The sequence below is a fragment of the Puma concolor genome, chromosome B1 (genome assembly GCF_028749965.1).
Source record: "Puma concolor isolate L17-30 chromosome B1, mPumCon1.1.hap2, whole genome shotgun sequence".
Lineage (NCBI taxonomy): Eukaryota > Metazoa > Chordata > Mammalia > Carnivora > Felidae > Puma > Puma concolor.
Genome location: NC_141670.1, coordinates 19,960,754 through 20,032,842, shown reverse-complemented (window position 1 = coordinate 20,032,842; position 72,089 = coordinate 19,960,754).

The window sequence follows — 72,089 nt, the reverse complement described above, 5'->3', positions numbered from 1 at the left end:
ACAATTTAGAGAGGGTCTCTGTGCTCATTGTTGTCCAAATTATACCTGCAATATGGTTCTCTCTCTTGAATTCTAAATTTTTATACCCAACTGCAACTGTACAATGGTATTACATAGGTGTCTTAAATTTAACATGTCCAAAATTAAATTCCTTATTTCCTTTACCTCATCTCACAAATTTCTTCTGTAATCTTTTCCATTTCAGTGAATGACTATTTCCTCCAACTAGTTTTACACCCAAACCTTATAGGATTCTTTTTTTTTTTTTTTTTTTTTTAATTTTTTTTTTCAACGTTTATTTATTTTTGGGACAGAGAGAGACAGAGCATGAACGGGGGAGGGGCAGAGACAGAGGGAGACACAGAATCAGAAACAGGCTCCGAGCCATCAGCCCAGAGCCTGACGCGGGGCTCGAACTCACGAACCGCGAGATCGTGACCTGGCTGAAGTCGGACGCTTAACCGACTGCGCCACCCAGGCGCCCCTCTTTTTTTTTTTTTTAAATCTGACAGTCTATATCCAAACTATTAGTAATCTGTTTAGTTGTGAGTCATGCACACAGACTGCAACTGCTTCTCACCACCTCCACCGTGACCAGGTTCATCTGTGTCATCTTGGTCCTGGGTTACTATTATCATGTCTCCTGTCTCCCGGCGTCTACATTTGCCTCCTTAGCCAGTAACCTGTACTCAGTATGCCACTCAGAGTGCTCCTTTTACATATGAGACAAATTTTGACACTCCTCTCCCTAAAACACTCCAGTGACTTCCTTCTCACAGACTATGACCAACGATTGGTGACATGGGCCCAGAGTTATTGCCATATGCTGGGAAAACTGTTAAGAGCTATTTCAGTCCTGTAGTTCTTTGGGGATCACGGAGGCTTGAATTGTCACAACATCCTGGATCAGCTTCTTCCACTTCCCGATCCTACCTTCTGTGGTGCCTCATAGCTATGTTGCCCAAGTAATGTATTGCTCAAGAAGATTTCTGTATGTGATTTTGCATGATAGAGTCATTTTTAAAAAAATTTTATATGTTTATTTATCTTGAGAGAGAGAGAGAGAGAGTGACAATGGGAGAGGGGCGAAGAGAGAGGGAGACACAGAATCTGAAGCAGGCTCCAGACTCCGAGCTGTCAGCCCAGAGCCTGACACGGGGTTCGAACTCATGAGCTGTGAGATCATAACCTGAGCGGGTCAGACACTCAACCGACTGAGCCACCCAGACACCCCAATAGAGTCCTTTTTAGGACTCAGGATCTAAGATGACTGCTGAAGCATTTTTAAAAATACCCTTACCATGTTTAATCCGATTTATAGCTGAGAGTTAATTCTATCATTTTGTATTTTTACATCAAAAATTGTTGTAATATTGTACTATTGTTAGAATGTGTACAAAGAGTAGGATGATAAGTATGCCTGATAGAATAAACCACATACCTGTCAGGTGCCACTTAACTGGCAATGGATAATGGAGTGCATTTTAATAGATGCTGTAGGTTATATATAAGTACAAGATTCATATCTTCATTAGCTCATACATTTGGATGAAATGAAACAAAAAATCATCGAAGAATAAGAATTGCAAGAAATGACACAGCATGTTACTCCATGCTGTACTGGTGGTACTTAAGATTGTATGTGTGTACTAAGATAGAAGTACTCAAAGTCAAGTCCATGACTTCTGTTTGACAGTATTATCTTTCTTGATAAGTATCAAAATGAACAGTGAGCATTGGAAATTTTAAAAATAATTTGATAGAATAATTTTGTATCTGTGATGTTTAGGATTGTTTAAAATGGGACTTTATTTTTTTATATGTAATTTTTTAAAAGTTCATTTTGTTAATAATTCATTTTTATTATATTTTATACAGTTGTCAATGTATAATAGGTTCTAAATAAAACTGGTCCTCCCATTTTGACAAGCATTGTACTGAGATGAAAAGTGAATTTATATGTAACTATACTTGGAAAGGCAAAGATATTTGACTTTGAATAAATTTTAAAATTGGTAAAGAAATTGACTGATGAAGAGAAATAGATAGGAGTATGTAGTGACAATGACACACATGCCTCATTCAGGGAATTCTAACTGTGAGGTGGTAGTTCTGGTGGAAGACTTTGGAAGACAGATGGGAAGTTTGGTCAAGGGAATGAAATCACAGAGGAGAATAAAGATGGAAGGATAGTCTTACATCTTAATTTTAGCTAGTTACAGATTTGCCAAGATTATTATTCCCAGTAATACTCTGGTGGTTAGTAGGAGAACTATAGTGTACTAGCAGCATTAGGATTAAGTTTGAGTCAAATGCACAATCTTTAGGAAGTCCTAAGTTCAAGTAGTTATGTATATTCTTATTTCTCTAGAAAAGGTCAGGCATAGTCTGACTCATTTTAGTCATGTGAGTTCCAATGGAAAGGGTCTAGGCTTTCAGGGAGAAATTTTTGTGTGCTAAAGCTAAGAAATAAGGGCCCTTGGTCTTGAAAAACTTCTGCAAATGTTCAATCTGGTGAGGTCTCCAATTTAACACCCTGTCGTTATATAAACCCACATTCTATAAATCCACATTAGCACCTACCCACAAGCATCTCTCTGTGAATGGGGGAAGCTTGTATCACATATAAATCTAGATATGCAGTGTGGCCACAAAACTATGGAAGGACTCTTTATAAAACTCATACTACAAAAATACTGAAAGGTACGCTAAAAACTATAGAATGCTCATGAAAGAATTTAAAGAAGATAGAAAGAAAGGGAAAAACATTCCATGCTCATGGATTGGAAGAAAAAATATTGTTGACATGTCAGTATTACCCAAAGTAATCTACACATTCAATGCAATCCCAATCAAGATAACACCAGCATTCTTCACAGAGCTAGGACAAACAATTCTAAATTTGTATGGAACCACAAAAGACCCCAAATAGCCAAAGTAATGTTGAAAAAGAAAACCAAAGCTGGAGGCTTCACAATTCCTGACTTCAAGCTGTATTACAAAGCTATAATCATCAAGACAGTATGGTACTGGCACAAAAACAGACACATAGGTCAATGGAACAGAATGAAGAACCCAGAAATGGACCCACAAATGTATGGCCAGGTAATCTTCAACAAAGCAGGAAAGAATATCCAGTGGAAAAAAGACAGTCTCTTCAGTAAATGGTTTTGGGAAACCAGGACAATTACATGCAGAAGAATGAAATTGGACCACTTTCTTACACCATATACAAAAATAAACTCAAAATGGATGAAAGAGCTAAATGTGAGACAGGAAATCATCAAAATCCTAGAGGATAAAACAGATAGCAAAAGATTGCTATGACCTTGGCCAGAGCAACTTCTTGGTAGACTTGTGTCTGGATGCAAGGGAAGCAAAAGCACACATAAACTATTGGGACCTCATCAAAGTAAAAAGCTTCTGTACCACAAAGGAAACAATCAACAAAATTAGAAGACAGCATACAGAATGGGAGAAGTTATTTATAAATGACATATAAGATAAAGGGTTAGTATCCAGAGTCTACAAAGCACTAATCAAACTCAACCTACCCCCAAAATAAATAATCCAGTGAAGAAATGGGCTGAAGACATCAACAGATACTTTTCCAAAGAAGACATCCAGATAGCTAACAGACACATGAAAAAATGCTCAACACCACTCATCATCAGGGAAATACAAATCAAAACCACAATGAGATCCCACCTCACACCTGTCAGAATGGCTAAAATTAACAACTCAGGAAACAACAGGTGTTGGCAAGGATGTGGAGAAAGAGGAACACTTTGTCCTCTTGGTGGGAATGCAAACTTGTGTAGTCACTCTGGAAAACAGTATGGAGGTTCCTCAAAACATTAAAAATGGAACTCTCCTATGACCCAGAAATCACACTACTAGGTATTTATCCAAAGGATACAAAAAATGCTGATTTGAAAGGTCACTTGTGCCCCAATTTTTATAGCAGCACTATTGACAATAGCCAAAGTATGGAAAGAGCCCAAATGTCCATCGACTGATGAGTAGGTAAAGAAGATGTGGTATATAGAGAATGGAATATTACTTGGTGATCAAAAAGAAAGAAATCTTGCCATTTGCAACAATGTCAGTGGAACTACAATATATTATGCTAAGCAAAATAAGTCAGAGAAAGACAAATACATCATTTCAGTCATATGTGGAATTTAAAAAACAAAACATATGAACATAGGGGAAGGGAAGGAAAAACAAGATAAAAAGAGAGGGAGGCAAACCATAAGAGACTCTTAAATACAGATAACAAACTGAGGGCTGCTGGAGGGGAGATGGGTGCGGCAATGGGCTAAATGGGTAATGGGCAATAAGGAGGGCGCTTGTTGGGATGAGCACTGAGTGTTATATGTGAGTGATGAATCACTAAATTCTCCTTAAGCCATTACTGCATTGTATGTTAACTAACTTGTATTTAAATTTAAAAAATAATAAACACAATAAAGTACAAAATTTAAGTAAAAAAATACAGGAAGGATAAACACCAAAATATTAGTTGATAATATTATGGTTTTAGGAATGTAATTTTTATCCTTGTCCTGCTTTTCTATTTTTTCCAAAGTTTAATAAGTCTACATTTTAAGATATAAATATATATATATAATACATTTAAATAATAGTTTGTGTTTCTTTAAACACACATGATTGTGGGTCTGAACATGAGATCAAAAGAGCAAATTTCCTTTCTGTAGGCATGAGAAAAAAAGTAATTTGGGGTTTTCCTATTTTAATCAGAACAAATCTTGAGAAAATGACTTTGGAGATATGTATAAAAAGAAAATCTAGGAAATCTTAAGAGGCGAAAATGATTTCACAATTTGAAATTGGTCATTTGAAAAGGTAGTAAAAATAATAAGAGCAAACATGAATTGAATAATGGCTAATGTTAAGTGAGACTTAGTGTGGTCCAGGTGGTATTTCAAGTGCCTTACATGAATTAGTTCATTTATTGATGAATAATGATAATTGAAAAAGGAAATTGAGATAAGGATCAAGTTTTAGGAGATCAACTGGGAGGCTCTCACAGAAAGTTGTCATTATTTCAAACTCATTGTGTTTAAAACTCATGATCTTCCCTCTCAAACCATGCTTTCTTTTATATTCACTCACTTTCACTAGTTGACTATTCTTTTCAGCCTTCATTACCCACACCTTGGAGTTATTTCTGTCCTCTCTCCATTGTTCTCCTTTTAGCATATAATTCATTTAATCAGTCTATTAGTTTCACCTTTGCAAGATTCACCTTTGCAAATTACAATTGTAATTTTAAAAGCAATTTAGGTTCTGTTTCCAGAAATATTTGAGAGAGGAAGGAGGAAAAAAATGGACAGTGTTGAATTTCTGTATAGGATAGTCATTGCATTGGGCATTTTCTTTCTTCTTCTTAGTAATGTTACAGAAGGGTGATTATACATTTTATTTGGCTTTACTTTTAAATAAATCTGTGCTCATATAGATTATTATATAAGTTGGCCAAGGTCACACAACTGTTACATGATAGATCCAGGATTCTCTCAAGGGTCTATGTAATTCTTACTGAATAATTAACCTTATCGTCATTCTAGACTATTGAGTATGATGTTAGCTGTGGGTTTTCATAGATGGCCCTTATTATATTGTAGAACATTACCGAATGCACTTTGTTGAGAGTTTATTATGAACTTATGTTGCATTTAGTGAAATGCTTTTTCTGTATCTGTTGGGCTATCATGTGGTTTTTATCCTTCTTCTTGTTAAGGTGATGTTTCACATTGATTGATTTGTGAGTATTGAGCCACACTTGCATCTCTGGAATGAATCCCACTTGATTATGGTAAATGATTTTTTTTTAATGTATTGTTGAATTCACTTTGCTAAAGATTTTTATATCTATATTCATCAGAGATATATGCCTGTAGTCTTGTCTTGTCTTGTCTTTGTTTCTTTTTTTTCTTTTTGTTTTCAGTATCTTTGTCTGTTTCACAGTTGGTAATGTTGACCCCGTACAATGAATTTGCAAGCTTTCCTTCCCTCTCCAACTCCTCCCCCCCATCCTCCTCCCTCCTCCTCTTCCTCCTCTCTCTCCTCTTCCCCCTTCTCCTCTGCTTCTCCTCATTCTCTCCTCCTCCTCCAACTCCTCCTCCTCCTCCTCTTCCTCCTCCTCCTCCTCTTCCTTCTCTTCCTCCTTCTTCTTCTTTGGAATACCTTGAGAAGAATAGGTATTAAAGTCATCTGGTCCTGGACTTTAGTTTGTTGAGAGGTTTTGATTACTGATTCAATTTCATACTAGTAATCAGTCTGTTCAGATTTCTTCCTGATTCATTTTTGGAAGATTTTGTTTCTAGGAATTTGTCTATTTCTTCCAGGTTGTCCAACTTGTTGGTGTATAATTTTTCATAATCTTATAATTCTTTATATTCTGGGTGTCAGTTATTTCTCCTTCATTTCTGATTTTATTTATTTGAGTCTTTTCTATTTTTCCCTTTATGAGTCTGGCTAAAGGTTTATCATTTTATTTATCTTTTTATAAAATTTTTTTAAGTTTATTTATTTTGAGAGAGACAGAGAGAGTGCAAGTTGGGGGGGGCAGAGAGAGAGAGAGAGAGAGAGAGAGAGAAGCCCAAGTAGGCTCTGCACTGTCATCTTGGAGCCTGACATGGGGCTTGAACTCACAGAACTGTGAGATCATGACCTGAGCGGAAACCAAGGGTCAGATGCTTAATTGAGCCACCCAGGAGCCCCTATTTATCTTTTGAAAGAACCAGCTCTTGGCTTAATTAATCTTTTAATTTCATTATTTCTGCACTAGTCTATATTACTTCATTTTTTCTACTGGTTTTGGGCTTTATTTTTCTTTTTCTATCTCCTTTAAGTGTAAATTTAGATTATTTGATATTCCTCATATTTCTTGAAGTATATCTGTATTGCTCTAAATTTTCTACTTAAAACTGCTTTTGCTGAATCCCCAAGATTTTAGACTTGGGTTTCATTCATCTCCATATATTTTATTTCCTCTTTGATTTCTTCACAGACCCATTGGTTGTTTAGTAGTAGGTTGTTGAGCCTCTATGTATTTGTGTTTTTTCCAGTTCTTTTTTTCTTGTCACTATTTTGAAGTTTCACTCCATTGTGAAAAGATGCTTGGTATGATTTCAATCTTCTTAGTTTTATATTGAGACCTGTTTTGTGGCCTAATATGTGATGTGTCTTGGAGAATTTTTCATGTGCATTTGAAAAGATTATGTACTCTGCTGTTTTGGGATGGAATGTTCTGTATATGTCTCTTAGGTCTATCTGGCCTAATGTGTCATTCACAGCCACTGATTTTTTTGTTGATTTTCTCCCTATCAAAATACCAATAGCAATTTTTACACACCTAGAACAAATAATACTGAAATTTACATAGAATAACAAAAGCCCTCAAATATAGCCAAAACAATCTTGAGAAAAAAATAACAAAGCTGGAGGTATCACAATCCCAGGTTTCAAGATATATTACAGAGTTGTAGTAATCAAAACAGTATGGTACTGACACAAAAATAGACACATACTTAAATGGAACAGGACAGAAAGCCCAGATCTAAACCTATACCATATGGCCAATTAATGTAATGAGACAGGAGGCAAGAATATCCAGTGGGGAAAGACAGTGTGTTCAATAAATGGTGTGGGGAGGGGAGTAAGTGGCTCAGTTGGTTAAGCTTCTGACTTCAGGTCATGTTCTCACAGTTTGTGACTATGAGCCCCACTTTGGGTGATCCCTGATTTTGTCTCTCTCCCCTACCCCATCTTTCTTTCTGTCCCTCATGGGATTATCTTTCTCCCTCTCTGTCTGCCCCCTCAATCCCTTATGCTCTCTCTCAAAAGAAAGAAAAAATGGGGAAAACTGAACAGCTACATGCAAAAGAATGAAAGTGGATCACTTTCTTATACCATACACTAAAGAAAATCAAAATGGATTAAAGACCTAAATGTGACACCTGAAACCATAAAATTCCTAAAAGAAAACATGAGCATAATCTCATATTCATGGATATGTCTTCTCTGGCAAGGGAAACAAAAGTAAAAATGAACTATTAGGACTACACAAATATAAAAAGCTTTTGCACACAATAGAAACCATCTACAAAAGAAAAAGACAACTTGCCAAATGGAAGAAGATATTTGCAAATGATATATCTGATGTTAGCCAAAATATATAAAAAGCTTATACAACTCAACACCAAGAAATAATCTGATTTGACAATGGGTGGAGGAACTATGTAGACATTTTTCCAAAAAAGATGCAGATGGCCAACAAGACATATGAAAAGATGTTCTCAGTCACTAATCTTTGGGGAAACAAAAATCAAAACCACAATGAGATATCACCACACATGGCTCAGCATGGCCAGTATCAAAAAGACAGGAAATAACAAGTGTTGGTAAGGATGTGGAGAAAAGGGAATCCTTGCCTACTGCTGGTAGGGATATAAATTAGTATAACCACTTTGGGAAACACTATGGAGGTTCCTTAAAATATTAAAAATAGAACTATTTTAATATTTAATATTTTGATCCAGCAATTCCACTTCTGGGTATTTATCTGAAGAAAATGAGGATTGTAACTTGAAGAGATAGATGCATTCTTATGTTTATTTCAGCATTATTTATAATGGCCAAGGAATGGAAGCAACAGAGTGTCCATTGATAGATGAATGGATATAGAAATGCGGTTTACACACACACACATACACACACACACACACACACACACACACACACACTGGTATATTAGCCATTAAAAAGAATGAAATCTTGCCATATGTGACAACATGGGTGGATCTCGCCCATATTATGCTAAGTGAAATAAGACAAATACCACATGATTCACTTATATATGGAATCTAAAAAAAATAAACAAAAACAAGACACTTAAATGCAGAGAACAAATTGGTGGTTGTCAGAGGGGAGGTAAGTGAAGTGACAGGGGAAATAAAAGAGATGAAGAGAGAAATACTTCTAGTTATAAAATAAATCGCAGAGATGAAAAATACAGCATAGGAATATAGTTGATAATATTGTAATAATGTTGTATGGTGATAAGTGGTGACTATACTTAATGCAGTGAGCATTAAGTAAATAAGGAATTGTCGATTCATTCTGTTATGCTTCTGAAACTAATATAACTTTGTCAGTTATACTTCAACAAAATATCCAGATAAATTGCAGAAAACCCAGTTAAATTTGAATTTCTGTTAAGCAATGGATAATTTTTTTAGAATAAGTATGCCCCATGCAATCTTTGGGACATTCTTCTACAACAAAACAAAACAAAACTTATCATTTACCTGAAAGTCAGTTAAACTATGTCCCAAATATTGCCTACTTACACTAAAAAATTATTGTTTATCTGAAATACAAGTTTAATTGGGTGTCCTGAATTTTTGTTCTAATTTTTTTAATGTTTATTTCTGAAGGAGAGAGAAACACAGTATGAGCAGGGGAGGGGCAGAGAGAGGGGAAGACCCAAGAATCTGAAGCAGGCTCCAGGCTCTAAGCTGTGAGCACAGAGCCCCATGTGGGGTTCAAACTCTCTGGCCTCAAGATTATGACCTGAGCAGAAGTCTGATGCTTAACTGACTGAGCCACCCAGGTGCCCCTAGGTGTCCTAAACTTTTATTGGCTAAATACACTATCCTGTGCTAGGCACAGATATCTAATCTTGTTGATATGGATTCAAAAAGGAGGTAGAATTTAATAATCATCAATGTCTCATTGTTATTATCTTCACATCTTATGGAGTGCTATTCTAAGTATTTTATTTAATTCTTACCACTCTGTGAGGTAGTTACCATGAATAGCTCTATCTGATGAGGAAAGTGAGGTGTTTTAAGGAAAAGTTAAAACCAGTGATTTAGAAATTTTCCATTTTTGATCTGGTGGACCTTAAATCCTGTTTGGATATTCAGGAACCAGAGATGTGATTCCCACACCTGGAACAGATCCATTACAAGAACCTGGTGAAAACATTACTTCTGTATTTCTAAAAGTCTTCATTATGTGTATCAAACAGCTTGCACCTTGCAGTGAATTTAGCAGGCATGAAGCTGAAAGATTTTGATAGTTGAAATTGTAAGAAAGGCCTTAGGTTAAAACTGTTGGTAGGTATTTATATCCAATAGCACTTCCTTTTCTCCCCCCCCCATTTTTTTTTTTTTTTTTTTTTGGAATGAAGAAGTAATCTTTTTCTCATTATGTATAAGCTGTCTCTAAAGGCTGTGTCATTGACATGATTAATACCTTTAAATTTAGAGGTTGTAACTTATCATTATGGATGAAATCTCTTGAACTACTAAAATATCCTCTTTTTTGACTTTGTTAAACCCATACTTTAATCTTGAAAGTTGTGATGAAATTTTATAGGATTCAGAAATATTCCAGAATTATTAGATGATAAACATGTATATCTATGTATGATTTAAAACTCTGAATACAAGTTTCCCTTTTAAGTGTATCTTATAGCATTATCCATTTTACTTTCAATTTTATTTTTTTGTAATTTTCAGGTTTTGGCATCTACTTTTTTCCTGAAATAAAATACATTTGCTTATTAATAGTGATATTTTCAAACTTAAGTTGTTTCAGTATTTCCAGTCATAAAGTCGTGATTATTGGACCTTTAAAGGCTAAAATTCTTTTATGCCATTACATGTTACTTATGTACTCAGTTGCTTGCAGAAATGTTGTTTCTCTTTACTAAAACTTATTTTAATGGTTAACACACACCCTTAATTTTGTTTCAATGACGTTTTCCCCCTGTATTATGCATTGTTGATTTTATTTTTAAATTTTATTTATTTATTTTAAGAGAGAGAGTGAGAGATAGTGATAGGGGGAGGGGCAGAGAAAGAGGTAGAGAGAGAGAGAGAGAGAGAAAATCCCAGGCAGGATATATGCCGGTAGTGCAGAGTTCAATGCAGGGCTTGAACTCACAAACCACAAGATCATGACCTGAGCCTATATCAAGAGTAGGACCCTTAACTGACTGAGCCACCCAGGTGCCCCATCATCATTGATTTTTGATGCAAATAGGATAATAGGCTTAATAGACATAAATTTGCAAGTGACATTTTAAGGCATATATTTATTTACATATTAAATATGTCTGAATAGGTAGTTGGCTTTTTTCAGGAGAGTTGACTTTCAAGGCTTCTCTCAGAAGTGCACTTTTCAAATCCCTTAAGTCTGTGACTCTTTGATAGATTACAGTACAAGCTGTTAACTGTTTTAGTGTATCTAGCAATAAAAACATTGTCTAAAGAGGTTTATACCCTGACACCCACTAGACAAGATGTTCTGCTTTGAGTTGTATGCCTAAGGTCCCAATGCTCATTCCATTCCAAGTCAACTCACTTTTGTAGTTTATTTAGGATTAGCAAACCAAAGTATCACTTTCCTTTCTGCTTTACCAGCTCAATTTTCAGTAACAGAGAAATTACTCTGTTGGAGTAATTAGAGCTTCTTGCTAGTGAAAATTAGAGATTCCTTTACTTTCTACTGATACCATATACTAAATCTGGACTCTTTCACAGAATCTCGTCCTGCTGTAACAGAGGAAAGTGGTTTCCTCTCATACTCTTGGGGTGAAGGCAAGCTGTTACATTCTGTGCATCACATTCAAATTTATAATGGAAAAATCATAGAGAAGAATAAGTTTCCAAATGGAAAATTTTCCTGTTTATTTGAGAAGAATGAGACTGACATTTGGGAAACATCATTCCGTGAAAAATAGATGGGCATTAACTAGGTACAATACTAATTATGGCAACCTCAAATTATAAAAATGATCACAATTTCAAATGAACAAGTATCTTTAGAATGCTGACTAGAGATGGTAAGGAAAATAATGATTTGCTTAGAGCAACAAGCTGTTATGTAATATGTGGGAAATATCTTTTCCAGTAGTAAAGATCTTGAGCTCTGGATTAAACAGAATTGAGTTAAAATCTTGACTTCCTTTCTTATCACCCTTTGGCAAACAGCTTCACTTTTCCATACCTCAGGTTTCTTTTATTTAAAGTGTGGATAGTAATACATAATTCCTAGATCTAATGCACGAATGGGTGCCCTCAGTAGATAAGTTGTCAAACATTTTTGGAAGATAGAAGGCACCAGGGATAGAATTGATTGGAAAACAAAAACAAAAACATGAGAACATTATGTTTTACTTGAGTAAAAGTGAGAATATATTCAGAAAGTCACTAGAACTGAAGTAAAATAAATAAATAAAGATTTAGAGGGAACCTGGGCAATCAGGTAAACGGACTGTCAGACCACATGGACTCTGTCCTTGCACACCAGCCCTTTGTACTCGGCTGCACAGGCAGTGGGGGTGGACCACAGATAAGACCCAGAGCTGCACTAGAAAACATGGGAACAATTTGCTTGGCAAGAGCTCATCTTGTAAATTTGGGGAAAAGTGAAAGAAGAGCATAGTAAATGATAAAATGCATAAGTGGGAGGAAATTTTTAAAAAAAGAAAGAAAAAGAAGGAAATACTCATGTCCTCTACTCCCAGAATAATGGAAACTGGTCAGAAGCCTGTCTACAACTTCATATTCACTCACCTCTTCTACAGATACTGTCTAAACAAGATAATTTAATAGAACAAGTATATGCAGATTATGGGGTCACATAGATTAGAGGAATTTGCCACAGTGTAGCTGTCCCCTTTTTGAGTTGCTTTTTCATATCTGAAGCATTCTCACTTCACTTCTGATGATAACTCCAGTAGAACTAATTCCCCAGCCTTCCTGGAAGCCAGGATGCTGACACATGACAATTTCCATCATGTACTTGGATCAAGATGGATTCACAAGAGAGAAAGGCCGGGAAATACTCTATTTGGCAGAGAATAGGGAAGAGATAATAAGCTTTTAGAGACAGCAGAAGTAGATGTCCCAGCAGCAGTGGTGCCAATGACCCAGGGGTTTGAGATTAACCTGAAACCAGGCCAGGGGACAGTTTGGGAATTGTCTCTACCTGGTTAACTTTCAGCGGATTCTCAGGTTTTTCTGGGGATTATATGTTCCAATTTGAAATTTTTAATAAATTAATTGTGAAATTCAAAATTTTTCTTTCTGTTGCTTTCATCAGTGAAACTTCATGGTACAGTAATGGACTTCAGAGAAATTGGGAACTAGAGCTTGGTTATCTTGGAAGGCATTCTGGTAGTCTGTAATGTGCAATGGCACACTGGAGTCCCTGGAGTCGTGTAAAAGGGCATGAAGAATGCTAGGGATGTGTGGTATGCTGGCTATGCCTATCTGGAAACAAATTAGCAAGGTTAAAACTGTAAAATATCAATGCATAGTTTAAAAAAAAAGCAAGCAGTCTCTGTGGCCACTTTGTAATATTGCTGGCAGACAGAGAAGGATGGATATAACAAAAAATCAAAGCCAGATTATAGGTTGGGAAAGAGTGAGGATATAATGAATAGACTGGGAACGTTTGAGAACATTCAAATGAGTGAGGATGACCCAAAGTCTTGAGTCGAACCACACCTCCCTTATCAGCAGAAATAGTCTCTCCTCCCCTGTCTGATGAAACTGTTCTGACTTGCCTGAAAATCCTTTGACAACCTGGCAGGAAGAAGCAACTCGGCAAGAAGCTATTTCTCCTAATGTGCTATCCAACCACACCTCATTGCTTCCAAATTCTAGCATGCCCCAAGGAGCCAATTACGGAGTCAGACCTGGGAAATGAGTGGCATAACAGCGGAAAGGCAAAGATTGTGCTCATCTTCACTATAAAAATCTGGGAAATACATGTAGAACTATTTCTTCTGATGCTCATCCACATTTTATCAGGGAAAGAGAAGCCTAGCTTCTTGTCCCGGTGGACTTATCAACATGAGCACTCTCACCAGAAATCCAGTTCTCCTTTTGGCAGCTCAGACAGCTGGGAGCACCTCTGTTGACTCACAGACAGTAGCTGTATCCTGGACTAGATAGAGGACTTTCTCAAATGAAGTTAACCTACTATTTATGTCTTGATATAAAGGAAGGAGTTTGACAGTAGTAGAAATACAGGGATAGTGCAGGGAACTAATCATGTGTGGCTCACTCATCAATCCCTTCTCTTTGTCCCTAAAAGCATCCTTTACTAGAAAGGTGAACAAAACGTTTATGTTGGGGTAAGTGGTGGATGGTATAGGAATTCTCTTTAGGTCAGGGCTGAGAGTGGGAAAGAAGACCTAGAAACTGATTAGTCTAAGAGAATCGGAGCAGTTATTAAACACAGATTTTGAAGTTCATCCCTCTGTAACTCCTTATTGCCTTCAATATTCCAACCATTTTGTCAGCTTGAAACTCTGTTACCTAGAGCATGGATTCAGTGAAAATTTAGCTTTCTGTCCCCCTGAGCTGTCTAGTTTGGAACGAGCCATAGGCAAAAACTGCAAATATGGAAATCACACCTGGTGCAATTATCTAAAGGTGGCCTTGTCTCCAGCTTCAGCCTAATTTTTTTGTTGTCCGACAGTGTCCTCAAATAGCTGTCTTTTCTTAAATGTTATACAGATTTGATGATTGTTATCTACAGGAAACGTAGTTTAAGTGTCCCCGGTAATTATTGTACAAAATAATTAATCCAGAATTCATCAGCTTAAAGCAACAATGTTATTGTGCTCATAGATACTTAATTCAAGAATGAAGATGAGGTCTAAATGACTTGTTTTTATACCATCATGACTGAGCCTCTTGGGACTTGATGCCTGAGATTGATATGATGAGTGAAGCCTAGAGTCATCTGGAAGTATTTTTACTCACATGCAGTTTGGTCAATGCATGCTGCTGTTGGGACCTCACCTAGAGCTGTTGACAGGAACACCTACGTGAAGCTCCTCCATTGTGGCTTGGTTTTTCTCACAGGTGGTCTCAAGGTAATCAGATCCTACATGATGGCTCAGGATTCTACAAGTGAATTTTCAAGTAATAAATTGGAAGATAAATCACATTTTATGACCTAGATTTAAAAAGTCAACAGTGTCATTTCTACCACATTCTACTTCCATCATATTCTTTGCTCCACCTAGATTTCTTTAAAATAGCTTTAATGAGATATAATTGATACACAATAAACTTTGCAGAAAGTGTACTATTTGATAAATTTTGACATTATACGAATATAGATAAATTATAATAGATATAGGCATATAAGATATCCATTTTTTTACAGCTTTAAGATACCATTGACATCTAACATTATGTATGTTAAAGGTATACAATGTGATGATTTGATACATGTATATATATATATATATATATTGCAAAATTATCACAATAAGGTTATTTTACACATATTTTACCTCACATAATTACCATTATTCTTGTTATTGTGGTGAGAAGATTTAAGATCTCTTAGCAGCTTTCAAGTATACAATGAAATATTGTTAACTATACTCACCATGCTGTACATTAGATCTCCAGAAGTTATTCTTCTTATGAATGGAAATTTGTACCCTTTGACCAGCATCTCATTAACTTTATCCCATAACCACTTTTATACTCTCTTCTTCTATGAGTGGTTCTTTTTAAAATTCCCTACATAATTGAATCATACAGTGTTTGTCTTTCTCTGTTAGCATAATGCCATCAAGATTCATCTGTATTGTTGCAAATGGCATCATTTCCTTCTTTCTTATTGGTAATAGTCTGTTGTGTATGTATACCTCATTTTCTTTATCCATTCATCTATCATTGAACTGTAGGTTGTTTCCATGCCTTGGTTATTGTGAATAATGCTGCAATGAATATGAATATGCAGATATGTCTTTGAGATCCTGTTTTCATTTCCTTCAGATATATACCCAGAAAAGATGTTGCTGAATACAAGCTAGTTCTATGTTTGAGTAATCTCCATATTGTTTTCCATGTTGTTTATGCTAATGTATATTTCTAGCAATAGTGTACAAGGGTTTTTTAGTAGATTCCTTAGGAATTTTTAATAGAGAAGTTCTTATCATGTATTAATAGATATACAGTTGACCCTTGAACAACATAGATATGAACTGTGCAGGTCTACTTATATACAGACTTTTATTTTTTACTTTTTTATAAATGCAGCACAATACTGTAAATGTATTTTCATTTCCTTAGGGTTTCTTAACATTTCTTTTTTTCTAGCTTTATTGTAAGAAAATATATAATATAAATAACATACTAAATATGTGTTAATTAGCTGTTACTGATAAGGCTTTTGGTCAACAGTAGCCTATAAGTAATTAAATTTCAGGGGAGTCAAAAGTTATACATGGATTTTTGACAGTGCAAGGAGTCAGAAGCCCTGACCCCATGTTGTTCAAGGGTCCACCACAGTTTACTTCTTCCTCTCCAGTCTGGATACCTTTTATTTCTTTTTTTTTTTTTTTTTTTTTTAGAATGTTTAAAAATATATGTTCTTTAATTTTTATTTATTTCTTTTAATTTACATGCTAGTTAGTTAGTATATAGTGCAACAATGATTTCAGGAGTACATTCCTTAATGCCCCTTACCCATTTAGCCCATCCCCCCTCCCACAACCCCTCTAGTAACCCTCTGTTTGTTCTCCATATTTAAGAGTCTCTTATGTTTTTGTCCCCCTCCCTGTTTTTATATTATTTTGGCTTCACTTCCCTTGTGTTCATCTGTTTTGTATCTTAAAGTCCTCATATGAGTGAAGTCATACGATATTGGTCTTTCTCTGATTGACTAATTCACTTAGCATAATACCCTCCAGTTCTATCCACATAGTTGTGAATGGCAAGGTTTCATTCTTTTTGATTGCCAAGTAATACTCCACTGTATATATATCTACCACATCTTCTTTATCCATTCATCCATCGATGGACATTTGGGCTCTTTCCATACCTTAGCTATTGTTGATAGTGCTGCTATAAACATTGGGGTGCATATGCCCCTTTGAAACAGCATACCTGTATCCCTTGGATAAATACCTAACAGTGCAATTTCTGGGTCATAGGGTAGTTCTATTTTTAGTTTTTTGAGGAACCTCCATACTGTTTTCCAGAGCAACTGCACCAGTTTGCATACCCACCAGCACTGCAAAAGAGATCCTCTTTGTCTGCATTCTCACCAACAACATCTTATGTTGCCTGAGTTGTTAGTGGTAGCCATTCTGACAGCTGTGAGGTGATATCTCGTTGTGGTTTTGGACTGTATTTCCCTGATGATGATGAGTGATGTTGAGCATTTTTTCATGTGTCGGTTGGCTATCTGGATGTCTCCTTTGGAGAAGTGTCTATTCATGTCTTTTGCCTATTTCTTCCTCTTGCCCTTATTTGTTTTTGGGGGGTTGAGTTTGATAAGTTCTTTATAGATTTTGGATACTAACCTTTTATCTGATATGTTGTTTGCAAATATCTTCTCCCATTCTGTTGGTTGTCTTTTAGTTTTGCTGATAGTTTCCTTTGCTGTGCTGAAGCTTTTTATTTTGATGAGGTCCCAGTAGTTCATTTTTCCTTTTGTTTCCTTTGCCTCCAGAGAAATGTTGAGTAAGAAGCTGCTGTGGCTGAGGTCAAAGAGGTTTTTTTCCTGCTTTCTCCTTCAGTATTTTGATGGCTCCTTGTCTTACATTTAGGTCTTTCATCCATTTTGAGTTTACTTTGTGTATGGTGTAATAAAGTGGTCCAGGTTCATTTTTCTGCATGTTGCTGTCCAGTTTTCCCAGCACCACTTGCCTAAGGGACTGTTCTCTATTCCATGGAATATTTCCTGCTTGGTCAAAGATTCGTTGGCCATACGTTTGTGGGTCCATTTCTGGGTTCTCTATTCTGTTCCATTGATCTGAGTATCTGTTCTTGTGCCAGTACCATACTGGCATGATGATTACAGCTTTATAATACAGCTTGAAGTCCGGTATTGTGATGCCTCCTGCTTTGGTTTTCTTTTTCAAGATTGCTTTGGCTATTAGGGGTCTTTTCTGGTTCCATACAAATTTAGGATTGTTTGTTCTAGCTCTGTGAAGAATGCTGGTGTTATTCTGATAGGGATTGCATTGAATATGTAGATTGCTTTGGGTAGTATTGACATTTTAACAATATTTGTTCTTCCTATCCAGGAACATGGAATATTTTTCCATTTTTCTGTATCTTCCTCAATTTCTTTCATAAGCCTTCTATAATTTGCATTGTATAGATTTTTTCACCACTTTCATTAGATTTATTCCTAGATATTTTATGATTTTTGGTTCAATTGAAAATGTGATCGATTCCTTGATTTCTCTTTCTGTTGCTTCATTATTGGTGTAGAGAATGCAACCAATTTCTGTGCATTGACTTTATATCCTGTGACTTTGCTGAATTCATACATCCGTTCTAGCAGGGTTTTTTTTTGGTGGAATCTTTTGGATTTTCCATATATAGTATCATGTCATCTGTGAAGAGTGAAAATTTGACTTCTTCCTGGCCAATTTGGATGCCTTTTATTTCTTTGTGTTGTCTGATTCCTGAGGTTAAGACTTCCAATACTATGTTGAATAACAGTGGCGAGAGTGGACATGCCTGTCTTATTCCTCACCTTAGGGGGAAAGCTCTCAGTTTTTCTCCATTGAGGATGATACTACTGTTGGGTCTTTCATATATGGCTTTTGCGATCTCGAGATATGATCCTTCTATCCCCACTTTGTTGAGGGTTTTTATCAAGAAAGGATGCTGTTTTGTCAGATCCTTTCTCTGCATCTATTGAGAGGATCATATGGTTCTTGTCCTTTCTTTTATTGATGTGATGAATCACATTGATCATTTTGTGGGTATTGAACCAGCCCTGCATCCCAGGTATAAATCCCACTTGGTCGTGGTGAATAATTTTTTTAATGGATTGTTGGATTCAGTTGGCTAATATCTTGTTAAGGATGTTTGCATCCATGTTCCTCAGGGAAATTGGTCTATTGTTCTCCTTTTTAGTGGAGTCTTTGTCTGGTTTTGGAATCCAGGTAATTCTGGCTTCATAGAAAGAGTTTGGAAAATTTCCTTCCATTTCTATTTTTTGGAACAGCTTCAAGAGAATAGGTTTTAACTCTTCCTTAAATGTTTGGTAGAAGTCTCCTGGAAAGCCATCTGGCCCAGGACTCTTGTTAGGAGATTTTTGATTACTAATTCAATTTCTTTTCTGGTTATGGGACTGTTTAAATTTTCTATTTCTTACTGTTTCAGTTTTGGTAGTGTATATCTTTCTACAAATTTGTCCATTTCTTCCAGATTGCCCATTTTATTGGTGTATAGTTGCTTATAATATCCTCTTATTATTGTTTGTATTTCTGCTGTGTTGGTTGTGATCTCTCCTCTTTCATTCTTGATCTTATTGGAGTCCTTTCTTATTTCTTTTTGATCCAACTACTAGTGGTTTATCAATTGTTAATTCTTTCAAAGAACCAGCTTCTGGTTTTTTGTTTGTTCATTTGTTTGTTTGGGGTTTTGTTTGTTTGTTTTTGGTTTCGATAGCCTTGATTTCTGCTCTAACCTTTATTATTTCCTGTCTTCTGCTGGTTTTTGGTTTTATTTGCTGTTCTTTTTCCAGCTCTTTAAGGTGTAAGGTTAGGTTGTGTATCTGAGACATTTCTTCCTCCTTTAGGAAGGCCTGGATTGCTACATACTTTCCTCTTATGACTGCCTTTGCTGCATCCCAGAGGTTTTGGGCTGTGGTGTTATCATTTTAATTGGCTTCCATGTACTTTTTAATTTCCTCTTTAACTTCTTGGTTAGCCTATTCATTCTTGAGTAGGATGTTCTTCAGTCTCCAAGTATTTGTTACCTTTCCACATTTTTCTTGTAGTTGATTTTGAGTTTCATAGCATTGTGGTCTGAAAATATGCACGGTATGATCTCTATCTTTTTGTACTTGCTGAGGGCTGACTTGTGTCCCAGTATGTGATCTTTTCTGGAGAGCCTTCCATGTGAATGGATGAGAATGTATATCTGCTGCTTTAGGATGACATGTTCTGAATATATCTGTTAAGTCTGTCTGGTCCAGTGTGTCATTCAAAGCCATTGTTTCCTTGTTGGTTTTCTGCTTAGATGATCTTTCCATTAATTGTAAGTGGGGTGTTGAAGTCCCCTACTATTTTGGTATTATTATCAATGAATTTCTTTATGTTTTTGATTAATTTATTTGCATATTTGAGTTGTACCACATTTGGAACATAAATGTTTACAATTGTTAGGTGTTCTTGGTGGATAGACCCCTTAATTATGATATAATACCCCTTTTCATCTCTTGTTACAGTCTATTTTAAAGTCTTGGTTGTCTGATAAAAGTATGGCTACTCTGGCTTTCTTTTGGCAACCATTAGCATAATAGATGGTTCTCCATCCCCTTACTTGCAATCTGAAGGTGTCTATAGGTCTAAAGTGTGTCTCTTGTAAACAGCATATAGATGGATCTTGTTTTCTTATCCATTCTGTTACCATTTGTCTTTTGATTGGAGCATTTATTCCACTGATTTTTAGAGTGAGTACTGAAAGATACGAGCTTATTGCCATTATGTTTCTTGGAAAGTTGGAGATTCTGGTGGTGTTCTCTGGTCCTTTCTAGTCTTTCTTGCTTTTGCTCTTTTTTGTTTTGTTTCATCTTTCTCCCCTTAGAGAGTTCCCCTTAAAAATTTCTTGTGAGGCTGGTTTAGTGGTCATAAACTACTTTAATTTTTGTTTGGGAAAATTTTTATCTCTCCTTCTATTTTGAATGACAGCTTTGTTGGATAAAGAATTCTTGGCTGCATATTTTTCTGATTCAGCACATTGAATATATCCTGCTACTCCTTTCTGGCCTGCCAAGTTTCTGTGGATAGCTCTGCTGCAAACCTGCTGTCTTCCCTTGTAGGTTAAGGACTTTTTTTCCCCTTAGCTGCTTCACGATTCTTTCTTTGCCTGAGTATTTTGTGAATTTGACTATGATATGCTTTGCTGTTGGTCGGTTTCTGTTGAATCTTCTGGTAGTCCTCTGTGCTTCCTGGATTTTGATGTCTGTGTCTTTCCCCAGGTTAGGAAAGTTTTCCACTATGATTTGCTTTCATAACCCTTCTACCCCTATTTCTCTCTCTTCCTCCTCTGGGACCCCTATGATTCTGATGTTGTCCCTTTTTAGAGTCACTGATTTCTCTAATTGTTAAATCGTGCTCTTTTGCCTTAGTCTACCTCTTTTTTTCTGCTTCATTATTCTCCATAAGTCTGTCCTCTGTTTTGCTGATTCTCTGCTCTGCTTCATCCATCCTTGCTGCTGTGGCATCTATTCCAGATTGCAGCTCAGTTATAGCATTTTTTATTTCATTCTGATGGGCTTTTACTTTTGTATTTCCACAGAGAGGGATTCTAATCTATTTTTGACTCCAGCTAGTATTCTTATTATCATGATTCTGAATTCTGGTTCAGAAATCGTGCCTGTATCTGTGTTGATTTAGTCCCCGATTTTAGGTTTTTTTCAGCTCTTTCTTTTCGGGTGAATTCCTGCTGAGTTCTCTGGTTCCAGTTGTGCAGATTGTTGTGTTAGTCCTCAAATCAGTTTTCTACATGTGAAGGATGATTTAGTGTTGATCTGCCTGTATTTCATGGACGTGAGACACAAAGAAACTTCCATGCTGTTCTGCCATCTGGGTTTCAGTCTGGATACCTTTTATTTCTTTTTCTTGCCTAATTGCCCTGGCAGGAACCTCCAGGACATGTATAGATTCCAAGTGGTCAAATGGACACCCTTGTCTTGTTCTTGATCTTTGAGGAAAAGCATCTAGTGTTTCACCATTAAGGACAATGTTAGCCATGTGGATTACAGTTTTAATATCCTTTTCTGCTTCTATTTGTGCTAGTTATAAGCCAATTTTGAATGAGTTATTTTCTCCTCATTATGGGTGGTATATTTTTGTTTCTTTGAATATGTCATAATCTTTGTGTGGATACCAGACTGTAAGTTTTAACTTTTTGGTCACTGAATACTTTTCCAAAAATATTCCTGAGCTCCTGCCTGTCTTCATTACATTCCATACATTTTGTAGGATGCCTCCCCCACCCCATTGAAGTCACTTATTTTAATATCAAAAACAGAACCCTGCCCACACCCACCCCCCTGGCCCCAGAAACCACGAGTGCATGCACTCATCTCATGCCAGGCACCAAGAGCATGTGCTGTAGCTTGCCTACTCCCAGCCTCAGTAACTCTGCCCCACAGTCCCCCATTTTTCTGCATTTTTCTCCTGACTTCTTTGTTTGTTTGTTTGTTTATTTATTTATGTTGGACCTAGTTTTTGTTTATTTATTCCTTCTTTCTGTCTTTTTTTTTTTTTTTTTTTTTTTAAATGTTGGACCTAGTTTTACTTCTGTTGCTATTGTGGTGCATATACCTTTTCCCTGTCCTGATTTCCAGTGACTACACAAAGACAATCCTGGCCTTCTCTAGGTAGATGGTGTGTTTTGTATGTGTCTGGATTCTGAAGACATGCATGCAGTGAGCTAGACAGTTCTAGAAGGTCACTGAAGGGTGTAACTTCTGTACAAGGGCCGTGGCACAGCACTAAGTACTGGTTTGTTTGTTTGTTTTATGTTTTATTTCTTTTTGACAGAGGCAGAGCATGAGTGGAAGAGGACCAGAGAGAGAGGGAGACACAGAACCTTAAGCAGGCTCCAGGCTCTGAGCTGCCAGCACAGAGCCGGAATGGGGGCTTGAATTCATGAACCTCGAGATCATGACCTGAGCCAAAGACAAATGCTTAACTGACTGAGCCACCCAGGTGTCCCAGCACTTAGTACTGTTCACCCACCCCTGTGCTCTGCAGGTGGAAAGGCTGAGAGAAGGTGCTCCAGCTAGGACACCCATCCCTCCTTCCACTCTGGTCACCTTGGGAATGTCTTGGTACCCTAGAAAGTCCCACCCTCCATCTTGACTCTTCTTCTGACTCAGCTACTACTAGTCTCTTGCTGGAGAATTTTTACTAGGTGTACCCCTCTCATGTCAGGGACCTCAGCCATGAAGTTAGTAACCAGCTTCTCAGAGATCTCCTCAATCAAGCCTCTCTCCTGGTCACTCTCAGATTCCTGGGATCCTGTCTAGCACACAGTACTCATGTCTAGGAGGGGGTGTACCTGCTCAGGGGGGGTCCAAAATTATTTCATTCCTAAGAACAATTGGAAAATGAATCCAAAACTGTGGCATTTTCAGGGGTTTTTGTTTTGTTTTTTAACACAGAAATTAAGTTTTCTGTCCTTTGGGTTGGAAATGCTGGTTTGGAGCACATGACTTTTTCCTGGTACAGTAAAGATAACTTGTGTTTTTTTAAATTTTTTTTTCAACGTTTATTTATTTATTTGGGACAGAGAGAGAGCATGAACGGGGGAGGGGCAGAGAGAGAGGGAGACACAGAATCGGAAACAGGCTCCAGGCTCTGAGCCATCAGCCCAGAACCTGACACGGGGCTCGAACTCACGGACCGCGAGATCGTGACCTGGCTGAAGTCGGACACTTAACCGACTGCGCCACCCAGGCGCCCTGACCTTGTGTTTTTTTAGACCTGAAAAAAACATTGTTAATTTATACAGAAAGAATATGATCTATTGGGTCTTGCTTTTCAGCTTTGTTAGCATTTAGTCTAGGGCGATTTTTGCTCTGTTAGCAAGACAAGACCCTTTGAGTATTTTACTCAGTGCCCAGTGAATTACGAAGATTTCCAGCCTGGTTGGTGGGAATGGACATTATTTCCACTCTTCTGTGTTCTTTAGCTCTTATTTCTGGTTGTTCTTTCCCTGGCATAGTTTTTTAATATGCGTGCATCACTAAATAGCTGCATATATAAGGACCACCTTCCAAAGTTCTCTAGACTTTTGTTTTTGCCAATCTCTCATTTCTAGTATTCTGTCCTATGAATTCTAGGGGTATAATCTTCCACTTCTGCCTCCTCAACTGTGGCTGACTGATGATCTTCACAAATAGCTCCTTGTGCTGCATTTCAACCTAGAAACCCTCCCCAGGCAGCTGGCATAAGTATAGGGTTTGTCTCATTTGTTTCTCCTCTCTCAGGGACCACTGTCCTTTGCTGCCTAATGTCCAGTATCTTGAAAAATGTTTTTTCATATATTTTTCCCATCTTTTTAATTGATCAGACAGGAGGATAAATCTGTAAACTTTTATTCCACCTTGGCCAGAACCTGGTGTCTTTTATGCTCACTAAACTTTGAGAATCATAATTATCTGAACTTTTTGGCTTCAGAGCTTTGAATTGAGTTCTCAGTCTGCTACTCAATCATTGATACTCATGCAATTTACTGAACCAATCTATACCTCAGTTTCTTTATCTGTAAAATGAAATAACAATACCAACTTGTGAATTGGTTGAGTTTTAGGTGAGAATAAGTCAATGAAAAGGGACTTTTATTTTACTCTATATTATTCTCTACTGTTTAAATTCTTCATTTCAAGGGGCGCCTGGTGGCTCAGTCGGTAAGCATCTGACTTCAGCTCAAGTTATGATTTCATGGCTTATGGGTTCAAGTCCTGCACTGGGCTCTGTGCTGATGGCTAAGAGCCTGGAGCCTTCTTCAAATTCTGGGTCTCCCTCTCTGTCTGCCCCTCTCTCCCTTTCTTTCTCTCTAAAAAGGAATAAACATTAAAAAAAAATAAATTCTTAATGTCAAGAATTAATGCATATTTTAGTATAAAAATTTAAAATACTATGTTTACAAATATTTTAAATAATATTGATAATCGTTACCCATTAAATTACTAAGGTAATGGAAATTAATATTTTAGAGTTTTAATTATTTTTGCTCTATTTATCTCAGTTGACATAAACAACAGTATAAAAAAACTTTATTAAGTTATGTAGCGTTAAGGATTCTCATGTGGGTACTGCATAAATGTAGACCCTAAAAACTACTTGGAAATCATTTAATTTTTTTAACCCTCCCCCAAAATGACATGAATAATTAAATGAAAATATGATGTTTATTTCTAATTATATAAAGGTATAACACACATAATAAACACTTTTCTAAATGACTCCAGTTTTTTAGTTTGAAATGTTAAGGCAAAACTTACTCTACCCTAAACTGGTAATATCATATTAGAGACCAGAAAAAAAGCAATTTGAGCAAGTTTCATTTTGCCATATCTTACCTATTTTGATAAAACTTTTGAATGAAAAGTAGTCAGTTACCTCAATTCAAGAGTAATCCTGCATGGCACCAGATTTAGTCAGTAGCATCGTATAAATCTTTTATTTTGTGCTTTCCTGGCTGTAAGATTGGAATGTTAATAGTGACAAATACCACAAGGAAATGCTAACCGCTTGTAGAACACCTTGTAAAGAGCAAATAGTAAAATGTTATAAAAATAAGAGTGTCACTTTTATATTTTTGAAAAATACAAATTATCCCTTTTCTTATCAGTAGTTAACCAAGTAGATGTATTAGCAACAAATGATGTTTAATTGTGGGAGCACATCTACATTTTGAAGAAAGATTTGTTACAAGTGTTCTGACAAATGATGAGATCATGCTATGGGTATTAGGGAAAACACTCTGACTACCATGCCCAATATTAAGGTAATTTTTTGTAAAAAGAAATGCTATTTTATGTTTTCCTCTCTGAAGTGAGAGATTGCCTATTTTCCACAAAAGAGATGTACCTTTACTTTTATTCTTTGAATTGATGTGATAAAATATTCAGAAATACTTGAGCATTATTTGGTCAAATGCATAAAGTCAGAAACATTTTACTTTTCACCACTTACTCTGAATATATGCTTGATGAGATCCTTCTGTTTCTTACAAGCTGGGCAATAGCACTGCAGGGCTTGCTGTGAAGGATGACAAGTGAGTTACCACAAGCCCATTTGTACAAAATGATGGCTGTGGTCCCCCTGTAGGAGTCGCTTAGCTGAGAAGATGAAAATATGGTCAAACATAGAAAGCTGATGGATCCTGGAGATCAAAATGCAATCAACTATGTGACTTGCATGCCTACATTAGAGTCTTTGCTCATTTGTCTTTCCTCCTGGACCTGTGACTATTTATGGTGGGAGTTTGAGAGAGGACCTGAGCAAGAAAGTGTTTTTTTTGTGTGTATGTGTGTGATCACTGTAATAATTTACATTAAACCTGATACACTTCTGTCTTCTGAAATATCTTGTCTCTAGTGAGATATCTCTGTAAATGAATGGCATGGTATGGGTGACATGGTGATGTGGATTGCCTTAGAGTACCCTGAGTTCCCAGAGAAGCCCTGCATTACACATATTCTAAGCGATCAGTTGTCCCTTTAACAATCCCAGTGATTTCTGTGGCTTTTTCTTTGTAAGTACAAACCAGAAAAGTTGGTTCTATAAAAGAAAACATATATATATGTTCAGACCCTCTAACATAATCAGACAGATCAACATGAAACAGGGATACAACATAAGTTGTTGTCTGCATTTGTGGATTTTTCCCCCTAAAAAATGAGCAGCTAGAAAAATTCCCAATTAACCTCTGTTATGCTCCAACCCCACAGATGAACCTTCCTCTTACACCTTTTAGAAAATATTGCTACATGAAGAATCCTTTACATGCTCTGGATTTAGTATTATTAACTTAGTGGGTGAGTTTGTAGCCAAAATGAAAAAGGGCAAGAAAAATTATCTGTGCATTAGATCCTGAAGGGATCCAAGTTTAATCCCAGGCTCCTAATAAAACCTGTAATAGAAAAACTGAGCTATACCATAAATTTCTTGTGGAATTCATCATCCAAGCAAGATTTTCTTTTTCTATTTTTGCTTCATTCCTGTGCTGAATGTCTTGGTTCAGAGAGAGATTGTGTCTACTGTAATAGATTTATAACACAGTAATATAAATTGATGCTCTAGCAATGCCTGTTATCTTTGATTTTAGATTTATGCATTAGCTCCAGTTTTTTAAAGTAATTTTTTCTTTCCCTCCTATGAGATGTATGATTGTTGCTAAGCCATCATATACACCTAGAGACACCAATGATCTCCCGTAATGAATGGCAAGGGGCCCCAGATGCCTGATGAAACACTCCTTCTTTCTGTGAAGAAGTAATAGCCACAGGCTAGAGCCAGATCTTCAGTTTTTTAGCCTAACTCTCTGCTACTGAGATAAAGTAGAAGGCATAATGAATCTGTTTCTAATAACCAAAAGGGTAATGAGTCTGTTTCTAATAAGCGAAGTTCTAGAATAAAGCAAGCACCAAATAAAATGCCAACTGAAATTATAATGATGACAAAACTCCCTTCTAAGAAAAGATGGATTGGCTCATTTACAAGCAAGCTTCAGACACATTCAAATTTTAAAACTGCCTGAATTCTACCACAGAGATTTGAAGTCTTCAAACACTCATGATTGACTTGCAGCCTGGCAGCTTTGAACTCAAAGGTATGCTACCTTTCAGGTGCAAGTTACAAATTAAAATTGCAGTTTGAGAAATAAGAGGTGTGTTTATAGTAAACAGGTGGCTTCTGTTCAAAAGAGAATTGCTTGGGACTCTTTTATGACTATGCTGATGCTGTGACATATTAAGTGGAGCTTGTCAGTTTTCCATCTGGTCCAGACAACTGCTGGAGGCGGAACCCATTTCGAAAGTACACACAGCACGCAGCTGCTCCTCCATGTCTCATAAATAAAGAGCCCAATCATGGCTTCATTCTGCTTTATTAACCCCCCTTTTATGAGTATTGGGTCATTGTTCTCTTAGGCAGTTGTCCACAGAGTGTAGCTTTTAAGGAACTTGTTTTTTGGATATGATCCTTTAAAGATTAGCTTGGTGTTAGAAAAATTGGGAAGTGTGTATCAGGCTTATATTTGTTTGATTATACTTTATCTAAACGACTGTGTTTGATAAAAGGCCCTTCCTTGGGAAGTGTAATGCCAATTTGTCTTAGAGAAACACTACTGACTTGCTTTAATCTCCCCTTGGACACACTTATCCTAGAGTTTTTACCTCTAAGAGAAGCAATTTTGATAGAATGCTCTGTTCTCTGCATACATCTTTCATTTCATTTACTTCTTGCTGTATTCCTTTTGCAATTGGCAGATAAAAGAAGAACATTAAAAGCAAGTTACTATTTACTGGCTTTCATCTGTTTCTCCCAGTAGGGAATTTGATGCTTCATCAAATGAGATAATAGTGGAAAAACAAAAGAACGCAGTCCTTTTTGTAGGTATCAAACTATTTTATTTAACTTTTAATAGTTTGCAAATCTTGACTGAATGTTTTGCTCTGAATCAAATGTCTTGCTATAACAAGCTTGGTGGTTGAGAATTTTTTTTCCTGCCTTGGGTCTGGATTATATTCAAAGCATTGTATATATTAAATGACATTTAGTACATGTGATTTGTCTGCGAAATCCTTAATGTTAGGAAATTTTGACTTTTCTTGGCAGAACGTTCTCATCTGTCATGATGTCACTGGCTGATAAAACACATAAAACCACCAAGTCTAATCATGTCTGTGGTTTTCCAATATGTTTGGTAGCAAAGGATTCCAGTCCCTGTGCACTTTCAAATCTCACAGTATGTAGCAAGCAACCAGAGGTATATCTGTCACCAGGAAAACATCGAGGAACTCTTGAAGCATGCTAGTGTCTAACTTGCTCAGAAATTCAATAGTGTAAGCTATCTTGAGAAGCCTTTCAAGGTCACTCATGAGTCTTTTTCCCTCATTCCCACCATATATCAATGTCAAAATGCAATGTGTTTAGGGAAAGCCATACATTTTGGTGGAGTAGACAAATGTCTTTGATTCTTTCCAGAAATTATGAGTCTGTAAAATTTATTAACAAACTAATTAAACTAGTATATTCAATTCAATGAAGCAGAACAAAATGTTTAGTGTTGTTATAGCTTGCTGAATTCTGAATAAAATGAAATAAGCCATGTGTTTGAGATACTAGATTTGAAATTTGAAGGATCAAGGGAGCAAAAGTAGATAGAAACTTAAAGGCCTGTCATTTCATCACTTACTCTTTAACAACTGAGACATTTAAACATGTCTTTAATAGACTGCTTTTATGAATGATGATCTTTGCTTCATTATTCTCTGAAGCAAAATTGGAGAAATATTGGCATTATATCTTACCACCCAGAATTAGTTTCCTCCCATGTCTGATAGTTTCATCATGATTTAGTCTAAGTAAAAGGCAAATCTCTAAAAGATTTTTCAGACTATAAATACTTCCATTAGCACACCTATTACATTTGTATTTCATTATATTAGAATAGTTTTTGAGCAATTATTAAAAAATTATACTTCTTTCTGTTTATGAACGTGTTTTCATGGTGCTGGCTTATCTCCTTTAACTATTTTTGTCTACATCCTTGATGTCTTAAAATGAGAACTAGAGAATTTAGGTAAATAAGTGGTATTTGAATCTCTTTCCAAGTTAAAGTTTATGCTAGTGAAATATAAAGAAGAGACTGGGATCAAGCAATTATCTACATAGCCAATGTCAAATAATACAATGTGGCTTTGTGGACATGAATTCTGCTTTACTATAAAATTATGTATAGCTACAGATGGAGATATATTCTTTTCTGAAGAATTCTTTGTAGAAGCTGCTTTACAGAAAAGAGGACGATTGGCAGGTGAGTGCCCGGTAGTTTTCAGAAGAACACTGCAAAGAATATGGTCTCAGAACAGATGAGTAAGCGTTAAAATTTAAGAAAGGAAAATGATCATGATATATTATGTGATATTAGTACATGTTGAGATGAAAATCATGATGATGACCTGTCAGCAGGAGGATATAATCATTTTTCAAAAGAATCTGATCTGAAAGGAACACAGGGTGGCAGACACAAATACATGTAGAACCATAATGGACTGGTCATGATTGAGGAGCCATGATGAGACAAACCCAAGTAGTTGAGATAATAGTAGAAATTGCCCAGTAGAAATTGCTAGATGGAGGAGAAGCTTCGTGTTTTTCTAATATAGCTCAAAAACAAAAAAAAATATTATGCTGATGATTGACCTCACACATTAAGCTATTTCCTGGAAGTCTTATTCTGCTAAAACTGAACACAGGAGGAATGTTTGCCTTCCTTTTGACAGTTCATTCCTTGGTTAGTGTAAATAATTGGGGACACTTCTCATCCACACTTAACTTATGCTAATGAGAGCTTCCTGTTAAAATATAAATGATAAATATGTTGACAGTCCTTGGAATTTGTCTGAGGTAGGATATGTTTGGACATATAACTTAGAAAGTTGTCTTCAAAAGATAAGGCTCCTCAGTCAGTCAGCTAAAGGGTAATGAGAAGCTATGTAAATGCATAACGTTGACAGTTCAATTGAAGATAATTCTAGTGAGGGGAAAAAAGAGAGAAAGAGAAAGAGGGAAAAAAAGCTTATAAAGAAACAAGAATGCTTGCATGGAGACCTTCCTATTAAATTAGACTTTAATTTATATATATATATATATATATATATATATATATATATGTGTGTGTGTGTGTGTGTGTGTGTGTATGTGTGTGTGTATATATATATATATATATGTATGTATATATATGTGTGTGTGTACACACACACATACACACACACACACACATATATATGAATGTAACCCAGAAACGTAAAGACTTATGTAAAATAATGGTTAGATTTTGTAAGAGTGTCTGCAAATCAAAAGGTGTAAACCGACCTGAGATTTGTGAAACACGTTAAGAATAATAAAAGGTTTTCTTGATTCCATTACAACAAAAGTCCCTAAAATGGCCTAATGTAACTTATAATCTTTTGTGGGAAAACAACAATATGCACTAGTTTTAATTATCTCGGGCTAGGATTAAAAAAATACCATAAACTGAGGACCTTATCAGTAACTTAAATTTCTCACAGTTCTGGAGTCTAGAAGTCAGATATCAGGGCACCAGCATGGTCAGGTTCTCATGAGGACCTACTTCTTAGTTTGCAGGTGGTCGTCCTCGTCTCTCATATCCTCATGTGGTGGAGAGCAGAGATGGGGTAAGTTTCCCCTGTTTTTTCTCATAAGGGCCCCGATCCCATTCATGAGGACTTTATTTTCATGAGCAAATTGCTTTTTAATACCATCACTTTGGGGGTTAGGATTTAAACTGACTGTAAGTTTTGGGGAGGTACAACCATTCAGTTCATAAAAACAATAATAAGAATAAATAAGTTTATTATATAATATGTTAGAAGGTGATAAGTGTTATGGAAAAAGTATAACAGGATCCAGGATAGAGGTGAACAGGGGCAATATTAAATAGGGTGGTCAAGCTGGGTCTCAAGAGCAGGTGATGTTTAAGCAAAGTCTTAAAATTGGTGAGGAAATTAGTCGTGCATAGAAACAAGGGGAAAAGCATTCTACAAAGCATAAGGGCAAAGACTCTAAGATGGGACCTCAGTGTGTTTGACGTGGTGTCTGGAGTGGAGGGTCAGTGAGGAGAGTGCCTGACAGGATGGGGTTAAGGCAGAGAGGCAGTTGTGTTGGGGGAGAAGGAAGGACAATGCTAGGTCTCTGGCTCTTACTGTCAGTGAATTGGCTTGTACGTTTTGTCTGTATGCCTTCAATAAATTGCTGCTACAGGGTCTGTGCCTTTGTACAGTATATCCTCTAATATTTACCTCACATACCCTGTTGCAAATATTTTCTCCTCGGAGGCCAAGTCTCAGAATCAGTGGCTGTATCTCAGTTTCTCAATAAAGAGTCTTTTTCTCCTGGCCAGGGACACTGAGAGTGAGGATAGACCTTGGCCTATCTAAGATACAGAACACACTAGTATTGCTAGAGAGGGATTTTAATTTTCTGGAATTAGAGAAGAGAAACAGATGCCAGTAGGAGGTTAAATGAGGAACCACAGGAAGGGACTGTGTCAAGTAGCCCGTGAAGTTTAGACATGGCTGACCACAACTGCAGAAATTCAAGCTACATGCATGTACCTCGTTGCATATTAAACCTCTGTAAATTAGAAATTCTACTTGTATTGATCTACAAAGGAATAAACCAATAATACAATCCCTCCCCCTTTTTCAGGGGGGAGCAACCTATGATCTCTGGTTTTTAAGTTGTACACCTGGCTTCAAATACCATTTTCGGTGTGAGAGTACATACTAATCTAAGCTGCTAGTGTCAGCAGTAATGAAGTTGAACTGTCGAGCACTTTTTTTTTTTCCAAAAGTATCTCATTAGACTACCACAGTGCTTCTGTAATGAATTACTTCATACTAAATATCCATTATTCCAAATGACTATCAAAATGAAGCCCAATAATTCAGACATAAAGAAATGGAAATAAAATCACTTTTGATATTCTTCACAGACATACTGGTTCTAGATTTGGTATACACATATATAATCCCCCCAAAAGACTTAAAAGCTTTTATGTGTACCCTTTGGTTTCTTAAGTCAACAAGCTTGTTGAATTGTCTCTTGTTGGGTACCCCAGAAGCTGAAAAATTTTTTCAAAGAAACTTTTATTGAATTGAATTTTTCACCTTTGACTTTTATTTTAGTGTTAATATTGTTGGTTACAATGCTTATTGCTAGAATCAGGACTTCTGTATCTTGTTCCAAAGTCAAGTTTTGGGGGCACAATCAGTAGCCATTCTTAAACCTACGTATTATCTCCAGTTAGGACGCCAGGAGACATAATAAAAGATACGAAGATAAATTAAGTTACTCAGTATATATTTATTGGAGACCTATCACGTTAGGGATATGGTAGAGAAGAAACAAATGTCCATTTTGAATAGAATTTAAACTCTAGTTAGGGAGAAGACAATAAAAATAAATGATTATATACTCTTTAAAGTGGTAATATGTGCTATGAAGAAGAATGGATCAGCATGAGAGATTACAGACGGATGGGGGTGGGCAGTGACATTTTATGTAGAGAAGTAAATGCATGCTCTTTATTAAACTTATTACTGTGAAAACCAATTGCTTTATAGATCTATAGCTCTGATGAATTTTGCTGCATTCTATTGAGCCACAGAATTCCTGTGTGTGTGTGTGTGTGTGTGTGTGTGTGTGTGTGTGTGTGTATAAACTAGAAGCTAGACTGAATATTCTTCCTTTCCTGTTCACCTGACCATGGAATTTACTTGGCTTCTCAGTGTTGAATGAGAGTAGAGTAAGAACTCACATTTCTCTTATCATATCAACAGATGAGAAGGGAGTTCCAAAATAGCATGGACTTGAAAGAAGAAGCAAATAGCCATTATCTAAAATCAGAATCCTATGAAACGAGTCCATATGACATGATAAACAAGCAAATAATCTTCATTGTCTTTCCTGCTCACTCTGAAAGCACCTCTCAAGCAGCATGGCCCAGGCTGGTTGGCCTTGACTTATGTTCTGTGTGTTCTTTAGGGTAAGATGGTGTAAACTTGAGGTTGGGATAAACTTTGAATTGTATTAGACTAGTAGTCCTTAGATATCTGTGTGCTTAAGATTTTCTTAAGGAACTTATTAAAGGTTAGATATACAAGCACAAGCAATAGAAAGTGTGCTTTAGTAATTCTGGAATGCAGTCTGAGCAGTAGTGGCCCAGTGTTTAGATTCCTTCACTTTACCTGAATCTAGGAGCTTGGAATCAAATTACCAAATCTGGCTTATTGTAAGAATCACCTTGAATATTATCTTAAAAATTAGTCTTCTTTTGAGTACTTAAGCCACATGCATCTGAACATTTAGAGGTGAAGTTCAGATGGTAATGCTTTTTAGTAAACTTTTAATAAAGCTCTTCAGTTTTATTTCTCAGAGTAGAATATCACCATTTTAGTGGTGTGGGGGAGAGGGTAATACAATACCCAGGTCTCTACCTGATTGCTGTAAATTAACACTTACTAATTGATGAACCATATCCACATAACCAAGAATAAGTCAGAGAACACAACCTCAACAAAGCTGAAAACACTTCCGTTAAGTATCCTCAGAAAAATTTAAGAAGATTTTATACTTATAAAAAATATTGTTTTACATACAAAAATTAAAGCCATAGAGGGCTGGAAAGAGCTCTTGGTAATTAAAAATGTAATTTCCAAAAAGTTAATAAAAGAGTTGCAAAGTTGTGTATAAAAAAATAAAGGGAAGTGGGGGGAAGAAAAGAAAAAAAAAAAGAGGAACAATCCAAAAGATTCAACATTTAATTCATAGAAATTTCAGGGAGAAAAAAAAGAAAATGAAGGGAAGGAAATACTGGAAGAAAAGAGAAAGAAAAAGAAGAAAACACTATTTTCTCAGAGTTCAGGGACAACTGAGGCTTCAAAATGAAAAGGGAGAAGAAGGAGGGAAAAAATGCAAACCATGTATCCATTGTAAATAGAAGATTCTCAAGGCATCCTGACAGGAGAGGGAAACCAAACAAAGCAAAACAAAAAATGACAAAACAGGCCACTTACAAATACATACACATTTGGCTGGCATCAGACTTCTTATTGGCAAAAACACATGCTAGCTTGAAGTAGAGCAAATCCAAAGTTTGAATGAAAATTCTGTTTGTTTTTTAATTTATTTGTTTTGTGACAGAGACAGTGCCAGTGGGGGAAGGGCAGAAAGCGAGGGAGACTGAGAATCCCAAACAGACCTGGCACTCTCAGCTCAGAGACTGATGCCCTGCTCAGGAAACCTTGAGATCATGACCTGAGCCGAAACCAAGAGTAGGCTGCTGAGCCACCCAGGCACCCCAAGTGAAAATTCTTTGAAGCCCAGAAATTTGAAAATAAAAAAAAAACTATTAATCCAATATGACAGGAAAAAGGTATTTTTAGATGTTCGAAAATAACTCATTCTTGTAATGAATCCATTTTTAAGAATGACAGCCAAGAAAATGCTCATAACAGCCAAAGGAGACAAAGAAGACAGATAAAGGGAAAGGCAGCCCACACCTGGGATTCTAGTGATAAGCAAGACAAGAGCTGAGCAGCAGGCCTAGACATTTTTGGTCCGTTAAATTTATTTATGCTCCTATGACTTGATTCGCCAGATGCAAGAGGTGATCCTTTCCGTCCAGCTAACACCTACCCTGCAATCCATAACCTTATTTTAGTTCTACTACTTCTCATTCTGTATTTTAATAACTTTATTATTTCTACATTAACAGAGTTTATAATACCCACTATTTACAAAACTTTATTGCCATAAATATATATATTTAAAAAATGGATCATTTTAACCATTTGTAAACGTGTAATTCATTGACATTAAGTCCATTCACAACATTGTGCAGAACTATTCTAAAACTATTTTTAAAACTTTTCCATCATCCCAGGCAGAAACTCTATAACGATTAAACAGTAGCTCTTCATTTCTCCCTCTCCCTGACCCCTCTCCAACTTTAATCTTTCTGTTTCTATAAATTTTTCTGTTACAAGGATTGCCTGCAAGTGAAATCATACCAACGTTTTTCCTTTGTGCTTGGTTGATTTAACTTAGCATGTTTTCAAGGTTCATCCATATTGTAGCACATGGCAGAACTTTATTCCTTTTTGTGGCTTAATAATTTCCTGTTGTATGTGTATACTGCATTTGAAAATTCTATCCATCCATTGATGGACACTTAGGCTTTTTTCACCTTTTTGGCTATTGTGAGTAATATTGCAACAAATAGTGGTGTACAAGTATCTGTTTATGTCCATTTTTTTCAATCCTTTGGGTATATCCCTAAGAGTGGAACAGCTGGGTCATATAGTAATCTCATGTGCTGCTTTTTTGAGGAATCATCAAATTGTTTTTCATAGTCGCTGTACCATTTTACATTCCCACAAAAATTTACAAGGTTCTGATTTCACTACATCCTCCCCAATGCTTGTTATTTTCTGTTTCTGGGAGTTGCTGTTGCTTTTGTGTGTTTGTTTATCTTGAGTAGAGCCATCCTAGTAGTTGTGAAGTCCTGAAGGGATATCTATTTGTGGTTTTGATTTGCATTTCCCTAATGACTGATGACGTGAGGATACTGTTGAGCATCTTTTAATGTTCCCATTGGCTACTTGTGTATCCTCTTTGAGAAATGTCTAAGTCCTTTACCCATTTTTTTCATTGGGATGTTTGTCTTTTGTTGTTGAGTTGTAGAAGCCCACTATTTTTTTTTTTTTTTTTTGCTCTTATCTACCTTATTTTTTTTTTTAATTTTTTTCAATGTTTATTTATTTTTGAGAGACAGAGAAACAGAGCACGAGCAGGGAGGAGCAGAAAGAGAGGGAGACACAGAATCTGAAGCAGGCTCCAGGCTCTGAGCCATCAGCACAGAGCCCGATTTGGGCTCAAACCCACAAACCATGAGATCGTGACCTGAGCTGAAGTCAGAGACTTAACTGACTGAGCCACCCAGGCGCCCCTTATCTACCTTTTTTTAAAGTATGAGTTCTATAATTAAGTATATTCGATGTTTACCACAGGCATTTGTACTTGAAAATCTCTACTCATTTCATGGTTTATGAAGCACATTGGTAAAATAGATTCTTCAGAATGGGCTGGTGAATACAGTATTATTTCCTGAATTGTTATATATTCTTAACATTCTTCTCATTGACAAAAACCCAAGGATAATTCAACTAGATATAAAAAATCTCAGTTCATCTTCCCTTTCATTGAGAATATTATAAACGTTGCTCCATTGTTTTTGTAGCATTTAATATGGTTCTTAGAAATCTGATGCCAATTTGATTTTCTGTCCTTCATAAATAATATAAATTTTTTTGAGGGAGGTGAGTGGATGACAAAAGCATTTTTTTCTCCTTAACTTTAAAATCCAAGTGTTATATTAGGTTATATATCATGATTAGTATTCTGGTCAAATTTTCCAGCTACTTGGTATGACTACATGTAGATTTAAGAATTTTCAGGATAGTTTTTCATATTTTTTTTCTGTCCCATTTCTTTGGCTGTTTAACACTCCAAATATATTCATTTTTTTTAAATTTTTATCCTTTTATACTTCTAATTTCGTTCCTGAATTTTCCATGATGTTATTCAGCCTTCAGCTTTTTAAAATTAAGTCATTACAAATTTGGTTCTGTCTTAATTATTTCATATGATCCATCAGTTCTCATTTTGTATCTTTCTTTGTCTAACCATTTCCTTTCTGAGCTTATTTATTTTTGATTATCCAGTTATTTCCAAACTTGTATCATTTCCTTAATTTACTTTAGCTCATTTTGCGGTATTGTAATTATTCATCTTCTTTGTTGTTTCATTCCCACAATGAATGAGAGCTGGTGTGTTGCTGTTTTCTATCAGAAATTAGTTCATTTTCTTCTGTTTTTTTCTTGTCATAAATTTATATGTTATTAGATAATATCCCTGCCCCCTATACATGCACCACTGCATAATGAATTGGACTTTCCAGGTCCTATGGACACGAGAGGGAGATGCAATAGGGTAACTTTCTTCACTTTTAAAATGTGAACATGAATGATTGAAATCAATTTTTCTTCTACAGCCCTGATGTATCTCTCTGAGCTAAAACAGCTTTAGGACAATATCTTCAATCTACTATAGAGCTCTCTGAGCCTTGTCTTTCAAGGCAGTGCCCTTAGGTGTAGATGTGCTATTTTGTTATTTCTGAACTTTCTAGTATTTGTTTTCCCCAAGTTCTTTCCCGTGTTCATTCTCTAAACATTTTTGCTTTCTTATCTCTAGTGCTGTGCCTGCACCGTTGGGTTTTTATTCCCAGTAGTTTACCCTTGTTAGGTTGTGTCCTTCTCAAGGTAATATTTACTTCTGAATTATTATTTTTTTTGAGAGGGAGAGAGAGGGGGAGAGAGAGAGAGAGAGAGAGAGAGAAAGGGAGAAAGGGAGATAGAGAATCTCTGCACTGATAGTGGGACTCGAACCCAAGAACCATGAGATCGTGACCTGAGCCGAAATCAAGTCTGCCACTTAACTGACTGAGGCACCCACACATCTCTCTGAATTTCTCATTGACCCTCTACAGCATGATCCTCACAAGTCTGTGTGTAGTTTGGTTTTAATAGGTTTTATTCTTTTTGAGTAGTTATAGGTTCATAACAAAATTGAGAGGAAGTTGCAGATGGCCTCCTGCCCTCACTCATTGTTTTACCCTCCTCCATAACTGATAACTCCCACCAGAGTGGTACACTTGTCACAACTGATGAGCATACATTGACCCAGAGACCATGTTATCACTATCACCCAAAGACCATAGTTTACATTAGGGTTCCCTTTGGGGTTGTGCATATATAATGACATGTTCCATCATTCTGGTATCATACAGAGTAGTTTCACTGCCTTCAAACTCCTTTGTGCTCCACCTACCCATCCCTTACCTCTCTGCCTCAACCCTTGGAAACTGCTTATCTTTTTGGTGTGTCCATAGTTGTGCCTTTTCTAAAATGTCACATAATTACATTCACAAAATGTGTAGCTATTGTCAGCTTGGCTTCTATCACTTACCAGTATTTAAGTTTTATCCATGTTTTTCATGACTTGATGACTTGATTGCTCATTTTTTGGGGGGTTGAATATTATTCCATTATCTGGATGTATCACAGTTTATTTATCCATTCACCTAGTGGAGGACTTCTTGATTGCTTCCAAATTTTGGGAGTAATGAATAAAGCTTGTTCGTATATATGTGTGTGAATTTTGGTGTGGACATAAGTTTTTACCTTGTTTGGGTAATTCAAAACAGCATAATTGCTTGGTAAGAGTATGTTTAACTTTATGAGAAACTACCAAAGTGTCTTCCAAAGTATCTGTGCCACTTTGCATTCCTATCAACAATAAATGAGAGCTGTTTCTTGCATTTGGTGTTGTCATTGTTCCGGATTTCAGCCATTCTATTAGTTATATGGTGGTTGTGTATAATTTTTTGCACTTATTGAAAAAATAGGGAATATTCCTCATCGGGTGGTATTCTCAGACTTAGGTAGGGGTCCTCTCTTTTTAGGATGAATACTCATTGACATTTTCTTTTCTTCTCAGGCTTCTGGGTAAGTTGGTCGTGTCCTTTAACTGCCTCTTCTGTTGCTATAAAATATCTGATCTTGCCCAGGTCCTGATGCAGGTGCTAAGTCAACCACAGCCATGAGCACCTTAGGACTTTGGGTTATTTTCTGTCATTTATGTTGGTCAAAGGGCTCATTTGTGCTGTTTTGTGTTTTTTTGTGTGTGCTTTAAGTCCAATTTTTTATTTTTGTTTTTTTAGGAAGAGGTTTGGAGATATTGAAAAACTTCACTAGTGTCATGATCTTGTTATAGGAAGTTCCAAGTATAACTGCTAAATTATTTTATGACTTATATAAAGTAGCTTGGTAAATGTTTTACAGTAGTTATTTGAATGCATGTTCTATATTTAGAGCTATATATTTTCCCTTTAGGGGAACATGTCACTTTTCATTTTTTGATGCTCATCCAATGATAAGACATTTAGGAACCTGGACTTACTCAGTTATTTCCAAGGGTTTAATCAATGCTATCTCTTTTAATCGGTCATTTGGGAATTCTGTTGTCATTTGTGTCTGAACTCTATAAGCCAGATCTCTATTCTCTGTTCAGTATCTTGGCATTTTTTATTTATAACTTTTTAATCAGTAGTAGAAAAACGTTTTAAATAGTAGACAGGAACTTTTCATGGGCTTTTATGTGCTCTGGTAATATTCTTAAAAAAATGGCATTGTCTTCAATTGTACTTCCTTCAGAGAATATAGATTTATTGTTATTTGGTGAAAACTACAGAGATAAATCTGCAAAGTCTTCTCAACTTCTGTACTGCTAAGGTATAACAGACATTGCATTTCACAGAAACAAGACAGAATAGAATCTGGGAATTGTATTCTGAATATTTAAAAGATGGGAGTAGGATTCCACTAGGTAAAGTTTTTCTTCTAAACTAATTTTTGTTTAACATGCATTTGAATTTGAAAATTTTTGCCTGTGTTTTTTTCATGACACATTTGGATATTTGAGCACTATAATTTGCCTAAAATCTGTAGGTATTAAACTGTCATTTATTCTTGAACTTTAAAACGGAGTTTTCATTCTCATTTCTAAAGTTTGAGTTTCTTATTATCTTGTAAATCAACTAAAACAGTTTTGATTGTGATCTCTTGGAGGGTTGTTAGTTTGTCTTATTGTTATCCAATGTATTCAGTATAATGTGTTGCCTTTTAGGGCAGCTCAAATCTCTTCTCCCATCCTGCACCTGTTTCCACTCACTATCTCCTAAATCCCTGAGAAAAGCTGATTTGAATCCATCAGGTTTATTAGTCTATGAAGGAAACTGAACTACTTTTCATTGATGTAGATGTTGGAAATAGATTTGGCTCTATTGGTTTTATTTCTCTCTCCTTCCCTTTGATTTTTATTCTTTGGTTTCCTTTTCCTCATCTTTATAGTAGTAAAATCTAGAGTCACACTGTCCAATAAGGTAGCCAATAGCCACATGTGGCTGTTGAGCATTTGGAATGTACTAAGTAGTACAAACCTCAGCATGCTTCACCGTGACACCATAAAGATCTACTTACATATCAGGTAAATTATCCTAAGATGTCTCACTGATGTATTTATATTGAATATCTGGGGCACTTTTAGGCGCTAATAGAAGATTGCAAGATGCAAATCCCAGCCAAATATGGTCTCATCGTGTTATCATAAATGCACAAAAAAATGTGATAGTGTTGTGAGTTTTCTACTTAATGGGCAGAAGTTGAAATGAATAGAATTGATCTGTTTGGGGATAGCAAACTCAGTCACAATGTATTAGGCACAATTAAAATTTAAACTTTTATTCAGTATCAGTAACTCTGACCTCATTAAAGACTCCATTATTAAGGACCAAGTCCCTTTTTTTTTTTTTTTTTGGTAATCATCCACATCTCAGTGTTGTTTCACAATTGCAGTAACAAAGCTTTCTCATCTGATAAATGGTGGTAATATAGAAAATGAATATTAATGGTATTGCAAATCTATGATTCTATTCATACTCAATTTGTAAAGTAATAACCTCAGGGGTGTGAAGAAACATAAAACACAACAAAAACAGTAATTTTCTTCTAAAATCACCAAAATGGAATGTCCAGAGGTGAGGGAGTCTTTGCTGAATGAAACGACAAGTACAATGTGATAATGAAAGTATTCAGTTAACACATCATTTATTTAGGTCCTACATTCACACACCAAACCTCGGGATCCAGCTTTTCTTAAGAACGTTTTAGCACTTACTTTAAATGTGGTCTGAGGCTTCTATGGAAAATAAAGAATAATAGAGCCATTAATAAAACACCTTTCAGTTCTGAAAAGGATCTGATATGGAAGAGGTCAAATATTATTTTCAAATGGTCTAAGATATCTTCTATACTAAAAGCTAGGCGTATCACTTGAAGATGTTATTTGTTGTGACAGTGAAATAATAAACGGTGATTAAATCCATGTCTTGCCTTAGAAAGTTGTTACCACTTGTGTTCAGTAAACATTAGAATTTCTTTTAAGTTTTTTGGTTTCTTGATTAATGTGATTCTTGTTTGAGATAACCGATTTGAAATCCTTTGCCTTCTCATTGAAATATGGAAACATAGAAGATATGTAAATATACAGCAGGACTATAAACTACGCTTATTAGTCTATGACCTGCCAGAAGTTAGGAGGAATGTAAACTAAAATACCCAAAAGGAACTTGGGCAAAGCAGTGGCTCCAAACAGTGTCTTTCAAACATTATACTACTGTCTGTCCCTCATTTATTTAGAAATGTGTGTGTGTGTGTGCGTGTGTGTGTGTGTGTGTGTGTGTGTGTGTGTGTGTAGGGAGGGAGAATTGTTTGGGTACCACCATGGCTGCACGATGCCACTGATATTGGACACATGAAACTAAGGACACTAAAAATCCTACAGTATGTGGGACAGTCCTCAATCATAGATAAATGTGAAGCCAAATTATGACAATGCTGCCATTGAGATGCACTGTGAATGAAGATTTCGACCCACCCATAGTATTGGCCTTCGCTTGACCTTCAAACTGTGAAAATATTGCAATAGCACCACACTTGTTTTACGATTGTTCCTCCCAGGCAGCTTCATTGATTCTTCTTTAGAAAAATCTAAATATAATACAGTATTAGAACCTTAATATATTCCTTATGCAGAAATTATAATTGCCAAGTTCTTTGGTCAAAATGCAAAACACTGCTGATAGAAATAGCATTTTAAAGGTAAACATTTTCATATGCATAATTTAAAAGCATTTCTCTATTCTTTTTTCTTCCTCTTTCCTCTTCCGCTTCCTTCATATTTGTCTTGCCACATAAGAGTCACTAAGATGAACCCAGTTTTTAATACCTACATAAAAAAGAATAATTTTGTGTAATTGTAAATTTATGTATTATAAATAAAAATAGGTGCCTAATTTTCTAAGACTGATGTCAGTCCCAGCCATCTAGAAGACTGTGTTAGAGTACTTGTTAGGAAGTATACCCTGTATTACAAGCACATGATGCCTCTCCCTATATTTATAGAAATGCCAATCATAGAGACCAAATGGGGCTTCTCTTCCTCCTCAACATTTCTTAGAAGTGGAGTAAAATGAGAGGATAAGAATGTTTCCTTTTCTTGGATTCTCATCTAGAATCTTGCCATAAATTCCATTTCTAGTAGCAATTGCTAACATTCTTAGCTCTACAATTCTTTTAGAAATCCACTGAGGGGATGTATTGTAAGTCCTAAAAATTTACTTACTGCCTTGATATCTTTGCGTCCCATAAGGTCCCAAAGACTTCATTGTGAGTTCATCTGCCCTTGTCAGCTCTGGATCCCCAATGTTAGATGGGAAAGGCTCATCACCTGGCTACTTTCCCTGAATCAGCTGGACCAGCTACACCCTACCTAGTTGTCACCCTTTTGATTTTCAGCTCCTTGCCAATGTGAGGAATTTTCAAATAAACATATTCTTGTGGGGAACATTGGCATCTTGTTACTACTGTAGGACATACCAAAGCCCCTGCTGGTTCATTCATTCTATTATTTTTTTTTTTTTAATTTTTATCGTTTTTAATAGATCAAAAGTAACTTGTTTATATAATTAAATGTATTTATCTTTTTTTAATTTATATATGAAATTTATTGTCAAATTGGATTCCATACAACACCCAGTGCTCATCCCAAAAGGTGCCCTCCTCAATACCCATCACCCACCCTCTCCTCCCTCACACCCCCCATCAACCCTTAGTTTGTTCTCAGTTCTCAACAGTCTCTTATGCTTTGGCTCTCTCCCACTCTAACCTCTTTTTTTTTTTTTTTTCCTTCCCCTCCCCCATGGGTTCCTGTTAAGTTTCTCAGGATCCACCTAAGAGTGAAACCATATGGTATCTGTCTTTCTCTGTATGGCTTATTTCACTTAGCATCACACTCTCCAGTTCCATCCACGTTGCTACAAAAGGCCATATTTCATTTTTTCTCATTGCCACGTAGTATTCCATTGTGTATATAAACCACAATTTCTTTATCCATTCATCAGTTGATGGACATTTAGGCTCTTTCCATAATTTGGCTATTGTTGAGAGTGCTGCTATGAACATTGGGGTACAAGTGCCCCTATGCATCAGTACTCCTGTGTCCCTTGGATAAATTCCTAGCAGTGCTATTGCTGGGTCATAGGGTAGGTCTATTTTTAATTTTCTGAGGAACCTCCACACTGCTTTCCAGAGCGGCTGCACCAATTTGCATTCCCACCAACAGTGCAAGAGGGTTCCCGTTTCTCCACATCCTCTCCAGCATCTATAGTCTCCTGATTTGTTCATTTTGGCCACTCTGACTGGCGTGAGGTGATACCTGAGTGTGGTTTTGATTTGTATTTCCCTGATAAGGAGCGACGCTGAACATCTTTTCATGTGCCTGTTGGCCATCCGGATGTCTTCTTTAGAGAAGTGTCTATTCATGTTTTCTGCCCATTTCTTCACTGGGTTATTTGCTTTTCGGGTGTGGAGTTTGGTGAGCTCTTTATAGATTTTGGACACTAGCCCTTTGTCCGATATGTCATTTGCAAATATCTTTTCCCATTCCGTTGGTTGCCTTTTCATTTTGTTGGTTGTTTCCTTTGCTGTGCAGAAGCTTTTTATCTTCATAAGGTCCCAGTAATTCACTTTTGCATTTAATTCCCTTGCCTTTGGGGATGTGTCGAGTAAGAGATTGCTACGGCTGAGGTCAGAGAGGTCTTTTCCTGCTTTCTCCTCTAAGGTTTTGATGGTTTCCTGTCTCACATTCAGGTCCTTTATCCATTTTGAGTTTATTTTTGTGAATGGTGTGAGAAAGTGGTCTAGTTTCAACCTTCTGCATGTTGCTGTCCAGTTCTCCCAGCACCATTTGTTAAAGAGACTGTCTTTCTTCCATTGGATGTTCTTTCCTGCTTTGTCAAAGATGAGTTGGCCATACGTTTGTGGGTCTAGTTCTGGGGTTTCTCTTCTATTCCATTGGTCTATGTGTCTGTTTTTGTGCCAATACCATGCTGTCTTGATGATGACAGCTTTGTAGTAGAGGCTAAAGTCTGGGATTGTGATGCCTCCTGCTTTGGTCTTCTTCTTCAAAATTACTTTGGCTATGCGGGGCCTTTTGTGGTTCCATATGAATTTTAGGATTGCTTGTTCTAGTTTCGAGAAGAATGCTGGTGCAATTTTGATTGGGATTGCATTGAATGTGTAGATAGCTTTGGGTAGTATTGACATTTTGATAATATTTATTCTTCCAATCCATGAGCAGGGAATGTCTTTCCATTTCTTTAAATCTTCTTCAATTACCTTCATAAGCTTTCTATAGTTTTCAGCATACAGATCCTTTACATCTTTGGTTAGATTTATTCCTAGGTATTTTATGCTTCTTGGTGCAATTGTGAATGGGATCAGTTTCTTTATTTGTCTTTCTGTTGCTTCATTGTTAGTGTATAAGAATGCAACTGATTTCTGTACATTGATTTTGTATCCTGCAACTTTGCTGAATTCATGTATCAGTTCTAGCAGACTTTTGGTGGAGTCTATCGGATTTTCCATGTATAATATCATGTCACCTGCAAAAAGCGAAAGCTTGACTTCATCTTTGCCAATTTTGATGCCTTTGATTTCCTTTTGTTGTCTGATTGCTGATGCTAGAACTTCCAGCACTATGTTAAACAACAGCGGTGAGAGTGGGCATCCCTGTCGTGTTCCTGATCTCAGGGAAAAAGCTCTCAGTTTTTCCCCGTTGAGGATGATGTTAGCTGTGGGCTTTTCATAAATGGCTTTTATGATCTTTAAGTATGTTCCTTCTATCCCAACTTTCTCAAGGGTTTTTATTAAGAAAGGGTGCTGGATTTTGTCAAAGGCCTTTTCTGCATCGATTGACAGGATCATATGGTTCTTCTCTTTTTTTTTGTTAATGCGATGTATCACGTTGATTGATTTGCGAATGTTGAACCAGCCCTGCATCCCAGGAATGAATCCCACTTGATCATGGTGAATAATTCTTTTTCTATGCCGTTGAATTCGATTTGCTAGTATCTTATTGAGAATTTTTGCATCCATATTCATCAGGGATATTGGCCTGTAGTTCTCTTTTTTTACTGGGTCTCTGTCTGGTTTAGGAATCAAAGTAATACTGGCTTCATAGAATGAGTCTGGAAGTTTTCCTTCCCTTTCTATTTCTTGGAATAGCTTGAGAAGGATAGGTATTATCTCTGCTTTAAACGCCTGGTAGAACTCCCCTGGGAAGCCATCTGGTCCTGGACTCTTATTTGTTGGGAGATTTTTGATAACCGATTCAATTTCTTCGCTGGTTATGGGTCTGTTCAAGCTTTCTATTTCCTCCTGATTGAGTTTTGGAAGACTGTGGGTGTTCAGGAATTTGTCCATTTCTTCCAGGTTGTCCAATTTGTTGGCATCTAATTTTTCATAGTATTCCCTGATAATTGTTTGTATCTCTGAGGGATTGGTTGTAATAATTCTATTTTCATTCATGATTTTATCTATTTGGGTCATCTCCCTTTTCTTTTTGAGAAGCCTGGCTAGAGGTTTGTCAATTTTGTTTCTTTTTTCAAAAAACCAACTCTTGGTTTCGTTGATCTGCTCTACAGTTTTTTTAGATTCTATATTGTTTATTTCTGCTCTGCTCTTTATTATTTCTCTTCTTCTGCTGGGTTTAGGCTGCCTTTGCTGTTCTGCTTCTATTTCCTTTAGGTGTGCTGTTAGATTTTGTATTTGGGATTTTTCTTGTTTCTTGAGATAGGCCTGGACTGCAATGTATTTTCCTCTCAGGACTGCCTTCGCTGCGTCCCAAAGCATTTGGATTGTTGTATTTTCATTTTCGTTTGTTTCCATATATTTTTTAATTTCTTCTCTAATTGCCTGGTTGACCCACTCATGTTAGTAGGGTGTTCTTTAACCTCCATACTTTTGGAGGTTTTCCAGACGTTTTTCTGTGGTTGATTTCAAGCTTCATAGCATTGTGGTCTGAAAGTATGCATGGTATGATTTCAATTCTTGTAAACTTATGAAGGGCTGTTTTGTGACCCAGTATATGATCTATCTTGGAGAATGTTCCATGTGCACTCGAGAAGAAAGTATATTCTGTTGCTTTGGAATGCAGAGTTCTAAATATATCTGTCAAGTCCATCTGATCCAATGTCTCATTCAGGGCCCTTGTTTCTTTTTGACCGTGCGTCTAGATGATCTATCCATTTCTGTAAGTGGGGTGTTAAAGTCCCCTGCAATTACCACATTCTTCTCAATAAGGTTGCTTATGTTTATGAGTAATTGTTTTATATATTTGGGCGCTCCGGTATTCGGCGCATAGACATTTATAATTGTTAGCTCTTTCTGGTGGATAGACCCTGTCACTATTATATAATGTCCTTCTTCATCTCTTGTTACAGCCTTTAATTTAAAGTCTAGTTTGTCTGATAGAAGTATGGCTACTCCAGCTTTCTTTTGGCTTCCAGTAGCATGATAAATAGTTCTCCATCCCCTCACTCTCAATCTAAAGGTGTCCTCAGGTCTAAAATGAGTCTCTTGTAGACAGCAAATAGATGGGTCTTGTTTTTTTTATCCATTCTGATACCCTATGTCTTTTGGTTGGCACATTTAATCCATTTACATTCAGTGTTATTATAGAAAGATGTGGGTTTAGAGTCATTGTGATGTCTGTATGTTTTATGCTTGTGTTGATGTCTCTGGTACTTTGTCTCACAGGGTCCCCCTTAGGATCTCTTGTAGGGCTGGTTTAGTGGTGACAAATTCCTTCAGTTTTTGTTTGTTTGGGAAGACCTTTATCTCTCCTTCTATTCTAAATGACAGACTTGCTGGATAAAGGATTCTCGGCTGCATATTTTTTCTGTCTAGCACACTGAAAATCTCGTGCCAATTCTTTCTGGCCTGCCAAGTTTCAAAAGAGAGATCAGTCACGAGTCTTATAGGTCTCCCTTTATATGTGAGGGCACGTTTACCCCTTGCTGCTTTCAGAATTTTCTCTTTATCCTTGTATTTTGCCAGTTTCACTATGATATGTCGTGCAGAAGATCGATTCAAGTTATGTCTGAAGGGAGTTCTCTGTGCCTCTTGGATTTCAATGACTTTTTCCTTCCCCAGTTCAGGGAAGTTCTCAGCTATTATTTCTTCAAGTACCCCTTCAGCACCTTTCCCTCTCTCTTCCTCCTCTGGGATACCAATTATGTGTATATTATTTCTTTTTAGTGTATCACTTAGTTCTCTAATTTTCCCCTCATACTCCTGGATTTTTTTATCTCTCTTTTTCTCAGCTTCCTCTTTTTCCATAACTTTATCTTCTAGTTCACCTATTCTCTCCTCTGCCTCTTCAATCCGAGCCGTGGTGGTTTCCATTTTGTTATGCATTTCGTTTAAAGCGTTTTTCAGCTCCTCGTGACTGTTCCTTAGTCCCTTGATCTCTGTAGCAAGAGATTCTCTGCTGTCAGCTATACTGTTTTCAAGCCCAGCGATTAATTTTATGACTATTATTCTAAATTCACTTTCTGTTATATTATTTAAATCCTTTTTGATCAGCTCATTAGCTGTTGTTATTTCCTGGAGATTCTTCTGAGGGGAATTCTTCTGCTTGGTCATTTGGATAGTCCCTGGCGTGGTGAGGACCTGCAGGGCACTTCCCCTGTGCTGTGGTGTATAACTGGAGTTGGTGGGCGGAGCCGCAGTCAGACCTGATGTCTGCCCCCAGCCCACCGCTGGGGCCACAGTCAGACTGGTGTGTGCCTTCTCTTCCCCTCTCCTAGGGGCGGGATTCACTGTGGGGTGGGGTGGCCTGTCTGGGCTACTTGCACACTGCCAGGCTTGTGATGCTGGGGATCTGGCGTCTTAGCTGGGGTGGGTAGGCAAGGTGCACAGGGGCAGGAGGGGCAGGCTTAGCTTGCTTCTCCTTAGGTGATCCACTTCAGGAGGGGCCCTGTGGCAGCAGGAGGGAGTCAGATCCGCTGCCGGAGGTTTGGCTCTGCAGAAGCGCAGAGTTGGGTGTTTGCGCAGAGCGAGCAAGTTCCCTGGCAGGAACTGGTTCTCTTTGGGATTTTGGCTGGGGGATGGGCGGGGGAGATGGCGCTGGCGAGCGCCTTTGTTCCCCACCAAACTGAGCTCTGTCGTCCGGGGGCTCAGCAGCTCTCCTTCCCTTTGTCCTCCAGCCTTCCCGCTTTCTGAGCAGAGCTGTTAACTTATGACCTCCCAGCTGCTAAGTCGCGCTTGCTGTTGGAACACAGTCCGTCAGGCCCCTCCGCTTTTTGCAAGCCAGACTCGGGGGCTCTGCTTGGCCGGCGAGCCGCCCCTCCGCCCCGGCTCCCTCCCGCCAGTCCGTGGAGCGCGCACCGCCTTGCCGCCCTTCCTACCCTCTTCCGTGGGCCTCTCGTCTGCGCTTGGCTCCGGCGACTCCTTTCTGCTAATCCTCTGGCGGTTTTCTGGGTTATTTAGGCAGGTGTAGGTGGAATCTAAGTGATCAGCAGGACGCGCGGTGAGCCCAGCGTCCTCCTACGCCGCCATCTTCCCTCTCCCTCTCATTCATTCTATTCTTAAGTGATATTCCAGTGTGGCCCTGCATATAATGTAATGGCCTGCTCCCTGGTCTGTGTGTATTTGTGACTAATAAACTGTTGTCTGTTTAATCTCTCCAGCTTTGAGTGACATGTGTTCACCCATCTCTAGAACCGCAGGGCGAGACTTTGTACTTCACCAAGGGAGTGAAGAGTTGAACAAAACAACTGGGGTCATGAGCAGCATGGTCCAATCATGACAGAGGGCACCCAGACAGCTTTACCTGATGCGCCTTAGCTAACTAACTGGTTCCTAACTTCCCCTAACTGGGGAAGGCTTCCTGGGACAGAACCAATTGCTGGCTGGCTCGTGCTTTTGCTTGTGCAGTATTCTGTTGTCCTTCTCAGTGCTGCCATCTTCCATTCTATAGCATCATTCTTTCCCTCAATGTGAGAACTATTGTAATTTGACTATGTCATGGCATGAGATGGTGCTGGGTAAGGCCTGTGTCTGCCAGGTGGTCTCTGGGACTCCTGCCACCAAATCTGAGGCAGGGGGCCTGATAAGCTCATACAGAGTATGATGAGAAGCTGATCTGTCAATAAGGACTGGGGGCAATGACAACATAGTGTCTTAATTGGTGGGCTCTTGAGTCCTGTTTGCCCTTGAGCAGGCTAGAGCTCTCAAAGGTAAATATTCCAGGATACTGTGCCTAGTATGTGAATGGAGATAGATCATTTGGGGCAATCACCCAGCCATCATTCAGGAAGGTAGCTCATTGACTTAAGGTTTTACAGAAAGGCTGAGTTTCAGGTCATCAAGAGAAAAATTAAGAATGATTTCCCATTGTGTCATAAGAGTAAAGGCAGGGGTAGTGACAAGGGTAGGGACCTAGCCCTTCTCTTGTGCTGCTGCTTGCCGTGCTGCTGTTGTGTGCTCTCCTAAACCCCAATGGTATTGAGTTGCACATCATGGTGGCCAGTGGCCCCAGCACTATGAGAAATAAAGGGGGCAAGGAGGAGTATTTGGTACTCCTCTTCTCTCCCCCTTGCAAGATACGTAACCAATGTGCCTGGGCTTTATTTGGTGCTGCTGCTTAATACCATGCCCAAGGACTAATCTTCCCACTCTAGGTCTTGAATACCCACACCTGGGCCATAGATAAAATGACCTAAGTGGTTGTGAGACACTGATCCCAGGAAAATTGACTGGCATTCCCCAGAGGAAGTAGGAAACCACTGAGTTCCCTTTTCTCCATAACCACCCAGAATGAATGATCAGATGAAGACAAAAACAGAACTATGAGGGCAATGAGGCGAGATACCCAAGACAGTAAAAAGAAAAGAGGAAAGTCCTCCCGGCAGAAGATGGGGCTGCAGCAGAGAATGGTGTCAATCTATGGGCCTCTGGGCTGTGGCCCCATTCTGTTGTGGTCTAATTCTGATAGTTATAGAGAAAAACAACCACTGATCTGTTGTACGCCTGTGCACAGTGGAGGGATTCATTTAAACCTAAGTCCAGGGTACTTCAGTCATGCAGTTATTGTGAGGGTGGTCCTTACCTCCAGGATACTGATTTGGGGCTGTTTAAAGAAGAAATTAATAAGTAATCTGGATGAAGAGACCCCCCCTCCCACCTCAGGTTTGTCCAGTGACAAAATGGGTAGGGAGAATGAAAGCAAAGAAAGAGATAGATGAGAGGGAGAGAGAGAGAGAGAGAGAGAGAGAGAGAGAGAGATCTTATCGCCCCTACCAACCAATAATACACTTACATACACATAATTCTTGTAGATCATATTAATTTACAGCTAGAGATGAGAGGGTTCCATGGTTTTCAATTGACATTAATTGTGGAACATAGAAAAATCTTTGTGTACACATTTATAGGTCTCTGATTCACGTTAAAGAAGTTGATAATGCTTATTCTGTACATAACATAGGGCAATAGTGTTGTAAGTACTACTTCATTTAATACTTAATGGAAATTAAGTATGGAAGAGGTTATTATTACCCCTTGCCTCTAGTGTAGATGTGAGAAAACCAAGATATAGCAAAATTTAATAACTTGCCCCAAAATTCTATGCTTAGTAAAAAAAGTAGAGGCAAGTCCCAATTATCTGATTGCAGAGCCAATATACCTAAATGCTCGACATGCAACCATTGTTTGTGATTGTGTGTAGTAGAGAGCCTGTCATACGTGAGGTAAGGCAGTACTTCAACTTTCATGTTCCCATGATTTGACTAGCAACGATAGGGAATCAGAACATTGAAATGAATGGCTAAATGACAGTTCTGAGATTCTGCTGCTGATTTGGGCACAGACTCAAATGTGAATTTCTATATTGAATATCTATATAGAGTATATACATACATATGCATACATACATATATATACATACAGTGAATGTGAATATCTACATAGAGTATCTCTTGTGTTCTGGGCTTTTTACTAGACACTGTAGATAAAATGTCAGATAATCCATTGTCTCTATCCTACAGGAGCTTCCTATGTGATGGACTCTGAATGCAGCATACAGTTTCTCCTCTGACTAAGGATGGGTAAGTGCTCTCAGCGATGGTGAACTATTGCCCAGTGAGTTTGAGGGGGAAGACCACATGACTAGTTGTGTTTCCACACACCTGACAGTAGCATATCTAGATGATGCAAGTCCTCTCTCTTGTCTAAAACCACCCTCCAGCATTATATACACCTCTGTGATAGTAAACATTTCCTTCTTCTTCCCATATGTCTCTAAATTTTACAAAAACACAAATATAAACAGCATTCTTGACATATTAATTATGTATTTCTGTTGAATGACACAGTCATTACTTTTCACACATTAAAATTTTCTCCCAGTTTATAGAATACATTGGTTCATAAGAATGGATTTTAACTATGCATATCTGCTACTTCATAATATACTCTATGAACTGTTTGAAAATTTAAGCTGTTCTAAAATTTGTATTCTAGACTCATGCTACCATTTCTTCCCTCTAGCTTTTATTAATTAGGCTACAAACTTAGATGAATAAGACAGCTAGTGAATTAAGACTACTGACATCGTGTGAAGTAGAATAGTAAGTCAGTAACTCTAAGAATGAATACAAATTTATAAATTCAAAACTGAATTGTAAAAAAGCTCACAAACATAAACTACACAGAAAAATCTGAACTAAGGTGGTTAAGTTCAGGTCATTCCTATCTGGTTTATGGACAGAAGAGGATGAAATACACGCCATAGGTAGTTTCATAATTCCAGCAGCAAAAGCAATTATTCTAGCAGGTGCTGGAAAAATCTATGGCATCGTGGGGTTCAACGCTGATATCAAATCATAAATACAATAATCAAATGTGAACGTGAACACAGCTTTAGAGAAATGTACGGGCATACCTCAGAGATGTTATGGCTTCAGTTCCAAACCACCACAGTAAAATGAGTATCTCAGTAAAGCAAGTCAAATGAGGCTTTTGGTTTCCCAGTGCATATAAAAGTTATGGTTGCGTTATACTGTAGCCTATTAAGTGTGCAATAGCGTTATGTCTTAAAACACAATGTGGATACCTTAATTTAAAAATACTGCTAAAAATGCTAACTATCATTTGCGGGGCGCCTGGGTGGCGCAGTCGGTTAAGCGTCCGACTTCAGCCAGGTCGCGATCTCGCGGTCCGTGAGTTCGAGCCCCGCATCGGGCTCTGGGCTGATGGCTCAGAGCCTGGAGCCTGTTTCTGATTCTGTGTCTCCCTCTCTCTCTGCCCCTTGCCCGTTCATGCTCTGTCTCTCTCTGTCCCAAAAATAAATAAACGTTGAAAAAAAATTAAAAAAAAAAATGCTAACTATCATTTGAGCTTTCAGCAAGTTACAATCTTTTTGCTGGTTAAGGTTCTTGACTCAAAGTTGATGGCTGCTGACTGATCAGGGTGGTGGTTGCTGAAGGTTGGGGTGGCTGTGGAATTTTTAAAAAATAAGGACAATGGAGTTTGCTGTATTGATTGACTCTTCCTTTCATGGACGATTTCTGTGTAGCATGGGATGCTGCTGGATAGCATATTACCCACAGTAGAATTTCTTCCAACATTGGAGCTGGTCCTCTCAATTAAAAGCTGTTGCTTTATCAACTAAGTTTACATAATTTTCTGAATCTTCATTCTCACTTCAACAACAAACTCATCTTCCCAGTAGTTTCCATCTCAAGAAACCACTTTGCTCATCCATAAGAAGCAATAGCTCACCCATTTAAGTTTTACCATGAAATGGCAGCAAATGTGGTCACATCTTCAGGCTTCACTTCTAATTTAGTTCTCTTGTTGTTTCCACCACATCTGTAGTTCATTCCTCCCCTGGTGTCTTGAACCCCTGACAGTCATCCATGACGGTTGGAATCAACTTCCTCCAAACTCCTGTTCATGTTGACATTTTGACCTCTTCCCATAAATCATGAAGTTCTTAACAGCATCTGGAATGGTGAATCTTTTCCAAAAGGTTTTCAATTAACTTTGCCCAGATCCATCAGAGAAATCACTGTGGCATTGCCAAATCCATTTCTTAAATAATAATAATGGAAAGTCAGAATTTTTCCTTGATCCATGGGCTGCTGAATAGATGTTCTGTCAGCAGGCATGAAAACATTAATCTTATTGTACATCTTCATCACAGGTCTTGGGTGACCAAGTATATTGTCAGGGAACTCTGATATTTTGAAAGGAATTCTTTTCTTTTCTTTTCTTTTCTTTTCTTTTCTTTTCTTTTCTTTTCTTTTCTTTTCTCTTTTATTCTCTTTTCTTTTCTTTTTTTCCTTTTTCCTTTCCTTTCTTTTCCTTTCCTTCTTCTTTCTTTCTCTTTAGCAGTAGGTCTCAATAGTGTGCTTAAAGTATTCAGTAAACTATGTTGTAAACAGATGTGTTGTCATCCAGGCTTTTTTTGTTTGTTTGTTTTTTCATTTATAGAGCACAGGCAGAATAGATTTAACATGATTCTTTAGAGCCCTAGGATTTTCAGAATAGTAAAACAGCTTCATTAGGTCCTAACACGAGAGTCACCGTGTCCTTTGAAGCTTTGAATCTAATATTTGACTTCTCCTTTCTAGATATGAAAGTCCTGGATGACATCTTCTTCCATTAGAAGGCTATTTTGTCTACATTGAAAATTCATTGTTTAGTTTACCTCTTTTCATGAATTGTCTTAGCTACATCTTATGGATAACTTGTTGAAGCTTCTACATCCGCTCTTACTCCTTCACCTTATGCTTATATGTTATGGAGATGACATCTTTCCTGAGCCCCATAACCCAACCTTTGAAGGTCTGAACTTTTCTTATACAGCTTTCTCACCTCTCTTAGCCTTCATAGAACTGAGGCTCTGGATTAGGCTTTGGCTTAGGGGAATGTTGTGGCTTGTTTAATCATATATCCAGACCCCTACAACTTTTTCCATATGAGCAAGACAACTGTTTTTTTTTCTTATCATTCATGTGTTAACTGGAGTAGCACTTTAAATTTCTTTCAAGAACTTTTCCTTTGAGTTAACAATTTGATTAATTGTCTGGCCCAAGAGGCCTAGCTTTTGCCATATCCTGACTTTGGATGTGCCTTCCTCACTGAGTTTAATCATTTATAGCTTTTAATTTTGTGTCTCATAGAATAGGGAGGCCCAGAGACAGGGAGAGAGATGGGAAATGACTGGTCCATGGAATAGTCAGAACACACACGTTCCTGGATTAAGTTTGGCATCTTACAAACTTAAGTGCAGTTAGTGGCACCCCAGAACAATTACAATAGTAGCATCAAAGATCACTGATCACAGATCACTATAACAAATGTAATAATAATAAAAAAGTTTGAAATATTACAAGCCTCAGAATGAACACAAAGTAAGCAAATGCTGTTGGAAAAAAAATGTTGCCAAGACACATCTTCAATTTGTACAAATGCACTACTGCAAAGCACAATTAAAGAAGTGCAATAAGATAAGGTATGCCTATATAGCACCTGTGCACTAAAGTCAGTTATTAATCTTACAGAGGCATGTATTTATTTAACCTATTTTCATAAATAGGGAGATTCAAATCAACACACATGGTCATCACAAGTAAGGAAACATGTATAGGTATTTAGATTGGTTTTACAAATTACCACACAACTTTCCCTACTCTAATATCTAGCAGTACATGAATCACACACTTCAAATGGACTTCCTATCATAAGGAACTTCTGCCAGTACTTTTGAAATTAGATAATAAATAATGGCTAAATGGAATTAGGATCTCTCTTACTGGCATCGCACTCAAGCTACAGTCTACTTTTCAGTATACCTCATAAAAAAAGTATTTGTTTTAGAAAAGGCTAACATATTTACCTACTTCCCGAGGTACAATGATACAAATTTTGTGTTTGTGTGTGCATTTTGTGGCCTCTTGCCCAGTTTCTGTGATACTTGAAGCTGGCACAAGTTCAAGATAAATAACATCTAACAATGTTAGAAAGCTTGACTTTTATGTGCCCATCAGGCAATAGAAGATGGATGATATTGTCAAGGAAATTTTCATTACAGGAAAAATGCATACTGTTTGGCAGACAATTCATTTTATGCCTTTCACACAGAGATTATATCCCAAGAGTTATGTTTCAAAGTCATCAAAAACAGGAAATACATTTTATATTTCTAACTGAAAATAATAGCATTAATTAGCTTGCTTTGGGGGAAAATGTGATAAAAATATTAATGTCTATCAAAAGTCCTTAAACCACAAGACTTGCAGTGATGTAAAATATGTACTCATTTGAATTAGTAGAGAAATATAGATACACTTGATAAATGCAATTTAAAATTAGAGTGCTTTGGTAAATTATTTAGACATCTGTATCTTGAAAGGATTACTTTTTATGTCTATGATAATAATTAAATTTCAATTCTATATAAAGCAAATAAAAATTTTGTGGAATAAATGTCTTTAGTAATTATTAACAATGATATTATGTATGCTTCAGAAGAGAAATCTTGTCAGTACAAAGTAAGGTATTTGATTTATACAGCCTAATCAGAGATAATACAATTAAAACCCTCCTGCAAGAGTTTAGAAACAATAGGTAGAAAATTGTCATAGACTCTGGGTCTGGAGTTCTCTCTTGTCCAGCAAGAGAGTGGACACAGGATTGAAATGTGAGAGAGACTAATGTCCGGAAGGAGACAAGAGCCCTGAATAAGGGTCCTTGCTCCGTTTTTATTAGGATCAGAAGGCTTACAAGTGTGATGGACGTGCACAGAGACAATGAAACCGTGAACATTAACTCATGGGTGTGGGGGAAAGGGAGTTTTGAAGATATGTAGTGTTAGGGGTTTAGGTCAATACAAATCAGAATCATGGTGCTGGGCAGAAGGTTGTTTACAGCAGGCATGAGGCACCACCTCTTTTTACCTAAACTGGCCTAGGGGACAAGAAAGACTGTGCTACCTCAGGGTCAGTGAGACATCTTTCTTTTGCTAATTAGCTCTGCTCTGGGCAACTTTACCCTGCTAAGGTCTAAAGCCCTGTTTTCCTGTTTTTGTCCTTCCTTCCCTATGAAAGCTTTCTGCTATTGTACTAAGTTGGGGGGTTCTTCTGCCCTGACTAGCTAATCTTGTTTACCTAATCTTGGATTCTTTCATCCTGAGGCCTTCCTATTCCTGTACCTTTGTCCTATACTGGGGGCCTTTGCTCTGTTTACCTAATCTTGTTTACCCAAACTTGGGTGTGTTCATCCTGTGGCTTTGTAATTCTTTATGCCTTGTTATCCCATTGGTGCAACCTCAGGGAATTCCTAAGCTTATCCCCCACAGAAAATAACTCAACATTCCCTTTTAAGATGGCATTGGCTTGGGGTGCCTGGGTGGCTCATTCTCTTAAGTGTCCGACTCTCAATTTCGGCTCAGGTCATGATCTGGCAACTTTGTGAGTTCAAGCCCCAAATCAGGCTCTGTGCTGACAGTGCAGAGCCTACTTGAGATTCTCTCTCTCTCCCTCTCTTTCTGCCCCTCCCCTACTCATGCTGTCTCTCTCTCTCAAAGTAAAAAACTTAAAAAAATTTTTCTAAAGATGGCATTGGCAGCTGTACATAACAGGCAAGAAGCCAAAAACATACAAACAAAAAAATCTGAAAAGTGCTGTACAATGTAAATGAAGTTTATTAAGTGAAATTTCATGAACAGGATGTTTTTCCAAAAATTCTTTTTGACCTGATTAGGGATTTCCCACTCTGGTGAATACTTTTTCAGTGAAATGAGAAACATTTGATTTCTTAAAAATGTTAAATAACTAGCATGATTTAATTAGGTTTTGATTTTCACAATGCTACGTGTGTATTTGTGGTTTATTTATATATATGTGTATATATACGTATATATGTGTATATATGTATATATATGTGTGTATATATATGTTTATATGTATTTTCTTGGGTTTATTAATATATATGTATATATATGAGTGTATATATACATATGTATATATATGTATAAATACAGATAAATGTATTTTATATGTATTTATATGTATTATATGTATTTTATATTTATATGTATTATATGTATTTTCTTGGGTCATTCAAATGCCAATATTTTACCCTGTAGGTTCCTTAAAAACTGGGTTAATTTCTAAGAATTAGGACGGCATGTGTTCTGTGTGTGTGTGTGTGTGTGTGTGAGAGAGAGAGAGAGAGAGAGAGAGAGAGAGAGAGAAAGAGTGAGCATCATGCTCTCAGATCAGCTTTGTCTCTGTGAACATAGAAAATTATAGTTTCTGCAACAGGTGTTTCATAATCTTTCCATAGAGAGACTGAAGCTCAGTTCCATTAGGTGTTTGAGACATTCCAGGAGAGAAGTTGATAGTCCTGGTTGGCCAGCACCCTTTTTGATTCATGATCAGTGTTTAGGGGTTGGAGTCTACCTTGGCTCAGATTCCTTTCCCTGAATCAATCACTGTGGCTACAGAGGCAGGGTTATGTTTTAATATAGGGCATCAGTAAAGAAATGGAATGCTGGAAGACAGGCAATAATAATAATAAAAAGTATATTTTGTATATTATAAGGACACTAACCCTTATGTAACTTACTTTCTAATAATTTTTCCATCATTTGTCTTTTGCTTTACATGGTGGTGTAATGTGTGATAATTTTATATTTTATAGTTTATCACCCTTCTTTATATGGTTTTTCTCTGATACATAATTTTATTAAAACTTTTTTTTAATGTTTATTTTGAGAGAATGAGAGAGAGCATGCAAGCAGAGGAAGGGCAGCATGCAAGCAGAGGGGGCAGAGACAGAATCTTAAGTAAGCTAATCTCTGCACCATTAGCACAGATCCCAACTCAGGACTTGGAACCACGAAATGTGAAATCATGACCTGAGCCAAAATCAAGAGTCTGATGCTTAACTAGCTGAGCCACCTAGGTGGCCCTCTCGTAAATAATTTAAAAGGCATCTTCTTCTAAGATCAGAAAGAAAAAAAACAAACACAATTTTCTTATTTTGTTTCATTTTTTTTGTATTTCTTATTGGAGTTAATTTCAATATAAGGTACAAGATCTTGATCTAACTCTGTCTTTGATTATGAATATTTATGCTAACACCATGAATGGAACAATTGTTCTGGTTTTACTAATATGAAACGTACTGTGTTATTATAGTAAATTCTTCCACCTGGGACTGGTTTTGTGCTTTCAATTCTTTTCCATTTATATGTGAATTCTTGGGCCATTTTAAATTTGCTCAATTTTAAAATCATATTTATTTTAAATGTCTTAAATTGTTATTTTCTAATACTGGTTCTTATTGCTTGATCATCATCAGATAAATTTAGAGGTACTTTGTCATGTTCTGAAATATTCTTGCTGGAATCTATTTGAATTTAAACATATTTGGAAATTCATTTACAGAAAATTACAGAGTTAGTATAATTAAAGTGTTATCACTAATGTGATGAGTAAATCCTTTCATTCAAACTCCCTTTTATAACATGTAGTCAAAATAAGTATATTTGGCTCTGATTTTACATTTTATGACTTCTATTGCCTTTTCTGTTTTCTATATTTTATTTATATTTTTTATAAATTTTATTTTTTTATTATGTTTTTGCATCTTTTCTTTCTAGTGAACTGGAAAATATATATCCCAGTGAGATTTAAAATTTGAAATGAAATAAATATATGTTGGGGTGGCTAGATGGCTTAGTTGGTTACAAGTCTGACTTCAGCTCAGGTCATGATCTCATGGTTCGTGAATTCAAGCCCCATGTCGGATTGTGTGTTGACAGCTCAGAGCCTGGCACCTGCTTCAGATACTGTGTTTCCCTCTCTCTATGCCTGTCCCCTGCTTGTGCTCTGTCTCTGTCTCTCTCTAAAATAAATAAATATAATAAAAAAATGTTTTAAATGAATATACAGTTTTTTAATCAGTTTTAGGTTTATAGCCTAATTTATTGTAAAGTGTGCTGAGTTCCTATTTATCCTTTCCATTTATACATGTAGAATCTCCTCTGTTATTGATATCTTGGAACACAGTGGCATATTTGATATAATCGATGAAACTTCATTAACACATAATTATCACCTAAAGTCATTGGGGCTCATTCTTAGAGATACACATTCTGCATTTTGACAAATGTTTAACAAAAATGAATTATTATTTAGATATAAATAATCTATTAAACCATGAGAAGGCAGAGCAAACTTAAATGCATATTACTAAATGAAAGAAGAGAATCTCAAAAAGACTACATAGTGTATGATTCCAACTGTGTGATATTCTGGAAAAGGTACAACTCTGGAAATACTAAAGAGTTCATTGGTTGTTGGAGTTTAGTGGGGAGGGAGGGATGAATAGATAGAGCACAGAGTATTTTTAGGGCAGTGAATCTCTGTATGATAAAACAGTAGGTGCATGTCATTATACATTTATCAAAACCCATTTTATTATTTATTTATAATTTATATCCAAGTTAGTTAGCATACAGTGTAATAATGTTTTCAGGAGTAGATGCCAGTGATTCATCCCCTATGTGTAATTACACCCAGTGCTCATCCCAACAAGTGTCTTCCTTAATGCCCCTTACCCATTTAGCCCATCCCCCTACTCACAAGCCCCTCCAGCAACTTTCAGTTTCTTCTCTGTATTTAAGAGTCTCTTATGGTTTGTCCTCCTCCCTGTTTTTATATTATTTTTGCTTCCCTTCCCTATGTTTCTCTGTTTTGTATCTTAAATTCCACATATGAGTGAAGTCATGTGATATTTGTCTTTCTCTGATTAACTTATTTTGCTTAGCATAATACCCTCTAGTTCCATCCACATTGTTTCAAATGGCAAGATTTAATTCTTTTGACTGCCAGGTAATACTCCATTGTATGTATTGTTTGTGTGTATATATATTTCCTTTTTTTGTGTGTGTTTTCTTCAACTTCTTTCATAAGCTTTCTATAGTTTTCAATGTATAGATTTTTCACCTCTTTAGTTAAGATTATTCCTAGGTATTTTATGGGTTTTGGTGCAATTGTAAATGGGATCAATTCCTTCATTTCCCTTTCTGTTGCTTCCTTATTAGTGTATAGGAATGCAACTGATTTCTGTGCATTGATTTTGTATCCTGCAACTTTGTTGAATTCATGGATCAGTTCTAGCAGTTTTTTTGGTGAAATCTGGGTTTTCCATATAGAGATCATGTCATCTGTGAAGAGTGATTTGGGTGCCTTTTATTTCTTTGTGTTGCCTGATTGCAGAGGCTAAGACTTCCAATACTGTGTTGAATAACAGTGGCGAGCGTGGACATCCCTGTCTTGTTCCTGACCTTAGGCGGAAAGCTCTCAGTTTTTCTCCATTGAGGATGATATTAGCAGTGGGTCTTTCATATATGGCTTTTACAATCTTGAGTTATGATCCTTCTATCCCTACTTTCTTGAGGGTTTTTGTCAAGAAAGGATGCTTTAGTTTGTCAAATGCTTTTTCTGCATTTGTTGAGAGGATCATGTGGTTCTTGTCCTTTCTTTTATTGATGTGATGTATCACATTGATTATTTTGCGGATATTGAATCAGCCCTGCATCCCAGGTATAATTACCACTTGGTCGTGGTGAATAATTCCTTTAATGTGTTGTTGGATCCAATTGGCTAGTATCTTGTTAAAATTTTAGTATCGTTAACATTTTCTGTTTCTTCCTGTTTCAGTTTTGGTAGTTTATATGTTTCTAGGAATGTGTCCATTTCTTCCAGAGTGCCAAATTTATTGGTATATAATTGTTCATAGTATTCTCTTATTATTGGTTGTATTTCTGTCGTGTTGGTTGGGATCCCTCGTTTTTCATTCTTGATTTTATTTGCGTCCTTTGTTTTTTCTTTTTGATAAAACTAGCCAGGGTTTATCAATTTGTTAATTTTTTCAAAGAACCAGCTCCTGGTTTCATTGATCTGTTCTATCGTGTTTTTTTTTTTGTTTTTTTTTTTAAGCATTGATTCCTGCTCTAATCTTTATTATTTCCCGTTTTCTGCTGGTTTTGGGTTTTATTTGCTGTTCTTTTCCCAGCTCTTTAAGGTGTAAGGTTAGGTTGTGTATCTGAGATCTTTCTTCCATCTTTAAGAATACCTGGATTGCTATATACTTTTTTCTTATGACAGCCTTTGCCATGTCCCAGAAGTTTTAGGCTGTGATGTTATCATTTTCATTGGATTCCATGTACTTTTTAATTTCTTCTTTATTTTATTGGCCCATTCATTCTTTAGTAGGATGTTCTTCAGTCTCCATGTATTTGTTGTCTTCCCACATTTTTTCCTGTAGGTGATTTTGAGTTTCATAGCATTGTGGTCTGAAGACATGAACGGTACGATCTCAATCTTTTTGTACTTGTTGAGGGCTGATTTGTTTCCCAGTATGTGATGTATTCTGGAGAATGTCCATGTGTACTCAAGAAGAATGTGTATTTTGTTGCTTTAGAATGGAATGTTCTGAATATATGTTAAGTCCATCCAGTTCAGTGTTTCATTCAAAGCCATTGTTTCCTCATTGATTTTCTGTTTAGATTATCTTTACACTGTTGTAAGTGGGGTGTTGAAGTCCCCTACTATTATGGTATTATTATCAATGAGTTTCTGTATGTTTGTGATTAATTGATTTTTATATTTGGGTTCCTCCACATTGGAGGCATAGATGTTTATAATTGTTAGGTTTTCTTAGTGGATATACCCCTTGGTTATGATACAATGCCCTTCTTCATCTCTTTTTACAGTCTTTATTTTAAAATATAGATTGTCTGATATAAGTATTGGCTACTCTGGCTTTCTTTTGGCGGCTGTTATCATGACAGATGGTTCTCCATCCACTTACTTTAAATCTGAAGGTGTCTTTAGGTCTAAAATGGGTCTCTTGTAAAAAGCATATAGATGGATCTTGTTTTCTTATCAATTCTGTTACCCTATGTCTGTGTTGGAGCATTTATTCCATTGACATTTAGGGTGAGTAGAGAAAGATAGGAATTTATTGCCATTGTGTTGGCTATATACTGGGAGTTTCTAGTGGTATTCTCTGGTCCTTTCTAGTTTTTGTTGCTTTTGGTCTTTTTGTTTTGTTTCAAATTTTCTCCCCTCATAGAGTACCCTTAAAATTTCTTGCAGGGCTGATTTAGTGGTCATGAACTCCTTTAGTTTTTGTTTGTCTGGGAAACTTTTTATCTATTCTCTTCTGAATGACATCTTTGCTGCATAAAGAATTCTTGGCTGCATATTTTTCTGATTCAGCACATTGAATATATCCTGCCACTCTTTTCTGACCTGCCAAGTTTTTGTGCCTAGGTCTGCTGCAAACCTGATCTGTCTTCCCTTGTAGGTTAAGGACTTTTTTTCCCTTGCTGCTTTTATGATTCTTTCTTTGTCTGTGTATTTTGTTAATTTAACTATGATATGCCTTGCTGATGTTCAGTTTTTGTTGAATCTAATGGCAGTTGTCTGTGCTTCCTGGATTTTGATGTCTGTGTCTTTTTCCCCGGTTAGAAAAGTTTCTTGCTATGATTTGCTCACATAAACCTTCTACCCCTTTTCTCTCTCTTCATCTTCTGGGACCCCTATGATTCTGATGTTGTTCCTTTTTAATGAGTCACTGAGTTCTCTAATTCTTATATTGTGCTCTTTTTGCCTTAGTTTCCCTCTTTTTTCTGCTTCATTATTCTCCAGAAGTTTGTCCTCTATATCACAGATTCACTGCTCTGCTTCATCCATCCTTGCTGCCATGGCATCCATTCGAAATTGCATCTCACTTATAGCATTTTTAATTTTGTCCTGACTAGATGTTACTTCTTCTATCAGAGAAGGATTCTATGGTTTTTTCAACCCCAGCTAGTATTCTTAATATCGTGATTCTAAATTCTGGTTCAGATCTTGCTTATATCTGTATTGATTAAGTCCATGGCTGTCATTTCTTCCTGTTCTTTCCTTTGGGATGAATTCCTGCCAAGTTCTGTGGTTCAGGTTAACCCTTAGATCAATTTTCTAGGTGTACAAGGTGGTTTGGTGTTGATTTAGCTGCATTTCAGGGACGAGACACAAAACAAACTTCCATGCTGCTCCTCCATCTTGTCCCCTCCCTTAAAATAGCAAAACCAATTTTAAATTTCAATCCTTCTAATTGTACTTTTGTTTAAAAAACACTTGAAATTTTCACCATTTTTTTCCTAAATTCATTGAGGCATAATTAACTTACCATATTAGCTTCAGGTGTGCAACAACATAGTGATATGACATTTATATACATTGTGAAATGGTCACCACAACAGGCATTATTTTCTCCATGCTGTACATTACATCCCCAGGACTTACTTATTTTATATATGGAAGTTTGTACTTTTTAAAAACTTCGCTCATTTTGTCCATCTCCCAAAACCCTTCCCCTCTAATAACCACTAACGTGTTCTCTGTATCTGTAAGTCTGGGTTATGTTATGTTTTGTTTTGTTTGTTTGTATTGATATTTAGATTTCACCTATAAGTGAAACTATGCAGTATTTTTCTTTCTCTCTCTAACTTATTTCACGTATTTAACGTTAAAGTCCATATATGTTGTCACAAATGTCAAGATTTTATTTTTTTCTTTTTATGGCTGAGTACTATTTCATTGCATATATATAACACATATTCTTTATCCATTCATCCGTTGATGGATATTTTTATTTCTTCCATATCTTGGAGATTGTAAATAATGCTGAAATGAATATAGGCATATATGTATCTTTTCCAATTAGTGTTTTTGTTTTTGTCACATAGACATCCAGTAGTGGAATTGCTGGATTATATGTCAGCTCATTTGTACTTGTTTTGAGGAACTTCCCTACTTTTCTCCATAGTGACTGAACCATTTTACATTCCTGCCAACACTGCACAAAGGTTTCCTTTTCTCCACATCCTTGCCAACACTTGTTATTTTTAGTCTTTCTGATAATAGCCATTATGATGGGTGTAGGGTAATATTGCTTTTTGCTTTTGATTTACATTTTCCTGATGATTAGTGATGTTTTGCATGTATTAACTTGCCTGTTGGCCATTTCTAAGTCTTCTTTGGAAAAATGTCTATTCAAATCTTTTGTCCACTTCTTTTTTTCCTTTGTCCACTTTTTAATTGAATTTTTTTTTTTCTGCTTCTGAATTGTATGAATACTTTATATATTTTGGTTGTTAACCCTTTATCTTCTCCTTTCAGTAGATTGCCCTTTTGTTTTGTTGATGGTTTCCTCACTGGGCAGAAGAATAATAGTTTGAAACAGTCTTAATGTTTAATTTTGGTTTCGTTTCTCTTTCTTTTGTAATCAGATTGTAAAAAAAAAAAAAAAAAAGAAACATTGCTAAGGCTTATATCAAGGATCTTACTGCCTGTGATTTCCTCTAGGAGTTTTACGGGTTCAGATCTTATATTCAAGTCTTCAATCTATTTTGAGTTAATTTTTGGATATGTAAGTTAGTGGTTCTATTTCATTCTTCTGCACATAGCTGTCCAATTTCTCCAAAACCATTTATTGAAGAGGCTGTCCTTTCCCCACTATATATTCTAGCCTCCTTTGTCATCAATTAATTGACATTTATGCTTGAGTTTATTTTTGGGATCTCTATTCTGTTCTATTGATGTATGTCTGTTTTTATTCTAATACCATACTGTTTTGATTACTACAGCTTATGGTATCATTTGAAATCAGGGAGCATAATAACTTTGGCTTTGTTCTTTTGTAAGAATGCTTTGGCTATTTGGGATCTTTTATGGTTGCATATAAATTTTAGAATTATTTGTTCTAGTTCTATGAAAAGTATCCTTGAAGTTTTTATAGGGGATATATTGAATAATAATAGATTGCTTTATGTAGTATGGATATTTTGACAACATTAATTCTTCCATCCATGAGCAAAAAATATCTTTGCATTTATTTATGTCTTCAGTTTCTTTCATCGCTTTCTTACAGTTTTCAGTGTGCAGGTCTTTTACCTCTTTGGTTAAGTTTGTTCCTGGTTATTTTATTATTTTTGATGTGGTTGTAATGGGATTTTTTTATTGATTTCTCTTTTTTATAGTTTGTTATTAGTATGTAGAAGCAAAACAGGTTTTTTTTGCATATTCATTTTGTATTCTGCAACTTTGCTGAATTCATTTATTAGTTTTTATTTATTTATTTTCTTTAGTGGAGTCTTTAGGGTTTTCTTTATATAGTATCATGTCATCTTCAAATATTGACTGTTTTACTTCTTCATTTACAATATGGATAACTTGGCTAGGAATTTTAATAGTATGTTGACTAAAAGTGAGGAGTGTGGCATTTCCTGTTCTTAGATGAAAAGCTTTGAGCTTTTCACTGTTGAGTATATTAGCTGTGGGTTTGTCATATATAGCATTTATTCTATTGAGTTAGCTTGTTCCCTCTATATGTATTTTAAGAGTTTTTATCATAAATGGATATTGAATTTTGTCAAAGGCTTTTTCTGTATTTATTGACATAATAATATTGTTTTTGTGTTTCATTTTGTTAATATGGTGTATTATATTGATTGATTTGCAGATGCTGAACCATCCTTGCCTCCCTGGAATAAATTTTACTTGATCGTGGTGTATGATTCTTTTAATGTATTATTGAACTTGGCTTGTTAATATTTTGTGGAGGAATTTTGTATCTCTGTTCATCAGGGATATTTGGCCTATAATTTTTTGTTGTGTCCTTGTCTAATTTTGGTATCCGGGTAATGATAGCCTTGTAAAATGAATTTGAAAGTTTGGAAGTTTCCCTCCTCTTTAATTTTTGGAAGAGTTTGGGAGGAATATGTATTAAATATTCGTTGATGTTAGAAGAATTCACCAGTGAAGACTTCTGGTGTTGGACTTTGTTATTAGGAGGTTTTTTGATTACTTAATTTAACCACTTACTAGTAATTACTCTATTTAGATTTTCATTCTCTTCATGATTCAGTCTCAGGAGATGATAAATTTCTAGGAATTTATCTGTTTCTTTCAGGTTCTCCAATTTCTTGGTGTGTGATTATTCATAATAGTCTCTTACGATCCTTTGTATTTCTGTGGTTCAGTTGTAATTTTTCCTGCTGCATTTTTTACTTGTTTTAAGTCTCTCTTTTTTTTGATGAATCTAGCTAAATGTCAATTTTTTTTCATCTTTTTAATAAACCAAGTCTTAATTTAATTGATATTTTCTATTGTCTGTTTAGTTTCCCTTTCATTTATTTCTGCATTAATTGTTGTTATTTCCTTCCTTTTACTAACTTTGGGCTTTATCTTTCCTTTTCTAGTTTCTTGAGGTATAAAGTTAGGTTGCTTATATGAGAATTTTCTGTTTAGGCCTATATAGATATGAACTTTCTTCTTAGAATAGCTTTTTTGTATCTCATAGATTTTGGTATAAAGTATTCTGTTTTCATTTGTATATAGGTAGTTTTAAATTTTTTTAAATGTTTATTTATTTTTGACAGCATGAGCAGGGGAAGGGGCAGAGAGAGATGGAGACACAGAATCTGAAGCAGTCTCCAGACTCTGAGTTGTCAGCACACAGCCTGACTCAGGGCTCAAACTCACAAACCATGAGATCATGACCTGAGCCAAAGTTGGATGTTCAACCAACTGAGCCACCTAGAAACCCATATAAGTATTTTTTGATTTCTTGTATGACCCAGTAGTTATTCAGTAGCATGTTGTTTAATATCTACATACTTGTAGTTTTTCCAATTTTCTTCTTGTAATTGACTGCTAGTTTCATATTATTGTGGTTGGAAAAGATACTCAATATGATTTAAATCTTGAATCATTGAGATTTTTTTTTGTGGCCAAACATATGATCTATGCTAGAGAATATTCCATGTGCACTTGAGAAGAATGTGTACTCTGTTGTTTTTGGATGGAATGTTCTGTATATATTTGTTAAGTCCTTCTGACCTAATGCATTGTTTAAGGCCCATGTTTCCTTATTGATTTTCGGTCCATATGATTTATCCAATAATATAAGTAGGATATTAAAATCCCCTATTACTGTGTTGTTGTCAATTTCTCCCTTTGCACCTGTTAACATTTGCTTTATATATTTTAGTGCCCCCATGTATGTTGGATGTAAATTTATAAAGGTTGTATCCTCTTGCTGGATTATCCCCTTTCTTATTACATAGTGCTCTCTTTTGGTATCTTTTCTTATAGTCTTTTTTTTTTTTAATTTTTCTTTAATGTTTAGTTTGGAGAGAGAGAGAGAGAGAGAGAGAAGAGGAGCAGAGAGAGAGGGAGGTGCAGAATCCTAAGCAGGCTCCAAGCTCCGAACTGTCCACACAGAGCCCAATGTGGGGCTCGAACTCACAAACTGCAAGATCATGACCTGAGCCAAAGGTGGATGCCCAACTGACTGAGCCACCCAGGCGCCCCTTGTAGTCTTTGTTTTAATGTCTACTTTGATATGACTATAGCTACACCACCTTTTTTTCATTTCTATTTGCATGCAGTATCTTTTTCTATTCCTTCACTTTCAGTCCCTGTGTGTCCTTATACCTGAATTGAGTCTCTTATAGGGAGTGTATATATGTCTTTCTTTTTCTTATCCATTTAGCCACTGTGTCTTTTGATTGGCTAATTTACTCCACTTACATTTAAGGTAATTATTGACAAGTATGTACTTATTGCCATTTTGTTCATTTTTTTTCGCTGTTTTTGTAATTCCTCTCTTATGCTTTCTTTTCTTCCTTGTGGTTTGTTTTCTTTAATGGCATGCTTAGATTCTTTTCTCGTTTTTATTGTTACTATTTTGTATTTACTATAAGCTTTTGCTTTGGAGTTACCACGAGGTTCACATATATTATCCTACATATATAATCTATTGTAAGTTAATAGCAACTTAAACACATTGCAAAACTACATTTTTACATACCCACACACATTATATGTTTTTGATGTTACTTTTTACATCTTTTTATTTATGTGTCCCTTAACTAATTATTATAGTTTTGATTAACGTTCCTACTATTGTCTTTCAACTTTCTCAGTAGCCTTATAAGTGATTAATTTACTGTCTTTATTGTATATTTACCTTTTCCATTGAGACTTTTACTTTTGGATTTTTTTGTTGTTATTAATTATTGCTATTTCTTTCACCTTAAAGAGGTCCCTTTATTATTTTCTTATGAGGTCAGTTTAGTAGCAATGAACTTTAGTTTTTGCTTGTCTCTTTACCTCTTTTGAGATCTGAATGGTAACTTTGTTGGTTGAGTATTCTTGGTTGGAAATTGTTTTTTGTTTGCTTTTTTTTTTCTCAGTATTTTGAATTGATCATGCCACTCCATTCTGGAATTGAGAATTTCTGTTGAGGATCTGCTCATAGTCTTATGGGGTTTTCCTTGTATGTAATAATTTGTTTTCCTCTTGCTGCTCTTAAATTTTTTTTTTTTATCTTGAACTTTGACATTTTAATTATAATATGTCTTGGTGTGGCTCTTTTTAGGTTCATCTTGTTTGGAATTTTCTGTATTTCTTGGGCCTGGATGTCTATTTTCTTCTCCAGGTTAAGGAAGTTTTAATCTATTTTTTTTTTCAAATAAGTTATCTGCCCCTTTCTCTCTCTCTCCTCTTTCTGGGGCCCCTCTAATGCAAATGTCATTCCATTTGATGTTATTCCAGAGGATCCTTACATTATTTTCATTTTTTTAAATTCTTTTTCTTTTTGCTGCTCTGTCAGCAAAATGGGTGAATTCCATTGTTTTGTCTTCCAGCTTATTAGTTTGTTATTCTGCTTCATCTAGTCTGCTGTTGATTCCTTCCAGTTTATCTTTCATTTCAGTTATGTATTCTTCAGCTGAAGATTGTCCCAGGTGGGACATGCTTGCTGGCTTCAGGAGGTAGTGGGAAAATGTCTTGATTGTGTGGGCTGTGGGCTTCAGCAGTGCGCAGGAGAGTGACTTGTCTGTGCATGTGCACTGGCTTTAGGCTGGAGTGGGAGAATGCTGCCACCACTCACACTTGCTGGTCCTAGCAAGGGAGTGAGCAACTCTCACAGTGGCTTGAGCTATCAGACTTTAGCTAGGGAACAGGAGAACTTCCTAGACTTTGGTGCTCTCCCACCCTAGTTAAGCAGTAGGGGAATATTGCAACTGCCCATGCTGTCTTGCCTCAGCAAGTGCTACAACTGCTTACCCCCAAACATCCCAACAAGGCAGCTCTAGGTTATAGGATCTGAGTTCATCTGCCTGTGCTAGCAGGCTATATGAACAGTGTAACAGTGTTGTCTGCCAGCATCTCTATCTAAAGAGAGTGTATCAAATGTCCCCTGCCTTCCAGCTGATGCCCCCAAGATCAGCAAATTAATTTCCATCACATATAGTCTAAGCACTTTTTAAGCTGAACTTTTTTTTTTTTGCTGTGCTTTGGGGCCAGAGAGACTACATACAAGCCCTCACAGAGGGGAATCTCAATTTCCTAGCACTTGGAGACCCCTGGACGTCAACCCCATTGGTTTTCCAAGCCAGGCATTCTGGGAGCTCATCTCTGTGGCATTGATCCCAGGATCTGGGATGTCTGATGTAGTGCACTAGCCTCTCACTTATTCAGGAGAAGTACTTATTTAGTGAAATCCCTACCCATTGTGTTTTGCCCCATCAGGTATGTGTTTTTTCTTCCCCCACCACTGAAGACCATGTCTCTGTCTCTCCTAACCAAGTAGAAGTGGCCCTTTTATCCTCTGCTGTGGAGAGCAGTTTGTCTAGTTTTCACATCTTTTTTTTCAGAGGGAAATCATCTAGATGTAGCTATAGATTTATCCATGTGTGTCCATGGGAGGAGGTGAGTTTGGGATCTTCTTATGCTACCATATTGGATCCCCTCTCTTTTCTACAATTATTGCTGTCATGAATATAACTAGTGGGCTCCAAGAAGATACATTTTGGACTCAGCTATTGTGTGGTTTCATTCAGTAGCTCCAAGGTGGACTTAATAGCTATTCTCCAATTTTCACACAAATTCGAATCTCTAACAGAAAATCTTTCTCAACACTGAATCAAAGTACAAGGACCTAATGAGCTCAAATAAGTCTCCTTTCTTTTTCTTCCAAAGACTCAATTTTAAAAGACTTTGTGAGTCAGTTGAAGCTGTATTAAACACTAACATCCAAAATATTCTCTTGCCACTTATTTCATGAAGAAATTCCAAAGACTTAATTGTTCTAGTAAAATTATATAATGATCTGTATGACTGATATATTATGCAAAAATCAATTTTTAATTCTTTTCCTATTCTTCTGCTCCATCAGATCTATAATGCCTATCCCAGAGTATTATAAGGAGCATCATTTTTCATGCCAGCTTATCACCATTGTTCTATGTACTATGCATCTAATAGTTTGGCAGGCATGAAGGAAATACACTTTACACTAAGTTAAAATTCAACCTAAAGTGTTACTGGGAATTATAGCTCAGTTCACAGCTCCCTTATGAGAATCCCCAAATACAATGCAGGTTTCAATTACAAGACTCCCTGCTTCTCCAATATTTAGATATACGTAATCCACAATTCAAACCTCTGATATTAGAGCTTACTTTATCAAGGATTTTGCTTCTAGTTGGTTACACAACCACACAGACCATCTCCTTCTACCACAAGTTCAGCTTTGGGTACAAAATTCTCTTATATCAGGCATAATAATTTTGTATTTATTTATCTACTTATTTTTACTGAAGATTTAGAGGTTTCTGGCAAAGAGAGTCAGGTTAGCCATATATGGCCTTGGGGGCAACTGGCAGAATTTTTCCACGTTTACCCTTGGTCTAGGAGCCTGATTCCACCTGCCCAAAACCCTTCCCATCCCCTCATGCTCCTTATTTGGCAACTGTCTCTCAATATACAGCTCATGAGAAGGGTGGGTTGATGCCCTCTTCCAGCTTTCTGTGGGGAGTAGCACTACTAGCTTTGCCTATTTTTCAAAGTCCTTCAAGGAATTATAGCAAATACTTGGCTAAAGGTTTTCTATTTCATATAAAAGCAATCAACTTAAAAAAAAAAAAAAACCATAATTCTTCTCACTTGTGAAACCAAATATTTCAAATCCTCTCATTTAGATCCATTTCATAGTCACAAAATCTGCTACAGTGAGATATTTCTAATTTAGAAGTGCATGTACTAAAACTTTTACTGCCATCAACTGAACATACGGTTCTGGTTCCTGAAATGAAGATTTAAGAGCTAATATTTTTCATTCTTAGGGTGGAATCTGTTTATATTAGCCACTGAATTATATGTCAACTAAGACATACAAGCTTTTATTTGACAGTTTGAAAGCACTCCTGTCATGTACAATTTTTAAAGCTTTTGTTTAATTGTACATTAAAATAATAATTGACTTAATAAGTAGTTATCTGATATAAGATTTAAAAATATACTGTCACAGTCAGAATAAAATATATTCAGGAGTATATTTTAATGAAAACTCATTTGAATCAAATTTCATTGTGATACTCTACAATGTATCCTTTGGCCCATTTCTAAAACAGATTTATATATAGATGGCAGTTGTCAGGAGACAGGAATTATGATTGTACTCTAAAATTTATTTTACTACAAACATAAACCCTAGAAAACTTTTATAACACATTTTTTCCCAATTGGTTTTCAGTATGAATTGTGCATTTT